This window comes from Vigna umbellata, chromosome 5, assembly GCF_029865625.1.
Source record: "Vigna umbellata cultivar VRB3 chromosome 5, Vumbellata_1.0, whole genome shotgun sequence".
Taxonomy (NCBI): domain Eukaryota; kingdom Viridiplantae; phylum Streptophyta; class Magnoliopsida; order Fabales; family Fabaceae; genus Vigna; species Vigna umbellata.
Genome location: NC_142169.1, coordinates 49,882,096 through 49,954,184, shown reverse-complemented (window position 1 = coordinate 49,954,184; position 72,089 = coordinate 49,882,096). Strand labels below are relative to the sequence as shown.

At 35.7% G+C, this 72,089-nt stretch overlaps 3 protein-coding genes and 1 long non-coding RNA gene across 5 annotated transcripts; 1 reads left to right on the top strand and 3 right to left on the bottom strand.

Moving 5' to 3' along the window:
- Positions 1–25,638: 25,638 nt before the first annotated feature.
- LOC148198524 (receptor-like kinase TMK2) lies at positions 25,639–27,510 on the bottom strand. Its single transcript, XM_088092172.1, has 3 exons — positions 26,528–27,510; positions 26,328–26,393; positions 25,639–25,986 (listed from the first exon to the last, which is right to left on the bottom strand). The coding sequence occupies exon 1, from the start codon at positions 27,498–27,500 to the stop codon at positions 26,910–26,912; it is 591 nt and encodes a 196-aa protein (XP_087948298.1). The 5' UTR covers positions 27,501–27,510; the 3' UTR covers positions 25,639–25,986; positions 26,328–26,393; positions 26,528–26,909.
- Positions 27,511–28,496: 986 nt separating this feature from the next.
- Positions 28,497–29,604, bottom strand: LOC148198523 (uncharacterized). Of its 2 annotated transcripts, none has more exons than XR_015779850.1 (2): positions 28,916–29,604; positions 28,497–28,809 (listed from the first exon to the last, which is right to left on the bottom strand). It is a non-coding gene; the product is annotated as an uncharacterized LOC148198523 (long non-coding RNA). The 2 variants fall into 2 exon arrangements; XR_015779849.1 differs by having other exon boundaries at positions 28,497–28,797.
- A 445-nt stretch (positions 29,605–30,049) lies between these two features.
- On the top strand, positions 30,050–49,351 carry EMB2788 (ribosome 60S biogenesis amino-terminal protein). Its single transcript, XM_047295590.2, has 13 exons — positions 30,050–31,251; positions 31,700–32,435; positions 34,415–34,910; positions 35,214–35,365; positions 35,450–38,749; positions 38,858–39,070; positions 40,827–41,030; positions 41,129–41,332; positions 46,011–46,169; positions 47,336–47,686; positions 48,195–48,627; positions 48,751–48,847; positions 48,990–49,351. The coding sequence occupies exons 1-13, from the start codon at positions 30,155–30,157 to the stop codon at positions 49,165–49,167; spliced, it is 7,620 nt and encodes a 2,539-aa protein (XP_047151546.2). The 5' UTR covers positions 30,050–30,154; the 3' UTR covers positions 49,168–49,351.
- A 5,307-nt stretch (positions 49,352–54,658) lies between these two features.
- Positions 54,659–57,479, bottom strand: LOC124823400 (reactive Intermediate Deaminase A, chloroplastic-like). Its single transcript, XM_047295589.2, has 6 exons — positions 57,187–57,479; positions 56,758–56,873; positions 56,593–56,637; positions 55,484–55,557; positions 55,348–55,397; positions 54,659–55,006 (listed from the first exon to the last, which is right to left on the bottom strand). Exons 1-6 carry the CDS (start codon positions 57,368–57,370, stop codon positions 54,912–54,914), a joined length of 564 nt encoding a protein of 187 aa, XP_047151545.1. The 5' UTR covers positions 57,371–57,479; the 3' UTR covers positions 54,659–54,911.
- Positions 57,480–72,089: the final 14,610 nt, after the last annotated feature.

Genomic DNA, 72,089 nt, shown 5'->3' with positions numbered 1-72,089 from the left:
GATTGATCAATGGCTAAAACAAAAGACAAGCACTTTCAATGAAATATATTGATGAATATGTTGTTGGGGGTCAATTTCATCTTATCCACTCTCATATATTTTAGGAATTCAACATTCAAGTCATCATTGTTAATGCCACTCTCTAAATTACCTTTCAAGAACACTTCTCCCTAATTACGAGTTCATACGATTCCTAGCATTCCTAATAATTAGTTTTTTTAGCACAGGAGCTTAAGGCAACCAATATACTATTGGGAGAAATTCTCCGGATCTAGACTTTCCCGTACGTTCCCGTATCGACAAAACCAATAATCATGCATTGAATGAGTTAAACAACGCAAGCATTGAGCAAAGAGGAAAAACCCTAACTAATGATGAAAGAAAGCATAAGTCTTAGATTAAGATGCAAGCAAAAATTCCATATATGAGAGCTTCAAAAGATTACATTGATTCCCCAACAAACATACAAGGTTTAGTTCACCATATTCATGGTGAACCTAGATGAACAATAATGAAAGAATGAAAGAGATAGAAAAACCCGAGAAAGAGAGGAGAGCTGTCACCATCTCCCAATCTACCCCAAGGGGTGGAAGAGAGAGTGTTTGCTTCGTTTCTGCCAAAGATACCAAACCCTAAGACATCTAGGTCTTTAAATAGGACATAAAAATAATAGAAAACGGGTCCAAGCCCAAACAGATCATAAAATCGCAGAAAACTGGCCCAAAACTCGTATGGTTGACTTTTTCCGTATTCTAGTTGACTGGTTGACTTTTTGGTTGACTGGTTGACTTTTCTGGTTTCTGGTTGACTTTTCTGGTTTCTTGTTGACTTTTCTGATTCCATCTCTCTCCTTCTTCACTTCTTTCACTAAATTCACCTTAAAACCTGCACAAAAACACTGAAATCAAGCATAAACCTGTCCAGCTCTCTTATTTCTGAAAATATGGATAAAAGCATGATTTCAAGCTAGTTTCTAAGTGTAAAGGTTGCTTTTTGTGTCAATTTTAAGCATGAAAATAACAGTTTTTCAACTGTTATCATTGACCAACCTGTATCTCCAATGCTTTTATGGTTGGAGATTAACACTTGCATGAATTGTTGGAGTGTCTCTTATAACTTTGTAGTTCTTTCAAATAAGGAGGGTTGTGGTTGCCATTGCTACTGTAATGGTGTATTGAATTGTCCAGCTTGCCCTTGACCCATACTTGGGTGAGGTTTCCACCCTTGGTTGTAATTACCTTGGAAACCCTGTTTACCCATAAAATTGACTTCTTCTTGGGTATTAGCTTGCAGGGCGCATTCCACTAATATGATCTCCACCATAAAACTCACAAAATTGATGTTGAGCTTGAGAAACATTCTGCAATTCTTGAGGCAGTTGAGAGTTTTCTTCATCAGAGTCTCCAATTGTTGAGTCATTATTTTGTTCTGAGCCAATAGAGCATCTTGAGATTGTAATTGTAGAACTCCTTTCGGTTGAAATTGAGCCCTTTCATTATGTGTCTCATTATCATTGGCAGCCATATTTTCAATCAACTCATAAGCTTCCTCTGGAGTCTTGAACTTAATATTACCTCCAGCTAAGGCATCTAACATCAATTTAGTTTGTGAGCTTAGACCTCCAAAGAATAGAATGACTATTGTTGGTTCATCAAAACCATGGGTGGGCGTCTTCCTCAACAAGCCTTTAAATCTATCCCACGCTTGACCTAATGTTTCATCCATTCCTTTTGTTCACCTTTGATTGTGGGAAATATTTGTTCAAAAACTTTGAAACCACAACTTCACACTTAGTAAAACTATTCTCTGGAAAATAGTTCAACCACATCTTAGCATTGCCTCCCAAAGAGAAAGGAAACAAGCTCAGTCTAATACCCATCCCTAAATTACTTCTGGCTAAGCACGCTTAACCATGAAGTTCTTATGGGTTAGGCTACCGAAAAGCAAATGCATTTTGGTGATATGAGTAGCCAAATAAATCCCTTTAAGTTATCCTTCCACTATATAGTCCCATACCTATACAGTCTCTAGATCCCTCTCATTTCGGTGTATGTTCGATTCATCCATGTGTCCCTTCCACTGGAAGCCTGCCATGAGCCGCTCCTTGTTTGTGCCCCTTGCACTTTGTGCATTTTTGCACCGGCGATCACTCCCCGCCCTCGTCAGTGCCCGGGTGTCACAGGCTTCATCTCCATATTTGCAGCATTAACCCTTGGCCTTGCAATGCTATTAAAATGATGAGGGCCAATGACTGTTGCATAATCTGCTAGGGTACATCTACCATTCTGCTCTTCAGCCATATTTTATGTTTGCTGGTCAGATCTTTGAGGTGAAGGCTGTTAAAGAGTCTTAGGAGAAGGGAAACTTTCTCTTCTACTATTGTCCAGACCTACAAGAAGAGGTTCAGAAACTTTCGTGCTTCTAGTCCTAATTGTACCTTGCATACACTAGAGAACGAAACACTAGAGCACCCAATTAGCACCAACAGATAAAAAACAAAAATTAAAAACAAAAAGATAAAATTAAAGATAAAGTATAATCGCTTAAGAATCATAAAAAAGTATAGTTTAAACCACGAGTCCCCAGCAACGGTGCCAAAAACTTGTTAAGACCTCGGCAAGTGTACCGAATCGTATCAAGTAATAATAAATGGTATCGTTTCCTAAGAGACTCATGACACTAAACAGTCATGTAATTACTTAACTAATTAAGACTTTGAGCAACAATTTAGGGTTTTTTAAATGTAAAAAAAGGAATTCTATCCCTATGTCTAGGCAATAATTCCCATGGGAGAAATTCCCTAGTTCTAGGTTTCTTCGTATGTGTCAATATCAAAGAAAACCAATAATCATGTAGTGAATGAGTTAAACATAACAAGCATAGAGCAAAGGTGAATAACCCTAACAATTAATGAAAGAAGCATAAATAAATTGGAATCAATTCAAATACATGAGAGTTTAGAGGTTACATCTTCCCCAACAATATATGAATTTAGTTCTCCATTGTCAGGGAGAAACTAGGTGTACAATGGACTGAAAGAAATAGAAAAACCCTAAAAACCGAAGAGAGCTTCCGATCCATTTCCGCCTCTAGAGAGCTGAAAAAGTCTGAATTTGCGTCCCTTCTGTCAAAAGATACCCGCTATAGGACGTGCAAGTCCTTATATACAGCTGAATGGGATCATGGGCCAACGTCGCCAGCGCTCAGTGCCCCCACTTAGGGTGCCCAGGCGAGCTTGCGAGAGAAGGGTGCCCAAGCGTGATGCGGCACCGGAGGTCTGGTGCTCAGCGATACAAACAGGCGCTCAGCGCCAACAAACTCTTTTTTTTTGCTGTTTATTTTGTCCCTCCTTAGTTCCAACTCCTCGATACTTTTGCTCTTCTTCTAAATCATACCAATAACCTACAAAATTAAGGGAATTTAGTGATAAAATCATTAGGCATAACCTCTATTCATTTATTCATAAAACTAAACTAAAAACATGAGTTCAAGCAAGCTTCTAAGTCAAAAAGGGTTGATTTAGTATCAAAATTGCATCACAAATAACAATATATTCAACCGTTATCACCAACCTATTGATCGCCTAGGTAGGTCGAGTTATTAATAAAGTGATAAATGCAGATAATGTCTCTAAACCTGATTTTATTTCTTCCTTTGGACGCCTAGTTAAAATCTCCCTAATGAAAACCCCTTAGGAAAAATTTTGGTGGTAAGAAAGAGTATATTGATCATTCATTGTAATTATTTAACTGAAGTAAACCTTTAAATATGAAGTGTTCAAAGTGTTAAGGACGCTTTTTCCGTTCAGGCATTCCAAGTGATATGCTCCATTATTTATATTTTTTATGATCATAAAAGGCTCTTCCCAATTTAGCACGAGCTTACCATGTGCTGGCTTTTTATGAGCTTCATTAGTCTTCCTCCATACTAAGCCCCCTTTGTTGAAGCTTCTCGGCCTAACCTTGATGTTGTATCTTTGTGTTATCAACATGTTACACACTTTTTCCTACACGACAACAACTTCCTTTCGTTCTTCTAGGTTGTGCAACTCCACCCTTAGTTATGCATCATTAAGGCACATGTTGTGTACTTATCATTTAAGATAATGCTCATCGACCTCTATAGGCAGTATGACACTAATGCCTCACGTCAATTTGAATGACATTTCTCCACTTGTATCATGGATACACTGTTGTTGAAGCTATCAAATTAATACTACTTTACAAGGAAACTTCTGTATTGTCAAGTTAGTAGTCAAGAAAGTAGATAGGGTTAAAATAACCCTAAGTCGTCTCCTAACGAATACATAATTGCTTTTCAATATTTGACCTTTATGAATTCTATGCAATGCTCAAGAATAAAAGTGAGAAACTATGCTAATGAAGTTAGTGTTTTAAGAATGTTTGAAGAACAAATAGGAAACTTAAAAACAATTATAATGAAATAGGTTAATTGCACTGCTTTTCCGAGATAGATTCATCATCGTTTATCCACAGGTTTTTGTTCAATTGATCATTGTTCGGGTTTTAAATTAATTAAAGTACATTCTTAATTAATTTGAGGGTGACCATACCATTAACCAAAGTAGATTATCAATTAAATGTAAGACCTTTCCAGATTATTCACAATGAATTCAAACAAAGTACATTTTCAATCATATCTTATTATGTATAATCATGTATATTCTTAAATCTCCTAACCAAATTAAAAGTTAATTAATCAAAGTAAATTATCAATTAATTATAGTTGAAATTCTTACCACTAATCAAAGTACATTTTCAATTAGTAGCACAAATATGTTTAATTATATGAAAGTTCCTAAATTCAATCAAAGTACATTTTCAGTCAAACCTAGAAACCCTTGAACTCATATGATCAATATGCAGGTATATTCAAACAAATCATAACTTTTAATATGATTGGGAGATGAAAGACATAGAAAAGGGATAACTCAAATCGAAAATCAAAAGAAACAAATACATTAATTCAACTTAACCTTAGAATCCATAATGAAATTATAGTTAAATAGCCCTAGAAGCTTAACCCTCCATTAACGGAGTGGAATACATGGTAAAATAAAAGTGAAATGAGTGGTGGATGATTGCTTCCAGTGGAGGAGTCTAAGTGAATGAATGAGTTATTATTTTTGCGTCCCTTAGGTCTCTTTATATATGGTTGATTGGACATGGACTCTGAATATTCTATTGATAAGATCTTTTATCTTATATCTTATATCTTTCAAATATTCAACAAATTTAATCAGTTTTAAGAATATTTGATAGATATTTCCTGTTGATATTTTTCAAATTAAATTAATTATCTTTAAATATCAACTGAATTGTCTCTAAAATTCCAATTACGTCCTTTTAATTTTCCAAAATTGCATAAAAGCCCCTGAAATTTCATGTAATTGCACTTTAAATGAATAAAATTCTAACTTCAGTTGCACAAATAAGCATTAGAATATCTAACATAATTTACCCAACTAAAAATCCCATTTTAAGCATCTTTAATTCTCAAACCTGATAAATCCAATTATCATAAATACAGTTTAAATCAACACTAAAGCACAAGAATCTCATCAAAATTTTGAATTTTAAAGCACAAATGTGGGCAGAAATATGCAATCATTGATAACGGTTGAAATACCGTTATTTTTATACTTAATTTTTGATAATAAATCAACCCTTTTTGACTTAGAAACTTGTTTTAACTCATGTTTTTGCTTTAGTTTTGTGAATAAGAGAGTTGAAGGTGAATTTAATGGTTTTGTGCTAGATTCCCTTGATTTTGTAGGCTAGTGGAATGATTTGAAAGAATAGTTAAAGTACCGAATGGTTGGAATGCAGAAAAGTCAACCAGAATGCAGAAAAGTCAATCAGTCAACCAGAGTGCAGAAAAGTCAACCAGAGTGCAGAAAAAGTAGTGTTGAGTGCCAATTTTGCGTTGAGCGCTAGTTTGAGTGTCGTAGCTACCGCTGAGCGCCATTTGGGCGCTGAGCGTTTTCGACTTGGGCCTGAGCCTGTTTTTTGTATTTTTAATGAACTATTTAAGGTTTTAGTCGATCGAGGGTTCATATCTTTGGACAGAAAGAGGCAAAATTACACTCTTTTCACCCCTTGGAGGTGGAAGCTCCGATCTTCAAATTTTAGGGTTCTATCTTTCATTCTTTTCATTATTTTCATCTAGTTTCACCATGTCTATGGTGAACTAAACCTCCATTGTTGTTGGAGAAACGATGTAATCCTTTGAAACTCTCATGTATTGAATTGATTCTTGATTATATATGCTTTACTTCATTAATTGTTAGGGTTTTTCCTCTATACTTTATGGTTGCCTTGTTTAACTCATTCATAGCATGATAATTGATTTTGTCTATATGGACACATACGGAGAAATCTAGAACTGGGAAAATTCTCCCGGAAGAAATATTACTTAGACATAGGAATAGCAGAATCGATTGCCTTTAAGCTTCTGTGCACATATAATGCATGATTAATTGCTAGGGAGACAAGACATTGTGAACTAGTGATTATGATTAGGCTTTCTTCACCGAGACATCGAGTTTAAGGTAAATTAGAAAGTCACATTAACATTAATGAAGAAACATGAATTCATGAATACATGAGAGTGGATAGGATAAGTCGGAACCCAAACAACATCATTATTCCATATTTTACATCAATCACTTTTGCATCTTTCAATCCAATTGATCACAACTTGCATTCATGTTTATTTTCCGCGATTCAACCACAATGATTTTGTTTACAAGTCTAATTTAATCAAGAAATCACATAACTGTCTAGGCCGTGAGTCCTTTGGGAAACGATACTTGGTCTTACCATTTATTATTACTTGATACAATTCGGTACACTTGCCGAAGTGCTAACACTCATCACACCCCACACTTATCCTTTTGCACTCCTAGGAAAAATTGATTAATTCCAAGATTTTGTTTCGGGTCATTTCATTCCATATTTGCATTTGGATCAAAAGAACGAATATCACCATATACAGATCAATAATCTATAAATCAAGTTGTCATGGACATGCAAATGAAATCACTATATTCTTCGCACATGAGTTGGCCTTTTGAATTCCCAAGAAATCAATTATGAAAGATATCACTCAAGTCAAAATGTATATATTTCTCCCTAACTCTCTCAAGTGTTTTTGTCTTGTGTTTACGTTCAAAATACCCATGTAAGTATATATTTAACAAGACTGTAATATTCACATACTTTAGAAAACATGCAATTAATGATCATGAGGACTTTTAAATGTTGCAATGAGGCAAAGCCAAAGGTATAATTTTTTTTATTTTTGGAATTTATGAGTTTTTGAAATAGAAATAGAAAGAGTAATGACACTTGATTTCAAAAACAATTTTATTATTTTTTCTTGTTTAAGAAAGATTTTTCTTTTCCTTTTATTTTCAAAACTCTAACTTTTCATCTTCCTTTTTGCCATTTTTACTTTTCATCCTCCTTTTTGCCACTTTTATTATTTTGTGGGTGAGGTACTCACCCACACACTTATTCATCACTTACTTCAAACATAATTAATTACTATTTCTTTCTTCGTAAGGTAAAGAACATATGATTTTTCTTCTTTTATCATTCGACAATGACTAAAAACAAGGAAAATAGACTTAATGCTCAAAGTGGTTTTCAATGGATTAATGTTAGGGCAAGTTAATTTCGTGAAGTAGCTAAAACAAGAAATGTCTCAATCATATCAAATCATGCATATGTACCTCAGTTGCAAAACACAAAATTAAGCTAAATATTATAGTATCAACAAAATATGGGCAAATCACTCAAGAAAAATAGGTATGACACATGACGATCCATCCTTAACATTCAGCCCAAAACTCACATGGTTCAATTTTTTTTACAAAAGATTTATTCAAGAAATTCTCAAATAAACTCAATCAGCAAATCATAGAAGAATTCAAACTTTCAAATCCATTGCAATTATTTATTGAAAACGGTATTATTAAAAAAAATAGGGAACAAATAAAATTGTTTCCCCACACCCACACACTTAAACTATGCATTATCCTCAATGTATGCCTTATATAGAATTCAAAGAAAAGTATGAGGGTACTTACCTCCTTCTTGGTGGAAAGAATGTTAGTAGGACTTCATCGAAAAAGTCATATTGAATCGGAATGTTATCTTTTCCCATTTCAATCCTATTAAGATGGTTAGCTAGTAAGTTATGTGCCCCACTTCTGTACTGAATAGGAGTCAACTTGTACTTCTCGTTCTTGACCATTGTGATTCCAGATTTCTTCGGAACCACATGCATAGGGCACACCCAAGTGTTGTCAGAAATGGGGTATATAATACCTGCTTGTAGCAACTTGGTGTTCTTTTTCTGGACAACCTGCATTAGTCTTCTTTGAGGTTGTCTTATTGGCTGCATGCACTGTTAATGATTATGCATGCACATCTATCTTGGTTTGTGCTGTCAGATGAAGGGTCTTCCCAAGATAAAAGTTGTTGGATTGATTCCTTCATTATCCTTCATATCCAAGATATAGAAATCTACAGGAAAAATTAACTTGTCTACTTGGACAAGCACATCCTTAAGCACACCTACATGATTAACTATGCTACAGTTGGTCAGTTGAATGACCACACTAGTAGCCTCAAGAGGTCTCAGAGATAGAGAAGTAAATATTGATAAAGACGTTATATTTATGGAAGCCCCTAAATCTAGCATGACATTGTCAAACTTTGAATTTTCAATAAAACAAGGAACAAAAATTGTCGTGGATCCTTGCATTTTTGCAGTATTTTAATATTCTTCTTAATCAAGCTTGCACATTTCTGTCCAAATTTACTACCTAATTATCCCTAATATGCCTTTTATTTGTGTAAAGTTCTTTTAAAAACTTTTCGTATTTTGGGATTTGTTTAATAACATCTAACAAAGGGATGTTGATATCCACCTTTTTGAAAGTATTCAAGATCTCTTGGTCTAATTCTTCCATTTTCCATTTTCTCGGTTTCAACCGATTTGGATATGGAGGAGGTGGAGAATAAGATGAAGATTTTTTGGAAGAAGAATTAGAGGATACTAACCTTGATTCATCAATGGTAGTCTCAGGTGTTGGTTCACTCGGTCCTCCATTGTTATTGTTGAGATTGTTGACAGAGGAACACTGGTTTACCTGAACCTACAATCTCACAGTTTCTGGTTTTTTATGATGACAACACATAATTAATAACACATGTGTTTATGTGTTACATGTTCATTACTTTCATGATTATGAATATATGAGAACATGTTTGTGTTGTGTTGATCATTGCAATTCACTATGTTATATTTGAGATTTGTTTGTGATTGCATGAAAATTGTTTTGGAAAAGAAAAACCACATGCACTTTAGTTGAACTTAAATTGTGTAGCAAAACAACAGTTTTAAGTCGACTTCATTATGAAGTAAGTTGATTAAAACTCGTGGCTTTGCACAAACTTTTTCAAAGTGTGTTGTGAGAATTTTTGAAGAGAAAGTTTTTCAAAACTATGTTTTTAATTGTTACAAAGTCGACTATGTGCGGAAGTCATTCGACTAAATCTTTTACAGTTTTGAAATTTTGTTAATGCTTATATTAAATGTTACAACGGCTATATTTTTAAATATGTTGACCAAGAATTTATTGTGATTCGACTGCATTAATTGTACATTCAGTTAACTGCATTGATTGTTGCTAACTGCTTTAACTGAATTGTGATATTCGACTGCATTAATAACTAAGTCGACTAAAAGGCGTTTGAGATGTGTTTATCTATATATTGACGCGAATTTGAATTCTGTGAGAACTTTTGTGAATTCTAACATTTTCATAATCATTACATATTAGTGTTATCTTACAGAACATGGAAAAGCTCCAAGAATCAAAGAAGAAGACCGTGGTGATCATCTCTTGTGATTTCTTGAAGACCAAGATTGTTGTGCCTTGAAAGAGCTGATCAAATCTGCATAGAGACGTGTTTACTGAAACATCAGAGTTGACAATCTACTGAAGATTGGGTTATTTCCCTGTTGTGATTACAGGAAGAAGAGCGTGCGACATTCTTGACTTTGAGGGGTTTCTCAAAGTGTGTAGACAGCAGAAGAGGGGATTCTTGCTGCTGGTCTTTTTGTTGTATGCCTATATTTTGATTAGAGGGTTAGAGAGGTGTTTTATATTTTTGACCTGGAGGTCTCTATAAAAGCCTTGTTGTAAAAACCTTTATCATTATAGTGCATTTGCTTCCTGTGGTGGAAGGACACTGGATGTAGGATTGGTCGAACCAGTATAAAAACTCAGCGTTTGATCTTTCTATCCCTGCTCTGTTACATTCATTCGACTTTATATTTTACTCATTCGATTATATTCCGCTGCACTACAAAGTCTTTTTCCCTGCGTTTCAAGAAAGCTTTTAAAGGCATCTACTTTGCGAAAAAGATTTAAAGAAAACATTGTTTTTGTATTTCACCAATTCACCCTCCCCCTTCTTGGTGTTGAAAATTAAGCCATTCTATTTTAACAGTTATTAACATGTGTGTCTTCTTTCTCTTCATCCTCTTGGGCTCCCTTAGGACCTTGTAATTGGTCACCCATTCTTAAAGTAATAGCACTTACATTTTGCGCATTGTTCACAGTTTTTCTAGGCAATTTATTTGATTCCTTAGCTTATAACTTATCAATCCTCTAAGACAATTCTGCAATTGATTTCTTAATTTCTGAATTTTGCTCAACTATTGTCTTCATGAAATCTTATAGTGACATTTCAGGTTGAGATTAATGCATTTGCTGAAGTGGAACATAAGGTTGCTTGTTCTACTAATACCTATTGGAGGATGAATCATGATTATTCTTATATGGTTTATTTCCTCCAAACATGTTTGCAACAAAAGCCTGAGATGAACTCTCCACAATAGTTTTTACCAAGCTAGGACATTCATCAGTATAATATTCTGTTGAGATGTAAAATTCCTCATTTCTTGGCAATTTGTGGAGTTGAAGTTTTAAACAAGCTTGCAATCTCATCGAGTTTGCTCTCTGGCTTATTTAATCTTTCATTTATCTTTTTGCCATCTACTGCACTAATTTCCATCTCATGAATTCCTTCAACAAGGTCACTGAATTTGCTCTTGTTTCAAATTGTTGGTTGTCTACTTCCTTTTGTTCTATTAGATCAATAGCATCTCCTGGTGACTTGTCTAAGAAAGATCCTTCGCTTGCAGCATTTGCCCATGACCTATCTGTTGGACTTAAGCCTTCTTAAAAGCTTAGAATGAAATATTTTATTTGAAGTTCAGGGCGGGAAGCACAAAGTTTCTTGAATCTTACCCAATACTCACTAAGAGTTTCTCTATCTCTCTGTCTTATATCTTGGATCTCTCTATGAATGACAAATAATCTAGATGCAGGAAAATACTTTTCAAGAAATAGTCTTTCTATAGTTTCCCAATTTGTAATCCGTGCAGAGAGATAATACCACCAATCTTGAGTTGCTCCTTGAAGAGTAAAAGAAAAAGCTCTCATTTTCAGGTTGTCTATTGTGATCCCTGGGAGATTTAAAATTTTTACACAACATGTGGAACTGTCTTAAGTGTTTGTGTGGATTCTCCCTTGATAACCCATTGAATTTTGGTAAGGAGTTTAACAGGTTAGGTCTCAACTCTCACTCCTCATTAGGGTATTCAATGTTACTACGAATAACTGTATTGTGGGAGGTGGTTAACTGTGTGATAGTTCTTTGTGCCATTATGTTTGGGTTAGGATCAGGTGAAAAATCAGAGGATATATTTGTGACTAAAGATAATAAAGGTGGTATGTCTTCAGATGTAGGAAGTTTCCCTCAATAGAATACCCAAATTTCAAACTTTTCCGCAGCTTACGGAAATTCCTTTCAACTTTTGGATTAATTTGATAAAATTATCCTAGGTTAGCTCAGGTCATGCACTATGCGGTCTGCCTGAACTTATTTATTTGTTCTTGACTTCTTTTTCTTTCTTTTTTCTTTTGTTCTTGCTTTAGAGAAAGATTTCAAATAAGAAATAAGTAAGACTTTGTTTAGGTCCACTCCCAAGTAGAGTTATCAACTTGACCCATGGCCCATGGGTCAATCGTAACTCATTCTTGAAAAAGGCCCATTTTAAGAAGCCCCTCAAGTCGGGGCTAAAAAAAAACCCAAACCCCCAAAGCCCCCTGTCAAGTGGGTTAGGGTCACGTTAAAGTGGGTTTAATCCCACTGCAAAACTTTAATTAACTTTTAGAAACAATATCATTTATATATACATATAAAATTATTATTTTATTAGATAGTTTAATATGTAGTAATTTATTATATTTAAATCAATATTTTTATATCATACATATTATTGTTTTATTAAATAAAATGTATAATAACATTTTATACTTTTTGAGTTTTCATATATTAAATAAAATATACAATTTTTACATTTTTATACTATACTTATATATAACAATATGAAATAACATTTCATATATATTTCTCATATATTGTCATACGATCACGTCAAATATTTATTGATTTTATAAATTTTTATAAAGAAAAAAAACACTCAAGTTGCCACTTCTAACGTATTCTCTAACAAAATGTAGTCTTTATTACAAAATAATGTATCTATATTAGCTGCAATAATATCTAAATTAGAATAAAGTTTTAAATAATGTCAAACTAGTACCTTATTTGAATATATGTATTTTTAATTTACCTTTATCTAAGACTAAGCAAAGACCATCTTAAAGATAAATGTGTTTTTAAGATAATACATAAAGAAATATAATATGCATATCTTATTTCACCCTCGGTTCAACGCAAAATCGATGTCACAGGGTCTACAAAACTGCAAATTTAAGACTTTTCAATTGACAAGCTTTCTGGATAAGACTTTTGGCCTTAGTTCTTTGTAGAATCGGTGTCATAGGGTCCTGACATTTCTATTGTAGGTTGACTTTTAGATTGACAAGTTTTCTAGAAAAGACATATGGCCTTGATTGTTTTGAAAACTGATGTCGTAGACTCTTTATACTTCAATTCTACTGTGAACTAGGCCATAAAAGTTTGAAACAAATTTTAAAATCTTCATTGAAAATAATTTTTTTTTATTTTTTCTGAAGGCTTTAGGCAACAATTTTTAGTAGAACTGAGGCCATAAACCCCTTATTACTTCAATTAATAGAATAACTAAGGTAATATGTGTTCTTAGGGTTATATTTTGCGAAATATCATAACCTCCTCTTGCACATTTCTTCTTTACTTTCTCTTTGCACTTCTTCTTCTTCTCTGCTCAAACCCATATACGATGAAGCTTTTTATTACTAGCACAAGTAATTTTTCTTTCATTTTACACAAATGCTCGTTGATTAACTACTTTAGGTATGATTTTCTTTCGTTTTGACTGAGCGACACTTCATATCTCAGGATGACTTTGCAGCCCGAGTGGCATGGCCCGCTGACCCAACACAGGAGGGTGGTAGAGCTGAAGCAGCTAAAGCTTCAGCCATGGATGAGGATGCTGAAGATGAGGATGAGGAAGCTGAGGAGGAAGAGGACTCTGATGATGATGAGTGATGAGTTGTACTTGGAATCTATTGATGGATGTCACCTTTGCTATGGAACATGATTTTTGTTATTTTACTATTTTTATTGCTTTGATTGTTAAACTTTATTCTGTTTCTGTTTTCATTATTTTCCTTTTGATCATTTGTTTTGTTATTGTACTCTACTTAAATGAACTACATTGCTTTTTGTTCAACTGTGTTGTGTTTTGTGATAAGTATTGCTTTGTGATGCTCTAGTGTATTGATTGATGTTGAGATGATGCATGATGTGCTAATATACAGGTGATGACTCACAGTGTATGAAACAGATGCTTGAGGTAAAATTTGATTGAGATACTGAGTAGGGTGTTTTTATGAATTCTGGGACTTGAGTAGTGAGTACATGAAAAGCAAAAGCAAAAGAAAAAGAAAATAAAAGCTCAATGCAAGGGAAAGCTGGGAAAAAGAAAAGAGAATTTGTGCTTGAATGATGAAATCATAAATGTCTCTCTTAACTCAAGGATTTTGCTGAACAGAAAAACCAATTTCCTTCTTAGCCAAGCCACGTCACAGGCCATGAAAAGCCCTTGTGATGACAACTTGCTTGTGAGTATGTTTGATTGTGGCTAAATGAAAAGCAATGTTAATTTCTGTGACAGTGTGATAGCAGAGTGAAAAAGACACCAACACCTCACTATACATCTTTTAATTGAGTGATACATTTTTGAGTGCTTGAGTGAAACACTTTCCTTGGTGATGAGTAGTTCTTTGAATTTCAGATGACATCTTTGCTTGGTTGATTGATCATTCTTAAGGATAACATCTGTTGAAGTATGTGAGCATCACATTGATTTTGATTGAATTAAGGCATCTGCACATCTTGACTGACATCTGTATGCTGAGTTGATAAAAGTGATCTCTTGTCCTGGAAGAAAAAGTTTTTGAAAAATGTTGAGCATTGTAGTGATTGTTTTGAAAAGTTGAGTTACATTCTATTTTGCTTGAGGACAAGCAAAGTTCTAAGTTTGGGGTTTTGATAACGGTTGAAAATACTGTTATCTGTGATGTAATTTTGATACTAAATGCACCCTTTTCTGCTTAGAACTTGCTTGGAATCATGTTTTTCTGTTAAGTTGTCTGAATAAGAGAGTTGAGGTTGAATTTCATGGTTTTATGACTAATTTTCCTTGTTTTGGTAGGAAATGAGATAATATGGAAAGCAGAGATGAAGTGCAAGGAGATGAAACTTAGAAAGGCCCGAAAAAGCACCAAAAGGAAGGAATGCTCGAAGCTTGGATGGCCTTTTAGAGGCTTCAGCGCAGAAGAGTGTCGTTCACCGCCCGGGCGCCCCTTTTGGGCACTTGAGCATCAAAAGCACGAAGCTTGGGCGCCTCTTTGGAGGCTTAAGAGTAGGGGAACCACTGCTCACCGCCTGGGCGCCCTAAGTGGGGCGCTTGAGCGCCAGTGACACGGGCCTGGGCTTTGTTTCTATTATGTTTTCGCTCTATTTAAAGGACCCAGACGTCCTAGGTTTTGTATCTTTGGCTTGAGGAGCACAGCAGCACACTCTTTCACCCTCTGGAGGCGGATTTGGATGTAGGAACTTCCATCTTCTACTTTTAGGGTTTTTCTATCTAATTATTCTCTATTGTTCATCTAGTTTCACTATGTCTATGGTGAACTAAACTCTATTTGTTGTTGGGGGATGATGTAACATTGTGAACTCTCATGTATTTGAATTGATTCTTAATAATATATGCTTTTTCATTAATATTTAGAGTAATTCATCTGTGATTATTACATGCTTTGTTTAACTCATTCATAGAATGATGTATGAATTACATGAGTGTCGGAAGGTTCCTTACAATTCAGGTTCTTGTTGAATTACTCCCAAGAGTAATATTTCTCATTCTCAAGGATGAGGGTATGAGTCTTGGTCGTCTTAAAGCTCTTGATCTTCACATTTAATTACTAGGAATGTTAGGAATTGCATGAACTGGTGATTACGGACAACCTTATTTCGTCGAGGGATCGTGTTTAAGTGATTTAGTGAGTGACGTTAACATTAATGCATGAAGAATAATTCTTATATACATGAGAGTGAACTTGATGAAATCTAACCCCAACAACATACTCATCTCATATTAAACAACATCTATTCATCAATGTGCTATTGTGCTATTGATCAAACTGCATTCATATTTAATTTTATGTCTTTGCATCTGAAACCAACGATCTCGTTTTCTTTAAGTCTTAATTAATCGAGTTATCACGCGACTGTTTTGTGCCGAGAGTCCTTTGGGATACGATACTTGGTCTTACCATTATATATTACCTGTGCGATTTGATACACTTGTCGATTCATCAACATCAACCGAGGTACAAAAACCCCTCCTTTTTTTTTATCTCATATGATTATACCTCGGTTCGAAAATCGCTGCCAAATGTCGAAAATAACTATTGTCGTAAATCTTTGTTGCACTAGTGATAGTAACTAGAGTGACTCATATAATACCTCAACTTAATCGCATATACTTTTGTTTAACAAGAGTATAAAAAATATATTGGAGTGACTCAAATGATATATTTGCTTCAATGTGTATGCTTTCGCTAAGTAAGGGTATTACACAACTCATTAGAGTGACTTAGATGATACCTTTGTTTGAGCACGTATGTTTTTATCTTTGAGCAAGGATGTCAAACAAAACATTCATTAGAGTCACTCAAATGATACATTTTCTTGTGTACTTATGCTTTCTTTTAGTAAGAGTATTAAACAAAGCAATTAATGGAGTGACTCATAATATCTTCGCTTAGCTTAATTGTTTTCATTGAGTGAGTTTCAAACAAAGAAATAACTGGGGTGACTCAAAGTATACCCCAACTTGACCACTTAAAAAAAGATCTCTTACACCAGCACACAAACACTTATAAAAATATAATAATTCCACTTTTAAGACTTGAAGAATAAATGTAGATTACTATAACGCCCCAAATTTTAAGGTGTCACGGTTTATTCCAAAACCGGTAATTTTCAAAACGTTCTTATAGCGCTGAAACATATTTTCAAAAAACCTCAACATTTAAACTTGCATTGCATAATAGTTCCAAAATACTTTTTCAATTGCATTATTTAAATAAAACCAAAATAACGAAGGAAATAAAATAACTCCAATTACATTGCCTTAAAAAGTCAATTGCAATAGCTTTAAATAAAACCCCAAGTATGTCCCTGTCATCTCACAAATCTATGATACTTTATCTCCATCTGTAGCATCATCTACTCCCGTAAAACATCACACATTATACGATCATCGCATTCACATGCACACACACAAACATGTATGGGGTAAGCTACCAAAAACAATCATAATAATAAGATATAAACACATTATTAAATCAACAATAATCAAACACCCCATACATAGTAGTAATAACAATAAGATTCATAATCCTCTAACATAACAATACAATCAAACGAATTACCTGATCCTCGATCCTCGATCTTCGAACCTCGATCCTCGATCTATAACCCTTGATGTCATCACTAACAGCTCACACTTAGACTCTTGGTGTAGCGACTCCTTAGCACCTATGCCAACTACATACTATATTCTTATAGTAAAACCGCTATCACATAGCCTCACTTGGAGCATCTCAAATACCATGATAACCATCATAGATACACCACCATCATGACTACCCTAGTCATGAACAACACCATGAGCATAATCATACCATAAATACCATAGTGGAAAGAATTAGTCACACTTTTGTACCCTACCTAATAGCCGCTCCATCATCCCCATCTGTAGATTCCCCATACAGAGATACATTAGAGTAGTCCCGCAATCCAGCTAAGGAACATGTAATCCTGCCACACAAGGACAAGGAAGACACCTTCAACCCCACACAAGGAAGACTCAATACCTGAATAATTATTCTAATGCAAACAAGGCAAAAGGAAGCAGTTATCCGCAGATAACACCAGGATTTACTAGGTACAACAAGTAGACTTATCATCCACTTTCATGCTCATCAATCACATGCTCCAGTATATCCCAACACTCATTCATACTCCAATTCACAATTACAAGTCAAAACTGACCCTAAATAGGCCCATTATTCTCATTCCTTGAGTACCAACGCATTCCACTGCTTCCTAGGATTGAACCATGTCCATTCTCCATCAAATTCGCCAATTTTCACCAAAATACACTATGATAATCGATTATCTTAGTGAAAATTGTTAGCATAAAGCTAAAGAGCAGAAATTTTGGTGATGTCTCAAAGTCAAGTCTCAAGTGCTCTTATTGTAGGAAGATATTCATGAAGACTTGTTTTTATATTAAAGCTTTTATAATTTAGTAGATTTATGCATATGATGTGGTTTATATTTGATTCTATGTATTGTTTGCCTTAGGTTGCGTTAAAATTTATTTTGAATCAGAAAACCTCATTTTATACTCAAGATAATTGATTATCAATTTATAATAATCGATTATCAGTAATCAATTACGACTTGCCATAATTGATTATAATGAGAAATTATGAGAATTTTTAAGCAAGTTTTTTTACCGTTGTGCATTCATTAAATGCATAATTAATTACCATAATTGGATAATTAATTATCACACGTTAATTAGTTGACAACGGATTTTTGGAGATATCCTTGACTGAGATCTCTATAAATTAGATTAAGACTCTCATTCTAAAATATGAAATACAAAATACGAAATAAGTGTATTTTGAAAAATCTTATCCGTAGTGTGCGGTGATAAGTGTTCTAGGGTTTGTTGAACCCTTATGTTGTGGCTTTGAGAACTTGGTGTGTTGGCATAGAGCGAGAACTTTCAATGGAAGTGTGATTGACTGTTGTTGTTGTTGCTGATTTAAAAGCCTATCATCTTTCGTGAAGCATTCACAGGAGGTGTTCATCCTTTGTGAAGATTCAGAGGAGGTGTTAATCCCTTGTGGGTTACAGGGGAAGTGACTTTCATCTCTTGGGGTAACAAGAGAGGTGGTTTCTAAACTTTTACAATTTTTTTTTGTGATTGTAATTTGTAATTTGTAATTGTTTTGTGAGTAGTGAACTGTTTATCTTGTTTTGAGATAAGCGACTGGATGTAGGATTGGTAAGATCTGAACCAGGATAAAATCATTTGTGCAAATTTCTCTCAACCTTACCCTCTTTATTTGTCTTTATTATTTGCTAATCGATTATCTCTTTTGATAATCGATTATCTCAGTGAAAATTACCCAAAAACATCACACAAGAAGGTATAATCGATTATCATAAGTGATATTTGATTATTCTCGCAGCCAGACTCAATATCGACGTGCAATAATCGATTATCACTAGTGATAATCGATTATCTATGAAACAAAACACATCCTGGACATAATTCAAGTTTGCAAGCTAATAAGTACATATTTATGTGCACATTTATGTTTTAAAATTCAAATTTTGATGAGATTTTTGTGCTCAAATGATTGATTTAAAATAAGATTTATGATGATTGGCTTTATCGGGTTTGGAAATTAAAGAGGCTTAAAATGTGATTTTAGTTACATAAATTATTTTGGATAGTCTAATGTTAGTTGATGCAGTTGGAATTAAAGTTTGAATTGCAATTCTGAGAAGAAAGAAAAGGCTAAAGTGCAATTAGAGGAAATTTTTGGACTTCTGTGCAATCTTTAATAAAATAAAAAGGTTGAAATGTAATTTTGGGCAAGTTTATTTTAAAAGATAATTTGGAGAAAATATATCTTAAGATATTTTGGGTTGAAATGTTAAATAATTATCTTACTTAACTATATCAATAACAATCAAAAGATAATATTTGCTGAATCTTTTTGAATCTAGAAAAGATATTATCCAATATTCTCAAAAACTGATTAAATTTGTTGAATATTTGAAAGATATTAGATATAAGATAAAAGATCTTATCAACAGAAGATTCAGAGTCCAAGTCCAATCAAGCCTGTATAAAGAGACCTAAGGGAGGCACAACTCATTCATTCTCAGACTCCTCCATTGGAAGTCATCATCCACCACTTCTCTCACTTTTATTTCATCATGTATTCTACTTCATTCATGGAGGACTAAGCTCTTAGCGCTATTCCATTGCAATTTCATTATGGATTTTGAGGTTATGTTGAATTAATGTAATTGTTTCTTTTGATTATTGATTTGAGTTATTCTTCTTCTATGTCTTTCATCTCTCAATCATATTAAAAGTAATGATTTTTGCATCATAAGGTGTTTAAATCTACATGCATATTAATCATATGAGTTCAAGGGTTTCTAGGTTTGATTGAGAATCTACTTTGATTAAATTTAGGAACTTTCATATGATTAAACGGGTTTTTGCTATCAATTGAGAATGTACTTTGATTTGTGGTAATAATTTCAACTATAATTAATTGAGAATTTACTTTGATTAATTAGCTTTTAATTTGGTTAGGAGATTTAAGAACAAACATGATTAAACACAATAGAATTTGATTGAGAATGTACTTTGGTTGAATTCATTATGAATAATCTAGAAAGGTCTTGCATTTGATTGCGAATCTACTTTGGTTAATTGCATGATCGCCCTCAAATTAATTAAGAATGTAAATTTGTAGCTCTTCCTCTTCTCTCCTAGAAAACTTCTCTTCTCTCCCTTAACTTTGTAATTTTCGTTTTTGATTTTAGGGTTGTAATATGCAACCCCCCTTTTACTCTTCTCCTTTTTATCTTCTTCTATTCTATTTTTATCTTTTTAATTAAAATAATATCTCTCATTTATTTTATAAAACCACCAAGATTTCCTCTCTTCTTTTATCTTATGTATTACTTAAAGTATCAACAACCACCAAATATTTCAAAGATTCATGTAATCTTCCTATTTTGTTTTAGATTTTTTATTTTTATTCTTTTCCTTTCTACACCCCCATAATTTAATTTCTGCACCATTTAATGAGGATAAAATCACTCATTTGCACTTGGGTCCAAAATATAATTAAAACTAAAAGTTGACCTTAACTCTCTTTAGAATTTGGCCCACACCTATTCAATTCTGAATCACCGTCATATCATCAATCCAACACATCATATTGATAACAACACACCACACAAATAATTCAAATAACAATATATCAATCATATGTTCCACTTAATCAATAATAACATTAAATAATAAACATAGTAATTATAATTTTAGAAAACAATTAATCATCAAACACCAATTATCAAATAATAATGTCCACGTCTCATAACCACATTATTTCCTGTTTCGGTAGGAATTTGTAGGACCGAGAAACGTACCTTTCCTGACGTGACTTTGCTACTTTCCAATGCCTGAATCACCTGCTTCGCTCGGTTGTCTCCGCTTGGTTATTTCCTGCTCCAATCAGTTGTACTCTTGATCAGAGGGGGAGGTACCTGCAAAAGGTGCTTTGACGCTCAAGTTAAGAGCGGTTTAATGAACTGTTTATCACAGTTGAGTATTTGAGTTCTGATCGAACATAAGTAGAACGTACCTCACTTTTGGCCTTGACCTTATATTTATAAGTTTCTCATGGATCCTTAACCAACACAGATCTAATAAAGTTAAAACAAACTTACCTTTAGATTCGGTTGGTTACTGATAAACAACTTATCAATATCTTTAATCAGTTATCAATATCTTTAATAAGATATTTGTGATTATTTTATCGTCTGCAGGACTATTGGCCCAATAATAACTTAAACGTTGGCCCCATTATGGGCCAACATTTGTTGTAGCGGATGGACCGAACGACCCTAAGTGGATGAACCGAGCGGCTATGAGTGGATGAACCGAACGACCCATATTGCATACCATACATATGCCCCCCAAGTCTGAGTTAACTGTTCGGCTTTAACTAAGGTTAAGTATAGGACTTATATGCGCTTGGGAGAGGTCTTTCCCGTTATATTGGGCAGGCTGTTTCGATTGTACTTTAAGTCGTCGCTTTTTAGAACTTTTTCTTGTGAGGCTGAATAGCCAGATACCACACGGTTGACATTGGTTTAGGCGTTTACTGAGGAACTTCTTGATGGCCGAGCGCGCTCGAACTTAAGCATAGGAGTTCGCGGGGGAACTTCATGATGGTTGAGCGCACTCGGATTAAGACCAGGATTTTGTCAAACAACATTCCTTCGATTTTGTTGATGAAATTTTATCACCTTAGTTTGGACGAGATTGAGAGTTCACGGAGAACGTTCCTCACTGCTCGGATTAGGACCAAGGGTTCTCGGAGAGCGTTCCCTGGGTTTTGTGGACGAGAGTGAGAGTTACTCACCACTTGATTTAGGACGAGGTTGAGTGTTCACGGAGAACGTTCCTCACCGCTCGATTTAGGACGAGAGTGAGAGTTCATGGAGAACGTTCCTCACCACTCGGTTTAGGACGAGAGTGAGAGTTCACGGAGAACATTCCTCACCGCTCGGTTTAGGACGAGAGTGAGAGTTCACGCAGAATGTTCCTCACCACTCGGTTTAGGACGAGAGTGAGAGTTCACGGAGAACGTTCCTCACCGCTCGGTTTAGGACCAGGGGTTCTCGGAGAGCGTTCCCTGGGTTTTGTGGACGAGAGTGAGAGTTACTCACCGCTCGGTTTAGGACGAGAGTGAGAGTTCATGAAGAACATTCCTCACCGCTCGGTTTAGGACCAGGGGTTCTTGGAGAGCGTTCCCTAGGTTTTGTAATATCGCAATGCAACCGTTCGATGACTCGATACGATAATCTCCAGGTTGACCAAGTGGTTGTATACAGGATCATGTCATTTGTACCTGTAAGTAATAATTTTCTGCACAAAATTTCTCCGGTCATATGGATAAGAGCGATCGGCCTGATGGCTGGATGACAATTGGTACATTTGGAGATAACAAGGAAGCAATAGAGAAGTGCATGAAGCCTGTGATGTCGAACGATCGAATGGATTGAACACTGGATGCCAAATTTTCTTAGTACCTAAGGTCATGGAAGGCCGAGCAGTTGAGGTCGAAGGGCAGAATACTTGTGAGGCCGAATGGCCGAATACTTGTGAGGCTGAATGGCCAAACAGTTGAATGGTTGAACACTTGATGCCAAATTTGGCTAAGTGGTAACTGCGTCATTAGACCCTGACTAAATCTTGAACATTATTATAGTATTGAATTAAGATATTTAAATTAAATCATTCGGCAAGGCAGAATAATTATCAAAATATATGTATTTTTGAACAAAGTCGAATGCACGCAGGTGTTGAAGTTATTTTTATGTTGTTGGCAAGTCTTTTCATAAGTGATGCGTCAATCATAGAGGATGCTTTTATATGTTGATATGGATAATCATCAAGATTTCAAATGGCTTAGAAGTATAAATTAAATCATATAATATAAAATGAATTTAAGATGGTTATATCAAAATATTTATCTATAAAGCTGTAGAAGCTTGTTGACGTTGATGGTGGAAGTTTCTTCAATCGGGATCAATACGTAGGGGCCTGGTCGACATGATGATGCTGAGACTACGTCCTTGTCTGGTTCCTTGCAGTTTCAGCGGGATGTCGCTTGGCCCCACGGTGGGCGCCAAAATGTTTCGGTAGGAATTTGTAGGACCGAGAAACTTACCTTTCCTGACGTGACTTTCCTACTTTCCAATGCCTGAATCGCCTGCTCTGCTCGGTTGTCTTTGCTCGGTTATTTCCTGCTCCTATCGGTTGTACTCTTGACCGGAGGGGGAGGTACCTGCAAAAGGCGCTTTGAAGCTCAAGTTAAGAGCGACTTAATGAACTGTTTATCACAGTTGAGTATTTGAGTTCTGATCGAACGTAAGTAGAACGTACCTGGCTTTTGGCCTTGACCTTATATTTATAAGTGTCTCATGGATCCTAAACCAACACAAATCCAATAAAATAAAAACCAAACTTACCTTTAGATTCGATTGGTTACTGATAAGCAGCTTATCAATATCTTTAGTTAGTTATCAATATCTTTAATCAGATATCTTTGATTATTTTATCGTTTGTTGGACTATTGACCCAATAATAACTTAAACGTTGACCCAATTATGAACCAACATTTGTTGTAGCAGATGGACCGAACGACCTTGAGTGGATGAACCGAACGACTTTGAGTGGATGAACCGAACGACTTTGAGTGGATGAACCGAACGACCCATATTGCATACCATACATTTCCTAATTACCACAATTTCCTAGGGTCTTACAATTACACTTAAACAAGTGAGAAAATCATAATCCAACATAAAATGTCATACTTCAAACTCATCCCTACATTTATAAACTTTCAGCTACATGTATAATGGGAGAACTTTCCACTCTCATATGATATAAGAGATTTAGGTTCTACATGCAACTACATGATTTTAAAAACACATGCATCAAAAGTTATTTTAGTCTTATTGAAATACTTTCACCATGCAATAAAAGAGCATTTAACTTAACATGCAACACCAAATTCCCTTACTAAAACTTGCACACATAAAAAAGAAATATAGTTAGAACTTTTGCACCACAATCATATAAGGTAACTTTCATATCTTGAAATTTTTTGTTCTAAACAAAGCTTTTAAATTAAGCTATAAGAACACTTAACACCTACAAACTCTAAGTAAATTATTAAGTTGAGATGATTTGAGTTTTTCAACTATTGAGCATGATTAATATAAAAAAAAAATAAGATCACGAGAGAGATGAAGATAAAGAGAAGAGAGAACAAAAACTTAAAAAAAGAAAAGTAGAATGCTAGAATTTTTGGGTGATATATATATTATGTAAATGTATTAGGATCATTATTTGGTTAATTAAGATTGTAAAGTGATTTATTAGTATTAAGTTTATAACTAAGAGTATAATTTTCATAAAAGGTTATTGTGTAAATTCTCTAAAGTAATATTCTAATTTGACAAGAGACTGAATTATAATTATTAAAATATAATGTAACTGATAAAATTTATAAAATGAGTTATGATATTTATTTGTAAAGTAGATAATATGGCATAGGACTTTTGTTTTCTCATACATCCAACTGAAAATAACAAAAGCAATACACAAGACTTTCTAAATATAACATATCACATACCTATATTTAATCTTATCATATCATCCATAATTCTAAGGCAAATTCATATGTTATTTTTTCATAATAAATTATATTATGAGTTTATTACATATTAATATATGATTGCGTTATAAATTATAGATAAATATAAACATATTGGTAAGAACAATTATTATTTTTTAAAAATTTCTTTCATAAAATATATGCATGAATAACAATGAGAAAAACTAAATCTTTTACTTGTTTCTTATTCTTAAAAAAAATTAAATTAATTATACACATTTTTTTGAAATTTTTATAAATTTTACTTTATATCAATAACGTGTAGGAATATTTGTACTTTCTTAAATGTAAAAGTATGTTTTAGGAAAACACTCGTAACACACGGATTAATTTCTTAAAATAATAAAATTAAAAATTTGTAACATATAAATTCTATTTTAAATAAACGTTTTTTTTAAATTGTTAATTAAATTTTATAAAAATATCAACATTTAATATATAATCAGGGATTAAACAAGGTTAAATCTGTCACAAAAACTTGCTTTCGTTTAAGAAAATCTGAAAACATGTATGTTAAAAAACAATATTAAAAAACAAAATTATTTATACAAATAAGAAGATAAGAAATAAAAACAATTTGAAATATCAAAGATCTTATAATTCAAAGTATATCTGTACTGCATTACATATTTTCAGATTTGTTATTTTGTTTTTATTTTTTATTTATGGTAGAAACACTATGTATTCAGCCCAAAAATATGTGACTGTACTTTTTATACTATCACGTATAATTTTTTCAATCTTTATATTAAAATAATTTTAAATAATTTATTAATTATATTTGTTATCTTAACTATCAATCATTTTTGAGTTTAATCTCCTTTTAAGTTTTGCTTCATTTCATCCGTCTCTCTAATAAAAAAATTAGATTTAGTTCATCATAACTAACTGTATTAATTTTTATTAGGTAATTGAATATGTGTCATGTCACTTTTCCTTTTTCTGAAACACGTGTCAATCTTTCCTACCTGCATCTAAAACGTCGTGAGACTTCTCTTCTTCCCTTATTCATCTTCATCATCCTCTGCAACACCGTCAACAATGTCGTCAATGACGCCACCACCAGCACCACGTTCCTCCCCCACCCTTTCCTATACACCTCCTCTCTCATGTTGCTTAGACAGTAATAGTCGTTCCTTTCTTTGTAGGTGCAACCTCCATATTTGATTTACTTAGCGAAAACCCTAAACTAATGTCCAAATTTAAAAACTCAAATAATAATCAACCGATTATGTCCTTCTTGAAGCCGCTCTTGAATCTGCGAGGCACCTGACTAAAACCTGAAAAGGACATATACATCACATTGAAGTTAGAAAAATAATCAAATAATACATCTCACAAATAACATTAAACAAAGAAATCATAGTCATTCCCCTACTAGTGGGCTTGGCTATATTACAGACCGGTTTAATTCCTATTTTGGTCCCACTTTTCGTAGGGTCTGTTCAAATTGGTCCTACTTTTTTTCAAAAGTTCACTAAGATCCCACTTTTCGCAAAAACGGTGCAAGTTAGTCCTTTTTGGTTACGGCGTTAAAAAACTAACGGCACAGCTGTCCAGCTGGAAGAAAACTGATGAGCTGTACATTTTTGTTGACGTGGCACTTGTAAAAGAAACCAACCTTGTCGCAGCCTGGGACCAGCTCTTGTAAAAGCTTCATGCGAGCATTGATCTTCTCTCTCCTAGCCTACAACAACAGAAAGAAACTCAGTTATGTTATATCACAACAAAATAATTGAAAATTAAAAGTCGGTAAAATTATAAAATACACTAAAGTGATCAAAATTAAACAAATTAATTAGTGATTAGTCAAGTCTTTACCCTTTCTGCCAAGCTATGGCTATCTGTGGCTTGACCTCGACGAACTCGAACGTGGACATAGGGAAGCTTCTCACTGTCAACGGAGGTCTCATCAGCGACGCTCTTACTCTTCTTCAAGGATCCTCTAACCTGAATTCCACAAAATCATGTACTATTTTATGTTTTGACCGTTCAATTATACTGTAAACAGGAACCCTAATTCTCTCGCTCCTTTCTCTTCGCGGTCGTCTTCTCGTTCTTGTTCTCAACAACAGGATCCGAAACACACCCTTGCGTGGAGCACGGGTTCGAATCAGTCTCTTGCGGCTCGTTCTTCACCCTATCCAAATTCGAACCAGACCCGGCCCGAAGCAGACATGCCTCCCCCGGCGACGTTGAGTTTTCACCAGCAAACACGGATTGTGGAAATGGCGAGAGAGGAGGGTAAACTACCAGTCAAGTTGTTGTAGGAGAGGCGAAGACTATGTAGAGAGGGAAATTTGTGGAAGATGTCGGGTAAGGCACCGGAGAGGGAAACAGAGGCGAGGTCGAGGTCGATTAGGTTGGTGGAGGAGGTGAGATCGGTGAGGAAAGTCCAGGGTGAGAGGAAAGGGTTGGAGGCTAGGCTGAGGGTTTGGAGGGAGTTCAGGGAGGCGAAGGCGGCGAAGGGAACGGCTGAAAAGTTGTTGCGGTTGAGGTAGGCCGTTTGGAGGAAGGAGAGTTGGGCGAGCGAGGGGAGGGGGCCCGAGAGTGCATTGTCTTGGAGAGAGAGGGAACGGAGTTGAGAGAGGGAATTGAGATCGGAGGGGAGCGTTCCAGTGAGGGACTTTGAAGCGAGGCTTATGCTGGTGACGCGGTTGGACGAATCGCATTGGATACCCTTCCATTGGCAGAATGGGGTTGTCTGAGACCAACCTGGAGGTGGTGGCTTCAGCGATTTAAGGAAATTGGACATCACCGCGTCATCGGCGGCGGCCACCAAGGTGGTAGTCATCACGACGGAAAGAAAGAAATAAGAGAGCTGAAGTAGGGTGATTGCCATGTAGAGTGCCACGTCAACAAAAAAATGTACAGCTCATCAGTTTTCTTCCAGCTGGGCAGCTGTGCCGTTAGTTTTTTAACGCCGTAACCAAAAAGGACTAACTTGCACCGTTTTTGCGAAAAGTGGGATCTTAGTGAACTTTTGAAAAAAAGTAGGACCAATTTGAACAAACCCTACGAAAAGTGGGACCAAAATAGGAATTAAACCTTGCAGACCTTAGGTAGAGTGTTAAAATCTTTAACAACTTTATCCCTTGCCTAGACAGACATTGTTCCGTCAAGTCTTTTATACTGGATTAAAGAATTCTTAAAACATGCTTCAAGTAAATCTAGCATCTTATCAAATACTGACAGAAGCATAAACACAAACATATACTACACATATAATTAATTAATTTATACATATAATGGGACGAAAATCAACATGATAAATGAGTTGTCGTGTTTGATAATTCAATTTCAGGTGTTTCAATCTGGAATGAATGCACTGGTTCTATATATAGTTCTAGGGGACATTGGAAAGCCAACTACAAAATTGGAGAAAGCTGCAGTTCGATACGGAACTTACATATGGGACAATCCGGTGTATGAAACTGTGAAATTTGTTCAGGAGTCTAAGACTGGAAAAATCAGTGATAGAATATATCATTTTGTGGTTTCAACGGTATGAATATTTCTCCCTCTCAGTCATTTATTGTACGTTTTATGCAGGGTTTACCAAAAGCTAGTCCCATTGGGGAGGTTTCTATAAACTTTGCTGATTATGTGGAGACCACAAAGCCCTCCTCTGTTTCTCTTCCCATCAGGATTTCTCATTGTGATGTTGTTTTGCATGTTAGTATTCGGTCTCTTATTTTCTGATTTTTTTCCCCGAGAAAGAGTTGTAGTCCAGAGGTAAAGTTACTTGAAAATTAAGGGAAAAACTAATGAAAAACTTGAGTAAACCATATAAGTCAAAGCAATGTTGATCTAGGTAAATTTCATTTGGTCTTAACAAACAGATATCAATTCAGAGGCTGCAAGAAAACGGTGATCGAAGGTACAAGGGGGGAATTGCCATGTTATTATATATTTTTGCCTTTCAGGTTAAAGACTTTGCCTCAGCTCAGTTTTTGATGATGCAGTTTCTTCTTGTTCGATAACATTCGCAGAGAGGAAGATGAATGTGATGATTCCAAACTGAAATCCGACAATAGGAGCTCAAGGAACCAATTGAACTACGGCGATATGGACGAAACCACATCAAGAATCTGGAAAATCAACTATAGGAACAATTAGAATATTTCACAAATTCTCTGGCTACCATCAAGGCACTTGAAACCCATATCAGAAACAAAATTAAATATAGATAAGTTCAAACAAAATTACCAGATGATTAATGTGTTATATATAAATAAGGTAAATTTGTGTTTCTAAAAAAATACAGTTCAAGCCGTGTATATCTCGAACACGTGGTCGCAGATCTCGAGCGTCTTCTTGAGGGTCTTCTCAACCTAACGCCCTCCTCCACCACGTCCGCATGCTCCCGCCTCCCTCCTCTGTTGCGACAACCCAATGAAATGAACATCACATCTTCAATTAAAAAACACACCGTGCGATTACAACAAGCTGCAACTCAATTAGGAAATTTATGATAAACTATAAACGCTGATTCGCCGGAACCCTTCGTCCGTTCACCAACAGGTCAGGGCAGTATTCTGTTCTACTGAATTTAATCTGGTCCGCGACGAGGAAACCTAATTTGCGGGCTTTGTTTTCTTTAGGAGACAAAGGGGAAATTCGCAGAGTAGAATAGGCTTAGTGAAGTTTAAATAGGGTTTTCAAGGAAGAAGACAGTAATCGAAATTGGTTTTACTATAATTGTGTTTTGGAGCTGCTGTGATGAATTCGTGTTAAATTGGACTATAATTCCTATAATTCTTGTCCGACAGAGTTACCATTCGGCTAGCCCCTCGCAGGATGGGAGGGATAAAGGTAAGTATTTACAAGGTGTGTGTACATAGGTCATCAAACATTACACCCTCAGTCACCTAAAAGAATTAACTTGGTAACAGAGATTAAATCTGACAGTCTGGATGAAAATGAAACAAAATTAAAAAAAAAAAGATTAGACATATAAAAATAGACAGTTGACTTATAAAAATATAATTGAGAGATTAAAAATATATTTAATTCTATTTATAAATATTAACTTAATAGTTATTAAAAAAATATTTTTATTTAAATATATTTTAAAAAATAATAAATAATTTTATATATCTATAGAAACAATAACATAAGTGCACATGTTATCATAAATTTATAAATAAAATATATCCATGGGTATAAATCTGGTTTGAATTGAATCTAATATATTTTTATAATTAAATGCAAATTCACCGATAAAAAATTGATTTTTTAATTTTCGAATTTTGTTAATAATTTTTCTCGTTTTATTAACATTTAAATCACAAGGTGAAACGACGTCGTTTGTGCCAGGGTTTAACCTACGTGCCTGTATGTTTCGGCGCAAAACAGTCACAGAGTAAACAACGCTAGACGTTAGAGTGGCGGGTGCGAAGTGGCGCTCTAACCTCCATCACTCGGCCGTCCTCCGCTGCCGCGTCTATGGCGGAACCTGCTGCGGTTCTGACATTCCAGGACAACGTCAGCCACGAAGCGAAACTGAAGGAACTGCTTCACCGAATCACCTCGCTCGAGATAAAGCTATGCTCCGACGGCGCAAAAGAGTTTACGAAGCTTCTGAAGTCTGTGAACGGCGGCGACATACTCCGAGAGTACGTGCGTGGGTCCCCGAAGTGCTCGGAGCTTCTCGAGGCGTGGAAGCTTCGCGAAGGAAAGCAAGGGATGAACTATGTGTTCGACCTAATCTCCGCGATTTTCAACCACAGTGGAGGTAAGTACAACCCTAGCGACGCGGAGAGTGTGAGCGTGAGCAAAGACTTGGATAAATTTGCGCGGTTATTGATTGCGGAACGGTTGAGTGATATCCACAAGGAGGTGAGCAGCAAGGAGTGGCGCCGGCAGAAGGCGGCGCTATTGCTCCTGGCGTCGATTGTGCGGCGTGGCGCCAGCTTGGCGTCAGAGGTCTCGAAGAGCTTCGATTTTAAGCTGGCGGAGTTCGGGAGGATCGCGTCGGAGCATCGGAGGAAGAGACCAGAGGCGAGGGTAGGGTTGCTGCGGAAGTCGTTTGTTGGATTCGCGGTGTCGTTTTTGGAGGTCGGGAAGCCGGGGCTGTTGCGGTGGATTTTGCAGCAGAGAGAGATGTATTCTGGCGTTCTGAGAGGGTTGGGAAGCGATGATGATGAGACTGTAGTGTTTGTGTTGACGGTGTTGAGAGATAGGGTTCTCGTTGTGGAGTCGTTGGTCCCTCCGGGGCTTCGGAGTGTGTTGTTTGGGAGTGCCACGTTGGAGCAGTTGGTTGAGATTTGTGGAAGGGAGAGTGGTGGTGATGCTGCTGAGGTTGCGTTTGGGGTGCTAGTTAGGGTTTGTACTGATCCGTGTAATGGTTTGATGCCGGATTCGAAAATGCGGTTGAGGGGCAATACTAAGAGGTTATTGGACCTCATGAAGAAGTTGCGGGTGACGGAGGTTCAACATCATAGGGACTTGCTTTTGGCTATTGTTGAGGCCAAGGGTTCTTTTGGGTTGTTGTATTTGAAGGAGTTTCCTTACAACATTGAAAATTTCAAGTCTTCTTCATGGTTAGAATTGTTTACCAGAATTTTGTTGCTGTTATTTATTATGTTTATGTGCATGATTATGAGTAATGTTACCATGATAGCAATATAATAATTGAGTCAAATAGTCTCCCAATATATTAGATTAAAACTGAAAACGAATTAGCCAACCGTTTGATATCTGTGGGACTATCACGGTCTCAATCAATCTCTACATAATACGTTATTGAGTGTTGTTCATCATTTTCCATAAATTAAGTGTTTCACGTAGAGATTGATTGGACCAAGTATGTGTGGTGGTTTGAGATTTCTAATAATTTATCCTATCGGTTAGCATGAGAATTTGGCCAATGATATTTAGAAGAGAGTTAGAAAATGGCGTTGCTAGCTATTCTTTGATATGTACATGTTAATTTTTCATTTTTTTGATGTATATACCCTGTTTACTGATGGTGACTGATATATTTCTCAGGATTCCGGCAATATCTGTGGCAGCTCAATTGGTTTCGTTGGTTGGTAATGGCATTTCTAAGGAATTTGCAAATTTACAATCAAATGGTCCAGGGCTGTTGTTAGATAATATGGATTTACACAGTATTGTGAAGTGCCTGTTTCCTCGTCCATTCAGCAGGCCTGTGTTTAATAAGGGATTGCCTCACACTGAACCTTATGTTAAACATGGTACTCTAAGGCTTCTTCTGGAGTTACTGAAATTGCTGGACTCTCTTTTTGGTGGTTTGAATCATAATTCTAGTTCCAGCAATCCAGTCTTGCAGCATGTGATGTTTATCAAGGATGAAATTCAGAATTATGTTCAGGCTTTTCTTCCTGATCTGCAGGTTTTATTAAACCTACTTTCCTCTTTAGATGCCAGTTCTGAAGCCTGTAACTCAACTTTGAAGAGGGATGCATGCCATGATGAAGATAACAGCAGTAGGAGAAAGAAGTTAAAACTGGACACTTCAGAGAGTGGTGATATAGATATAGTTGTTGCTGGGCTAAGTTCTACTCCTGATATTGATTTGACTGACAACAGTGAAGCAGTTGATATTGGAGTAAGAGCAGATACATTGGATGATGAAGTGTATCTCATGAATATCATAGGGGAAATTTGGGGTGTGGACCTCCATTCCTTAGATATTAGCACATGGACAGACGTGGACTCATACCTACTGTCTAAACTTCTTGATGCTCTCAGATATTACCGTGTATGTTCATTTTTTTATAATCTTATTTTATTCAAGCCATTGGGTGTCACTAATACTGTTAAGTAAACAGAAAAATAGCTCATGATCACTAATACATAGTTCCTTTAGACAATTTTCTGTTCAGCATTTTGCTATTCTGTTGGTATTTGGAGTACTGTGTTGTTTAATTTACTAAATTAAGGATACTTTAACTTATATTTTTGAGTTTTGATGATGGCCTGACCCTCTTGTTTCTTTGATTTTCAAGACTTTTAGCGAGTTTTTCTCTGTGCACTGGGAACTCAATTGCCTCAATGAGATGTATATCATTGCTTGATATATCTCATTCAATACCTTAGAGACAAACTAGTTTTTGCTCTTTTCCCTACCAATTTAATCGTTAGAGCTGTAATGGCACTTGGCACATGCCTCAATCTTTTCAGTTTTTCTAGGAACAATGATATCTTATAACAGTGTATCGTTGAGTGTGTGCCATTTTAGCTCTTGACATCATAGAAGAGACAAATATGATTGATTGTAAACTAGTGGATTTTCCTATGGGTCCAAATTAAAAATTAATGGCAGGGAAAAGCTTTTTCTAATCCAAAAAGATAAAGAAGTCTGGTTGGAAAAGTTATTAATTTCACCATTACTAAGCCAGGTTTGTCCTTTGCAGTTGGTGTTATGAGTCAATTCATGAAAATCGTATCACTTGAATGTTGTCATTCATATTCTAAGATTTCTCTAAAAGGCTCCAGAAAAAGAACTGCCTTATGAAGATTTCTCAAATTTTTGGATATTGTGGCGTTGATTGGGTTGATTTTTCTATGGATAGACTCTCTACTACATGATATTGTGTTTTGCTTGGAGGAAATATTATCTCTCTGAAAAGCAAAAAGCAAAATGTTGTTGTCTGATCATCTACTGAAGCTGAGTTTAGAGCAATGGTATTCTGACCTGTGAGTCTATTTGGGTAAAACAATTTCTACGAGAACTAGATTCTTTTGACATTCAACTGATGAAGTATTATGATAAGCAGTGTGCTCTCCACATTGTTTCCAATCCAGTGTTCATGGAGAACTAAACACATTGAAATAGATTGATATTTTATTCAGGTAAAGTTGTTGTCCAAGGAAATCTGCACCAAGTTTTTCACATGAAATGATGTATTAATAAATTCCTTGAGAGGTCTTTGGATTGAATTTATTTGTTCCAAGTTTGGCATGTACTATGCTCCAACTTGAGGGGGAGTGTCAGGATAAATAGCCTTAAATAGGATTTATTGAAAGGTGCTATGTGCTTTGTGTTGGATCTAGTTCCTAGATGTTTTTGATGCATCTAAAGTTATTATAAATATGAAATCCCAAGAGAGGGAAACACACACACACTCTCTCAAATTCATTCTAATTCCTTTGTATCATCCTTAAGAGTTGTTTTAAATAAATTTCAACTAATAGAAGATTGTGTTTCTAGGTTTTTTATTAGCATTGATTAATTTGATTCATACAAAGTCAAGTGTAAATATAAATTTAGTGCTTAAACTAGGTATGACTTGGACTTTAGTTGTTTACCTTTTTGGTTTTTCCTTTTTCACTTAACTCTAACTGTTGACAAAGTTATATTTTGAGATTGAGTATGCTCTACAACTATAATTCTTGTCATTTTAGAAGTATCTCAATTTCATTGCCTTTTTTTGCCTTCTTTTGGGAAAATTCTATTAAGAACCAAATGCTTTACTCCAGAGTAGTCAGATATGAACGTGTAGCAGAACAGTTGAATTTAAATTGAATTTAAAATAAAACATCATACTGTGTTGTGTGAAATGTACTTGTTGCATCTACGTATGCCTCACTAATTAATGGGTCAGCCTACTGTTTCACTATCCTAATAAAGGAAATGAAATCTGGTGTAATTGTTACTTTCTTTTTGTGTAAATTTATATTTTTCTAGGTTATTCAATTATACATGATGTCATCTTATATTCCTTTTTTCCTCTGCAGCGCTCTCTTCCTTTCACTTTGGATAGTTCTTTTGAAACTTTCAAGAGTCTTCTTAAAAGCCCCATGGAATTAACAAGGCATCTGCAGGTCTCAGTGTTGTCCTTGCTTGCAGAATACATTGAATGGTGTCCTGACAATGAAATTCCTATAAGAACACCACCCATGTTGTACAAATACCTACAACCATTCATTAAGTTGTTAATGTTTTCACCATACAACGAAACAAGGGATTTGGCGTACAGACTGGCCTTGGCAGCTATGTTCAGTACTGGCGGTTTTGATGGGAACCTTCATGAGATAGAAGCATGGTTTTTATTTTTACCAGGTTATAATGGAAGGAAACCCCCTGTCAAAATCTTGGAGGCTGATGCATTGCAGAATTTTACTTTGTTTGTTATATCATTCTTGTGTGATGCTGTTTCTACATTTGGGAATAATTTAGTTAAATATTGGAATATTCTTAAAAGTCATGCCCATATTTTGGAAGACAGTACAGGTGATTAGTTCTATATTCTCATATTTTACTTCTTTGTATATAGTTAACTCTAAAATCGTGTATATCATATGCTGCTTCTTTTCCTTTTTTGTTGTACTGCCTGAGTTTTTAATCTGGTTCTATAAATTCATAGGATCATTATCTTTCTGTAGAGCTATGAAATATGCATATTATCATTTTCTATGGTCACAGTATCTACTAGTTCTTTTTTTGTCATTTCTTTAGAAATGTTAGCATCTGATGTTGCCAAAATTATGGAGAAAGTTTTGGCTCTTCATTGCTGATTTCGTGGTTTCATTTCAGATTTATCACCTCATTTTAGCCCTTTTGTCGTATGTGTGCTGGAGAAGTGTCTAAAGGTGATCCGACCTAAATCAGGATCCTGCTCTGTGCCTAAAAAATCAGTGGTATTATTATACACTTGCAGTACAGTCAGGTATCTCTTGCAAACGCAGGTACATGATTCATCATTGGACATTTTTGCTTACTTTTAGTTTGCAGTTTGTGCACATCTAATGTTAGATCTGTGTTTCTGGTAGGTCAACCCTGAATTGTTATCTGCTTTAGTTCATGCAGACTTGACAGAGAGACTTGGTGGCAGTTATGAATGTGGTGAAGTCTTTCCCCAGTGGAAGCCACTGAAGTATTTATTGGACTTTGTGGAGAGCATATTACACCATCGGAATTATTGCATCTTCTCTAACAATGAAGAATCTGTCCTTCCTGATAGTTCTCTGGGAAGTGCGCTTGGTAGTGTAAATAGATTGTTGAATTGTAGGTCTAGTCATGCAGTTGCTGAAACAACAATATCTTTCATATCCTCCATTATATTGGAAGATGGGGGTAAAATGTTGACAAATATGCCATTGCATGTGGTCATTCCACGTGACTTGGTTGGAGTTCCTTTTTCCCTCTTATTGTCTGTACTTTTTCTGGATTATAGTGTTCTTCACCATGCTACAAAGTTGTGGCCTGCTATGTTTTATGCTGGTTTGGATATGGCCATGTCAAATCTTGGTATTGGTAGTCAAAATGCTGCTCCTGTTGGGAATTCTGATCATAGATTGTATCCAGAGTCTCTGACTTGTAGCCAACTTTTAGATGCTTCTGAAGCTGATGCTGTTACATTTAGTATCTTTCTGAAACAGGCACCTTTTCATGTGATATTTCCTGCAATGATGTGTATGAGTGGTCCTTACATATCAAAGCTATCTAAAATACAAGAGCTGTTACTGCATAAATTATCCGCGTCCATAAATGATTGCTTGCTCCTTCCCAATCTGCAACTCGTGCTGTTCTGGACTCATCGGATTCAGTTATGTTACAAAGTTAACCCAATGGCCGAAATTGAACAACTTCTGAATGTGTGTGTTAAGCTTGTAGGTAGCTTGTTAGTGCAATTGTTGGTCCCAGAAAGTTGTTCTGACTGCTCTATGAACAATTTTTTTTGTTCAAGACATAACATTAAAGAAGTGATTAAAACCATTTTTTTCCATCCCTGTGTTGTGATGTCATTATCTCTTTCGTTGGGATGTTTTCAGAACATTGCAAACAGAAATGTGGAGGACGGTTTCGATATGCTTAATGTAGTATCTGATGAGGGGTTTCACAAATTTGGTAATCCAATTCTAAAGATATTATCAATGACTCTTGATCACATGTGGTCTTTATTTGGTTCCCACCTTTGGGCATCTACAGCTGAAGATGTTGGTAGTTTATTTGTGAAGGAATTTAAAGGCTTTCAACAAAAACTATTTCTGGATGTCAGAGATAGATTTGAATTGTGCATTCGTACTGAAGATGTGATGACTCTCCTTCCAACATTGTGTACTTTACATACTTTGCATCGATTTTTATCACCTTTTGAGCTCCTTGAATTAGTGGATTGGATGTTCAGTAGAGTTGAAGTGAATGATTTACCAATTAAGAAATCGCTGTTATCTGTTGGATGTTCCTTAGCTGCTGATGCTTTCAGTGCTTTGTCCATTTATTTTCAGCAGTCATCTGAAAACAGGGCACCTTATGATTTGTTTTGGGGGATGGATGTAAAGAATATGAAAACTGATATTTTTGAGCAGATTTACATCAAGGTTGTGGATTATTCTCTATGTTTTGAAGTAGATAGTGCTGATAGATGCTTGCATGAAGCTATCAATGCCTTGTATACGCAGAAACATATGCAGCAAGAAACTTTTCATCCTCTGCTGTTGATCATGTGGAAAATTATAATGGTTACTCCATTGAAAATCCTTTCCCATTGCATTTACAAGATAAATGCTAAGAAAGCTATATTTTTGCGTATTCTTACGGAATTGAGTTCCCTGCATTCATTGGTCTTTGGGCATTCATTTTTGGGTATAGTGAATAGAATTTTATATAATGATATCGGTGGGATGGAACATATCTCTGATCTTACTCTTTCAGAAGATCAGTATATACTACTTCTACCGGCCTCTTTGTCATACTTGAGCTTAATTTCCAATAGATTTTGGGGACAGAATCACAAAGATTGCAAACCTATACCTTACTTTTATTCAAAAATTCTCTTGAAAGGTTTCAGTCAATGGAGGAGCTTTTTGTCTAAAGATATATTTGAGGAAGAATATGGGGAATTCTTTCCATCATCTGTTCAAGAACTTCTCTGTCTTATTGATCACAGTCTTCTTGGGAAATCAATTCATATGTTGCAGTATCACTTTGCTCTTAATGGGTATTCAATAAAACTGAAAAAGAGATTAAATTTATTTAAATCCATTTGCCCAAAACTTGCTTCACACGATCACCTGATTGACTGTGAAAGTCAATTTATTGATAATTATTCTCCACGTCAGTCTTTGAATATCATCAATCGTGTTGTTGCAAAGTTATCACTTTGTAAAATATTATTGTTCCATGAAGAAGCAGGTGGGGGTTTGAAAGATGTTTCAGTGAAAATGCAAAGCAAAATAGGAAAATCTAGGATGCATTTTATAAATACTTTGGTGGACATTTGGCAGTTTATTGTGAAGAAATTTTCTTCAGCCTCTGATCAATCTAGAACTGCAAAAGGCACAAATATTTCATTGCTATATAATCTCATGGAAGAGTTTTTGTTGAATAGTATTCTGGAATTGGTTGGGAAAATGGAAAATGATCTTATTCAGTTGCCATCCATTTCCTTCCTTGAGCAATTAATCAGATCTGCTCTTCTCTATAGGTTTGGTGATTTTACAACAATGAAAGCTCTCCGGGTCATATTATCACAGCTTAACGAGGGGAGGCTATCATTTGATTTATATCTTCAGTTGTTGCTTGCACATTCTCAGTTTGCCCCTACTCTCCATTCTATGCACAAACCAGCAGGTTCCTTTTTGAAGCCTGTATCCAGCATTCTTAAGTGTCTTGAGATTCCTTCTCTTGACTATTGTGAAAGTGACCTGAAACAGACAGGGCTAACAACTGTGCTTTCAAGTGGACCATTAGAAATTGTTAGAATGCTACGGATACTCCTACGGATAAAGGATCGCCAAACTGATTCAGATTATAAAAATGATATTGACATAAATTTAAAAGAACTGCATGGACTTCTTCGTCACTCTTATGGTGCAACAATCAGCTGGATTGATATAGGGATATCCAATCTTATGCAACAAATTGAGTCTATGAGTTGCCCGTTATCTCAGAATGTCAAGTTAGATTCAGAAACAATTGAAGAGTGGTACAAAAGCCATCACGGAGACAACTTTCCAATTGACCCTGACATATGTGTGTCAACTGTTCTCTATTTTCCCTCTGATAGAAGTATCTCCGATGAGCAACCATCTGCAAACAAGATTGAACCAGATACTATCAGGAAAAAGGTTTAAGCATGTTTTTGCCTGCCTGAATCTATGTTTCCTGTTTGTAGTTTTGTACTTGTCCTAGTTTATATCTCGTTATGTTTATTAACTTCATTAAATCCCATATAGGTACATTATTCTCATGTTGAAGATAGAGAACGTTATGATCCTGCATTTATATTGCGATTTTCAATTTATAGTCTCTCAAAGGCTTATATAGAGCCAGTGGAGTTTGCTGGGTCAGGGTTGCTTGCAGTAGCATTTGTTAGCATGTCTTCCCTGGACAACGGGATAAGAAGATTAGCTTATGGCACTCTTGATAAATTTAAGAATGCATTGGAGGTTGGTAACAGGTTTATCAGTTTGTGCTTATTTTATCATCTCATAAAATTTAATTTTGGTAATGTGAGATTTTTTTTCTACATCCTCTTCAAAATTGAAGTGATAGCTTACTTTTTTTTGTATATTATTAATACTTCACTTCCATATGTAGAGCTACTTTTTTTTTTTTTTATGGAATCATCTAATCTGGATTTGTGAAAATATGTATGATAACTGTTCATTTCCCTTCAGTTTGTCATGATCCATTTCAAATATTTTGGCCAGAACAACTATGCGAAATATTTGATCCGTTTTTTTACAAGTTGTTTTGCCTACTTCCATGTTTTGTATGTTGACTGTTCAGTTCCCATGGAGCAATTTCTCACGATTCATTTCAAATGTTTTTGGCAAGAAGGATGCTTGATATGTCAGTGTATTTTTGGTGAATTCTTCAGTGTATTACTGTATTTGATCAGTTGAGTAGATAAAAGTATCACTATTTTTATAGGTATTTTGTTCTTTTACATGTGCTTTGGGAATGGGTAATGTTTATAGTGTCTCTTTGTTGTTTTGCCCATGCTACAGTGATAGGTTTCTTGGCAGCAAGAAACCCAAGATACCCTTTGTTAGCACACAGCACACACACAACTCACAGAAACAGTAAACTGTATTGATTTCTGAAGAACAGAAGACAATGTTCGATAGCCACCAAGGAAGCAATTTTTTACACAGGATGTATTATTCCTGTCAAACACTTACAACCAAAAACGTGTTCCCCTTGAGACAGTCTCCCCCCGTTTTATAGCTAACACCTTAACCCAAACATACCTACCCCGACAACCTAACTAACTTTCCCTCCTCCTAACCACCATGTCTTGTTTATAATTCTCTTCCTCCTCATATACCCTTAGGGTCCTATCATATAGTGGGAAAACTTTATTACTGATATGGAAAGTGGTGGAGAGCCTATAATATCAATTAGAAATATGACCAAAATATGGTATATCAGTGGGGAACAACCTTCATTCTACAAAAGATTGAATTAAGTCTAGAACTCAAATTCTAAGATAATATCAAAGCTTATTCTAGTAGTTTTGTTATGTCTATCATGTCACTTGTTATCTAGCCATTATTGGACTACCAATAGATTTCAAATCTTGTAATCCTAATGCTTGAGAATATCTAATCCTGGTACGAAGGAGTATTTGAAAACCTACATTGTCTAAAATTATGACTAAATTATTATATGTAAGTGGAATACAATCCTATTACTAGAAACAGGTTTCATGAGGTTGAGTTGTGCCCACACAAAAAATGATAAGATGACATCCGAGCTTATCCTAGATTCATTAAAGAGTCACTTATATCCACACCCATCACTGTAGGATCTCCAATGGAAAAAAAATTTGACAATTTACTGTTTCTTTTAATTTTGTCCAAGAAGCATGTTGGGAAAGATCATCTAGAGAATCTTGAGACTATAAGTAAGCTTGTGGAAGCCTCTAAGCCATTGCCTAGAATCCCTGGCCTTTGGCAAACCAGGGCCAAAATCAATTTTGTTGTATTATTGGGCTTGGGCATTTTCCAGGGGCTGATCTGTAGCTTCAGTGTTCTCTTAGTGATGCTTTATTGAAGAATACAAAATTATTAAACAGGCTTCTACGGAATTCAAGTTTTATATTGTATTCGTGATTGCTTTTATGTTTTTTCTTTTGTATATATGCATATATTCCTTGTTGAAGGATTATTGTTGATTAACAATAAAAATGTCTTGCAGAAATGCCAAAAGAGGAAGGATGTAATGGGACTTCGACTTCTATTAAATTCTGTTCAAAATAGTATAGACGAGCCATGGCAAAGAATCCCGTCAGTTATTTCTTTATTTGCTGCAGAGGCATCTTGTGTATTGTTAGATCCAGCAAATGATCATTATGCTGCTATAAGTACATTTTTGATACACTCTTCCAAGTTGAATATGAGGGTATGACATAAGTTGTTGAGTTTCTTTCTTTACAGAAAATTTTTGCTTTGTTTTGAAAAGTAATTTAGTTTTATGTTCCATTTGCTTCAATTTTGCAGGTTATCCCTATGTTTGATAACTTCTTATGGAGTACCTCTGTCAATTTTAAAGCAGAGAGGTCTTGGATCCTCCGGCTTTTATGTGTGGGGCTGAACTCTGATGATGATGCCATGATATATATCAGGAACTCTATCCTTGAGACCCTGATGAGCTTTTATGTCTCTCCTCTTTCTGATTTTGAGTCAAAGAACCTGATTATTGAGGTAAACACATTCTTAAAATTTGTTTTATTCTTTCCTATCTGTCTATAGTTGTACTTCAAGTGGTAGTGTTAGAGTATGTTTATATCTCTTTTTGTGGTATGCATTACTGAAAATTACTCAAAGTTGTGTTTCTACTCAACTTGGTTGTTATATTGTGAATCGAATCACAAATTAGGTGCCATTTTTTAATTGTTGAATTGTATTGGTTTAAATCCTTAGTTTTACAATTCATTAGTCAAAGCTCAAAACTTATATTTTTGTTGTGACATTCTGTTAGGTTACTTTATGTGAGTAACCTAAATCTATGCTATCTTCTCACTCAAACACTAGAACAACAGAAATGAAAGTATGTATGTATTATTGATTCTGTAAAGTATAGAAAATTACAAGTGTAATCTCTCCCAAGGAAGCCTATCTTCCTCCACTGGCAAATATGCCGAGTCTATACTCAAAATGAAATAACCTAATGAACAGAAACAAAAGAAGACTATTTATAGTACCATTCAGCCTTTGATCCCATCCTCCTTTCTGGATACCTTTCGGTCTATACTTCCCCATTGCCTTATTGTTTGGTCTCTATTTCCCTCCTCCCTTCTTGATACCGTTCGGTCTATACTTCCCCCTTGCCTTACCGTTCGGCTTCTCCTCTCACACTGTTTGACCTCACTTTCCCTTGCCTTACCGTTCGGTATTAGGTTAATTCCCTCCTCTTTTATTCCTGACATTACTCTACCCCTCAAAATCAACATTGTCCTCAAGGTTGAAGTCAGGGAACTATTATTTGACGTAATGCTCTCCTTCCCAGGTGGTGCCCTCCAATTCAAGTTTGGAGGCTTGGGTGGTGGCAAATCCTCCTCCACTGTCTTCCATTCTTCCTGGATTCTATTTACTTCCAACATTCTGCTCCTCAAACCCCCACCGATGTCTTCCATTCTTCCTGCGCAATCTTCATACTCAGTTGTCTCCAATCTGCTTTAATTTCTCGAAGGGGTGCCAACCAGGTAACTCCTAAAATCACATCCACACCTCCCAACTCACAAAAATAACGTTTATCTCTTATTCCTAATCCCTCCAACCCCACAGGAACTCCTATAAAGCACCCCCTATTCAACTTTTTCTGCCCATCACCTAAACATACATTATAAGCGTGCGTATCCTCACTTTTCAGCCCCAATTCCTCCACCAATCTGGTGGAAATAAGGCTATGGCTCGCCCCACTGTCAATCAACACCAATACCTTTCTCCCTTGCACCCAACCTCGCAGTGTCATTGTTTTAAACTGCGTTACACCACCTGCAGAGAATACAGATAACTCCATGGTCTTTTGTTCGATTTCGGGACCCTCCTCTACCTCCTCTTCTTTGTCTTCCTGTCCTCCGCCCGCGTACAGATCCCTCCGACGATCCCTGATACGTCTCCGTCGGCGTCCCCGAGCTTGAGTTACATCTTTCCCATGTCGTACCTCCTTCCCCCGCGTCTCCACCACCAGTTATAATGCTAGCTCCAAGATTGACAGAGACAGAAAGTGAGGAGTGATCTGGTTTTCCAGATGCTTGCGGCACCAAAATTTCAAACTCCTGGATGTCCTCGTTGACGCCCCCCTCATGTCGCTCCGCTGCCAGCTCCACACAAGTGGTGCCCCGATTTAGTCTGCCTAACCTTCGCGTCAGAGCGTCGGTGAACATCTTCCAAGTCGGATACCTGGTTTTCTTCCGCCAGAAGCGGAACCAATAGCTCGCCAAACCTCTCTCCATGCATCTATAGACGAGCTTCATCTTCTCCTTCTTCGTCACGCTCTGGAGATCGAAGAATTCCTCTGCTGTGCGATCCAGCTCGTGGGATCCACACCTTCAAATGTAGGTAGTTCAACGCGCTTCCTCCAACTGCGACGAACTTCTCCTCTGTCTTCTTCCGATTCCTCCTCCGAGTTTTCCGGCTGTCGTCGTTCGCGTCCAACATTGACGGAATCATGTCTTCCTTCAGATCTCTTATGCTGGTTCCTGGTGCGTCGTCCTGAAGCTCGTTGGAACGCGAGAGTCATCGCTTGCACCTCCGCCTTCATTTCCGCCATTGTCGACTCCATCGCCACCATTCTTCCTTCTAGTGCGTTTAATTTTCCCTCCATCTCACTCCTATCTCTCACAGATCCAACAGGTCGGACCAATTGTTAGGTTACTTTATGCGAGTAACCTAAATCTATGCTCTCTTCTCACTCAAACACTAGAACAACAAAAATGAACGTATGTATGTATGTATTATTGATTTTGTAAAGTATAGAAAATTACAAGTGTAATCTCCTTCAAGGAAGCCTATCTTCCTCCACTGGCAAATATGCCCAGTCTATACTCAAAATGAAATAACCTAATGAATAGAAACAAAAGAAGACTATTTGTAGTGTCGCCTTCTCACGCCCTATCCTTTCTGATAACCCAATCTGCTTCTACTAATTATCGTTCGGTACAAGCGTATATATACCGTTCGGTCTATACTTCTCCATTGCTTTACCGTTCGGCCTCTACTTCCCTCCTCCCTTCTTGATACCGTTCGGTCTATATTTCCCCCTTGCCTTACCGTTCGGCTTCTCCTCTCACACCGTTCGGCCTCACTTCCTCCTACCTTACTGTTCGATATTAGGTTAATTCTGTCCTCTTTTATTCCTAACACATTCGGAGGCTGTTTGTACAGAAGTTTTTATATCATTCTAATTAAGTTGGACACATGCAACTTCCATAAAACGTGTTGAAGTTTGAAGACAATGTATATGTTTATCTAGCAGCTGGGCATTCTAAAAGATGGATGACTTTCTACTATCAAACAAAACTAATGATATTTGGCAAGAAGAAGTTTTGGGGTTTATTAAAGGTGAACCTTAAAGTACTTGTGATCATGGTTATCGAACTCGCTAGTTAACTCAGTAACTCAGTCGAGTTTATAAGTTCACACAGTGCTTTTGAGTTAACTCGTAAGCGAACTCGTTTTTGTTGTAGGATCGGCGGTGAACTCGTTAAACTCTCCTGAAAACGTGAGTCTGGTTTCGATTTTGCGAGTTTGAGAATAAATTTCGAAAACTTCGTTTTTAGGTTTTGTGAGCTTTCGTTCAAGCGCTGATTTAGTTCTCACTATTCATCTTCGTTCTCGCCCGTTAATCTCATCGTTCGATCTCACCCTCTGTCGTGCTCTCCTTTATCAGGTTCGCCCTTCGACGCGCCATCGATCTCAACCTCCGTCGCGTCATCAATCTCGCCCTTTGTTGCGCCATTGATCTCACCGTCCGTTGTGCCTTCGTTCTCATCATTCGATCTCGCCTTCTTTCTCGCCGTTTTCGCTGTTGTCCCGTCAATCTCGTCTTCGAACTGATGGGTTGTGTATGTGTAAACCCTTTGCCATCGAAACTGTTGATGTCTAAATTGATTTTATGTTTTAACAGCAAAGTATTTCACAACACTATTAATGGGTTTCATTTTACAGCACTGCACCATTTATTTAATTTTTCAAAAATAAAGTTCGCTGCACTGTTGAAAAACCCTTGCTGCCACAACATTTTAAGCTCTCACATTTTATTTTTTTATATTTGTAGTGAAATTTTTTATCTCATTGTGTCCATAAACGCATCAAATTCAGTAGAAGTTAATCCAAGTATCTTTCTCAGTTAAAAGTAGAAGTAAAAATGTTTCGAGAAGTGGAGACATATCTAGATTTAAGCACCATCTATGAACTAAATTTTTTTTTTTGTAAAGTAAACTCTTACGAGTTTACGAGTTGACTTTACTAGACTTTCACGAGTTTACGTAAACTCTCGAGTTTGACAACCTCTTGTGATATTTTAGCATAGAGCGTTGCTTCCTCCACCACCACACTATGCTCCATACACCTCCTCAAATTCTTTTGTTTCCAAAACTATCCTTAGGTTAAAGATTAAAACTCTTACTTTTATCACAAATTTTTAATTTATTTTTCAAATCCTAATTTTACCTTCTTCATATTCCCTGAACGCAGTAGCTGTACGCCCACCCCCACACCCATATCAACTCAATCTTCTTCTACCTACTTGTATCCACGTCAGATATGGATTTTTAATTATCTTTTGTTGATGAAGTACGTAAAACTATCACGTATTCGATTATACCTAATAATTATTATTGAATTTTAGTTAATTAATCTTTTAAATTTGAATGATGAAAATCCATATTTGACGTGGATACAAGTAGGTAGAAGAAGATTGAGTTGACATGGGGATGGGGATGCAGCTACTGAATATGAATGAGGTAAAGTTAGGGTTTGAAAAATAAATTAAAAATTCATGGTAAAAGTAAAAAAATTTAACCTTTAACCTAAGGATAGAATTGGAAATAAAAGAATTTGAGGAGGTGGAGGGAGCAACACACTTTAGCACAATGCTGTGGTTACTGTCTAGCTTGTCCAATGTTCTCCCTTTTAGTTTAGTAGGTATTAAAATGAGGGGTCATACCAGAATCACATTATCTGTTAGGTGCTTCTCCTTTAAGAAATGGGCATTCAAGGGCTAAATTGTGCTTGTGCTTATTAAGTTGTTTACCCAAACTCATACTTCATGGTTTGGAGTATGATGAAATACGCTATTTTTCTTGTGAGATTCTTACTGTGACTACTCCCTTGTCCTCTACCAATATAAAGTGAGCCTATTTTATTTACTCTGCAGGTGATAAAGAAATCAGTTAAATCACATAAGATTACCAGTCATCTAGTGAAACACTGTTCCTTATTTTCATGGTTTTCGTCTCTCATCTCAGTTAGTAGACAAAGGCTTAATGGAGATGACAATAAACTTTTCTTGAAACATGTGTTGGTGGCATTGAAGGTAAGCGTTTTATTCTCACACAGTTTGTAATCCCCCTCCCCCCATCATTACCTGCAATTTATTTTGTTTCTCTAATGCTTTCTGTTAACATTTTCCTTTCAAATGTGTTGGGGTTTTCTAAAATTATGACTTGTGAGCCGACATATTTTTTTAGCAAGCCATCGAACATATTGATGAAGAGGATAAAAGAGTAGCAGTTTGACCCTCTAACTTGCAAGATTGCATGGCTGTATTAGTCAAGCACCCTCTAGAAAGCTAGGTTGTATTCAATATTGCTGGAAAGTGAGATTGTGATTTGATGTTCAATCGTGGAATCATAAATCCCAACTGGGTAAAGTAAACCCCACATTTCGTCTTTGTAAACAAATTCCTTACCATTTGCAATTCCTCCAACCTCTGAATGGTGTGCGACTGGACTTCTCCTTTCCAACCGAGAGCCCTGCCTCTCATGACTATTGTTGGGGAGGGTTGTAATGAGATTTGCTAACTTACCTACTTGTCTTTCATAAGAATTGTGTTAAACAAGTTATAACAACGTATTTCTTCAAATATACTCAAGGTGTAATTTTCTTACTCCTTCTAACACAGTAAATGTTAGTTAGCAAATGGTATGGAGTGTGCTAACATGCCCCTACTCATTTTTTGGAATGAGTGAATTAGCAAACTATTACCACAGATTTCTCAAAATATCCAAGGTGTAATGTTAACATACAAGTTAAATAATAGTAATAACAATTTATAAATAATATATTGATAAGAAATTTATATAACAAGTAAAAAGGAGTATAAAATATTATTAAACAGATACATATATTGTTATTTTTCTTGGATAAGCAATGAATTTATTGTTATATAATACAAACTATATGTACATAAAAAAGTAAAAAAATTATTTATTTAATAGTTTAAAAATAAGTACATAAATCAAATTGTTGTAATCTTTGGAACCGCTATAGCATATTTTGGTTGCAGCCCATCTGCTCCACTATGAATATTATTCTCTAACTATGAGCTTGGATTATCCTCAACATAACAAAGGTTATCACCGAAATTGTTCAAAGCTGTATAATGTATTCCTTTGACTGGAAATGATATACTTTACCAATTTGCTTTTATTTAACTCAGATTTCTTTTACTTCACATTTAGTCCAACTATTATTTTCTAGGTTGTCAATGATGTTATTTCATTCGGAAGAATCTCCAAGTGGTTGAAAAATCACGGTCTTGATCAGCTCATGGAACTTTCATCCAATCTATTTAACTTCTTGCTCCATGATGCAACGTTGGCTAATGAAACTTTATTACTAGTTAATCCTTTTCTACAAATGGTTGCTTCAACGTTGAAATTGTCTCAGAAAAGGAAAATATATCGGCCACATTTTACCCTATCAATTGAGGGCTTGTATCAGATGTACCAGACTGGCAGTGTGTATAATAAAGGCAAAAAAAGTATTAAACCGGAGCTTGCTCTTGAAGCCATACTTATGAATTCACCTCATGTTTCCATTTTCTATATGGTACTTTCTTTGACCCATCTCATTAATTTGTTTTTTATTATAAATACTTGATCATCTATGATTCAGTTGTATATTTTAAAATTGTTTGTTCAAAGGCATACAATGAATTCAGTATTGGATTGGTTATGTTTTATATTTTAATTTGACTTTAGCTACACCTATGCAAATGATTTTCATACAGTGTATTGTTTATATATTATGAATTGAAGATGAAAATAATAAATGAAATTCACTTCATGATTCGAAAGTGTTTAAAGTTGTAGAAATGTTATATGATAAGGTTTTTTTATTACACATGCATCGTATATTATAAATTATTCTAGTCTGTCATGCTCCTGTGGAAGAGTTGATTTTCAAAAAACTTTTGGCATTTGTAATCGTTGTGCGTTTTAGATTTTTCTTCTTTATTATAAGACTAAACCTCTAGTTCTTATTAAGTGTATACTTCCTCTATACTGGCTTTTTTTTGGATTCGGTATGAATAACCATCACATTTTTATGTAAACAGAATCAGGAAAGACTTCAAAGCTTTCTTATCTGGGCAACTACAACTGCTTTAAAGTCAGAGTCTGTACGAAGGCTGCAGCTCAAGGAGTATGACTTCTTCAGAAATTATTTAACGGAAGAGTTTCGAGAGAACTCTGTACTTTCAGTACTTCTGCGCTGGTTAACAGCTTCAGTAATCATTGGGAAGCTCCGTAAAAGATCTTATTGCAGAGATTCGGGATTAGCTGAAACACACAACTTTGAATCCCTGAACTCTTTACTGGTGTATGTTGTAAATACCTCCGGGCAAAGAAATGATATTGATATTGGTGCGGAGGAGTTACTAGCTTCAACAATTTTCTATCTCCAACTGCGTCTTGGTGTCAATCATGAAGTGTTACCATCAGTTGTATGTGCTCTCTGTCTTCTGATTTTTGGTGCCTCTGATTTTGCAGGTATGGTACTTCATACATTTAATATAGTTTACTAAAAGCAATTACGGTGATAGGTCAAAATAGACATTTTAGTTAGATGTTTGTATCTGGCCAGATATTGATGCTTTTTATTTCATTCTATAGTTGGCAAAACTGATTTATTGCAAGACTACGACACTTTAATATCATCACACAGTTCAAGGATACGGTGTCCTCCTGAAGTTAATCCAACTTGGAGATGGTAATTTTCTGGGCCTTCTAATTCCTCATACTCAAATGAACTAGGATGTTTATTTTACTACTATTGAAACGAAGTTTAAATGGATTCATAGTATTTATTTATGCTTCATAACTAACCATAGTGGAACCTGATTGTTGTGTAGGTCTTTTTATCTGCCATGGAAGGATCATTCTCTGGAACTCACTGATTCACAGAAGATGGAGGAATATCACGCTTGCCTAACTTTGTTAGTGATTATCTCTAATGTTCTTGGAGGAAAGAAATTAGAGTCGGCTAGTTTATCCCCTGCAGATTTAGAGAGATCTGGCGTATTCCAATAGGAAAGAAGTTTACTAAGAAACTAGTTTGAGTTATTATCTCATTTTTGTAGATTAGGAAATGTACAGAAAGTGTTTAGGAAATGATATATCTGAAAATACAAATTTTGTCAATGGAAAGAAGCTATATGTATTTGATGGTAACATACAAGCTAAATTAAAATTTTGGTCTGATATTTGTTTCAAATTTAGTTTCAAGCTATATGTATTTGACTTGGTGGTGTTTATGAAAAAATAATTTTAAATTGTGAGAAGGTTAGCTTCACACTTTTTATATACTGATTTCAAACAATTTTTTGTTATTGATTGTAGATTATAAGGTTCCATACACTAATTCGTCCCACTGTTGGGCCGTTCGTAATTTCATCTTACTGATTTTAAACTTGTCAATAATAACTTTTATAACTCGTCAATGTTCCATTTATTAAATTAATCATAATACCGTAAGCTGCAAAATGGAAAGAAATAATGACACTGGCTGCTGTTATAAATGCTGATAACTAATTTTAATCTTTTAAAATTTATTTTCGTTTGAAATCATGGGTTTTGTTTGGTGGTTCGGAAATGGTGGTTTTCTTTATAGCATTGAAGTGGGCGATTTGGTGGCTAATATTGTTTGTGTTTAGATTGAAATATAATTGGGTGAATGTGCGTTAAAGTGAGTATAGCCATCTTTTGGAGTTTCATGAAAAGGTTAAAGTTTTTATTTTGTTGGAGTTGTATGGATCAGTCGGTGGAAAAGCATATTAGGTATGAAATGTGTTACAAAACCATCAATTTTAACTAATCACAATTTAACAACCGAGAACCACTCAATGACTAATGTGTTGATTATAAAGAAATTACTTTCTGCTTCTAAGAATCGGAAAAGAAAATCTTTTAATTTATCTTATTATAGTTTGCTTTTTATATTTTAAAGGAATTATTGTGGTAATTTATCCCTTAAAGTTAGTTTATTATTTTTTTTCTAAGATAGTCATCGTATTTTTTTCATAATTTATCCAGTTTGTTTATTATTTTTTATTGATGCAATTTTAACTTTGTAGTTAATTGATTAGCAGTTTACAGTAAAATCAAAAGTTGTATCACGAGTGATTAGCAATTGACCTGTTCAACACTAGAGCATTTTAACACACATACAAGGCTTTTCATGTCAGTAAGGTTGTTGGGAATTAGGATCTTTGTCAAATAGGTGGTTGTGATAGAGAATGTGAAGAGAGTAGGTCGTTCCTTTTATCTGATAAGTGAATTTTTGAGGACGACAATTTTTCTTGTTGAGAAGAATGTAAAACCCCAGAAAATAGTATTTTAGAAAATGGTATTTTAGAAGTGGTAGTGGTTTAAAAATAGTGAGACTTGATTATTTTAATATTAAATGATTTATTTATAAATAGTTTTATTATAAACGAATTTCATTATTTTAAAACGTATCATGTCTCTAGAAACCACTTTTCTAGAGTTCTCTACCTTCTCTCTAAGTGTTCTTGCTCCTAAGTTATCTGTTTGACGATCAGGAGGTGTTTAATTGATCACGGCGTCAAGATATACAAATCTAGTTGATCAATTTCAAGAATAGAGTAAGTTTCGACTCCTTTTTTCTCTTACGTTCCTAATATATTTTTAGAAGAATATTGTACTATTGCATGTGTAATCATGCTTCTCCTAGTCATTCTTGATTCATCGAGAGTTCTATAGACTCTGTCCATTTCTAATTTGGTGTCTCATAGGTTTGTCTAGAGATTCCTTGCATTTCAAGCAAGCGACGAAACGTTTCTTTGAGTTGGACAGTTTATTGCAAGGTAAGGGAAGCTAGATTTGTCTTAAATTATGTTTGCTTATATTAAAGTAGAATCTATAAGAATAATATGATGTATTGGATGAAATTGTAATGGTAGTATAGAATTTGATAGGTATAAATAATGATAGTTGGTATTATGAAGTGTTTGTGATTGTAATAATGCGAAATTGATGTTCTATGTTGGTATGAATATGTGTGTTGAAGTTGTGTTGTTGTTTGAAACTGAATTCAAAATGATTGTGATGAGAAATGGTGAAATTCTTTGGTTTTATGCCTAAAATGGGGGTTTGAAGGTGAGTTTAAGAATTTGGAGTTGATGTGAGAAAACTATTGTCTAGGTGCTATCATGAGGTGATTTGGGACTTGTTAGAAAGACTAGATGGTTGAAAACTGTTTTGTCGCAAAAGGAGAGTTTCTAGTTAAAGTTTTCAAGTGTTTTTGGTGTAAAAAAGGGGTTTTGAGTAGTGATATTTTGGAGTAGTGAGTGTAAAATGTTTTAGAAGGTTGGAGGTCTATTGTTATACTTATTAGGACTTGTTTAGGTGCTAAAACCAGTAAAATCTGTCAAGTGTTAATGGCTTCATAAGTTGAGTTTTAGTCCATTTTAAAGGTTTTAAGGGTTGGAAATGGAAAGTAGGATAGCTAGGATGAAAGTGAGGTTTTGGAGAGTGCTAGCAAGTGTATTTAGACTTGTTTATGCAGGTTGTAAACTGGTTTGAAGGTTTAAAAATGTAGAATTGAAATTGAGTAGCTTGTAGGAGTGAATTTTGGTTTTAAAGTGTCAAATTGAGTTACAATAGTGTTTTCAGAGTTTTCTCAGGGTCTGAAGGATCCTAGAGGCCTTTAGAAGTTGGGGGTAAAGTGTTCAAAGTAAGAAAATTGAGTTTGGTACCTATTGATTGCGTTGAGAGCCCAAATAGGGTGTTCAGCGCCAGCCCTTAGGCGCCACTAGGCTGCACTCCAACAGTTTTTGAGAGTTTTCGGGGTTTTAGTTATCAACTTTTGACGTTCTTTAGGTCGTTTTGGAGGTTTAGGACCATTCCGGAGTTGTTGATGATGGTTTCAGAGTTGTTTTCCTTACCTGAAAATGAGTATCAAGATGCCATGAAGAAATTGTGTTATTGTGTGATTTATGATGACTTGTATGGGTGTGTCTATTTCATTAATGTATGATCAATAGTCTCTCATGTATGTGTCTATGACATTCTAATGGTCACCCATTCTCAAGTAGAGAGGGGTGAGGCATGTCATAGTCTAGGGGCTTTACATTGGCCTAAGACGAGTGATAACGAGCTAACCTTTTGTGGTAGCTTGGGGTGGGCCAGTTGTTTCACCACAACAAGTGCACGAATTGTCATAGTCTCAAGATGCCATGAAGAAATTGTTTTATTGTGTGATTTATGATGACTTGTATGGGTGTGTCTATTTCTTTAATGTATGATCAATAGTCTCATATATTGGTGTAGTATGTGAATGGAAGGTGATTTCAATGGTTTCAAAGGTATGGAAGAGAGTTCCAAGGAGGAACTTCTCAGTGGTGGTTTCAAGTGTTATAAGTGAATATGGGAAGCTTAGTCTTGGAGTTCATCTTAACATTCTAATGGTCACCCATTCTCAAGTAGAGAGAGGTGAGGCATGTCATAAGAATAGCAGGAGGTCATAGTCTAGGGGCTTTACATTGGCCTAAGGCGAGTGATAACGAGCTAACCTTTTGTGGTAGCTAAGGGTGGGCCAGTTGTTTCACCACAACAAGTGCACGAATTGTCATAGCTCGATATTCATACTAATTTGGATAGTCAAGTCAAAGGGTTGTCATGCATAAAGTATTTGGTTGATGTGGTGTGAGATATGTATCATTAAGTAAAATGTTTAATATGTTTTGATGTATTATGAAAATGTTTGTATCACTAGCTTACACTTACTGTTGTCTTTGTTTGTTTGTGTTTTCTCTTTTGCGATAATAACCTTAACGCTGTGTTCGTTTCTATGGATGATACTGTTCAAGAGAAATAGCGACGATGGACTTGCGAATAACTTTGTGTTCGTTTCTTGTGATTTGAGACGATGGAATTGGAGGGATTTGCGAGAAACATGGGTTTTCAAATTTTCACTCAAGTGCTCAGATTTGCGATGATTTTAATTAAAATGTCATGTTTGTCCTCCATCATTTCTGAAATACCATGTATAAAATGATGGGTGAAGACGAAGACAGTAGTGATTGAAGAACAAAAATAAAATTAATTTTGGCATGGTGTATTCTATTACAGAATATCAGTATTCGGTTCCCTTCAACAAAGAAAAATTCAACGCTGGTGTATTCGGTTCCAAGATTGGGTATTCGGTTCCCCTTGGTGATGCATCAAATGCGTATCCGGTTCCGCACCAGGTGTAGCTCCCTCCCCTTCCTCGCACCTGCTTAATGAAACACCACCACAATGTTGGGGCGACTCCTCGCGGCGAGGCTCCCTCTTTGCAGCCTTGGGCTTGGCTGGTTGCGACCCTGAATAGAGGCGTGCAATGCGCGAGAGGGGCGATTCTTGGTGGGTGCGGGAGGAGCAGCATCGGCGGTGGCTGTAGCGGCGGTGTTGGTGGTTGCTTCGTCCTTGTGCGAATTGGGTTCCGACAAGGGTTCTTTGTTGTCTTGCAAGGGAGATCCTTGGGACATGGTGTGAGAGAGAGATCAAAAGGGTTTTAGGTTAGGTATGGTGGGATTATGTGTAGAGGATCATGGTTGGGCTAGCATTGAAGACAGAAAATCAAAGTGAAGAATGACGGGTTGTAGAGAGAGAACCGAAGAAGGGCACTTTCTTTTTTAGAGAGAGAAACAATGAATGTTTGAAAAAAAAATTGGAATAGTGTTTTTTTTTTAAATGGACCAAAGAGAGGGACACAAACCCTCAAATTGAAAGAGAGAGATATATTACAAATAATAATAATAATAATAATAATACCTAGGGGCATTTTGGTAATCTTTAATTTCTACCAATTAAACAAATTTTTTAAATCCGTCAGATCAATCAAATCCTACACTAATTCTCACAAACTTTACTTCCAAATCCACTTTCAATTACCCACAAATCTACTCAAAAAAACAACAAAAATATTACCCTCAAATCCATTCAATTACTCTCCCCCAAATCATCTCCCACAAATCACCTCAACCGAACACACCCTAAATGGTGTGAGCTTAGGGAGGACGTCTTTCCAATCGTTTAGTGTGAGGTTAAGAATGAAACAACAACACATAAAGTTTTGTTCTTCAAGTGTAGGATCTTCTTCATTGGTAGTCGGTAGTTTCTAATGAGTTAAAATGTATGTTTTATTTTGATAGTTTTGTTCTACTAAAATGGGATGATACAATAGAAATATGAATGTGATTTCTTCCATTGACAACAAATATAAAACAATCACATACTTAGACAAAAATAAAAAATATTTTAACACTCAATAGAATTAAATTTTTTAATAAAAATTCAATTAAAAATACTCAAATTTATGTAATACTTAAAACTTAAAACTTAAAACTTAATTAACCACTAATTTATTTAAATCACTTTAGGTCTAGTTGCATCATGTGTTGCATCCAACTTTATTCAATTACTTCATACACATAACTCTTTAAGTTTGGTCTCTCTCTCTCTCTCTCTTTTGTATTCATACTAGTTGTGGAAGGAAACTATTAATGGGCAAGAGAAGTTACAATGAACATGTAGAAATGGTTTTATTGGAGAGTAAACATTCAAACACGGTCCATGATAAAGTAACATGACATTACAAAACTAAGAATGTGAGAATTACAGAGGCATTTCCAGTGGGTTTTCTGGACTGATTACAAGAACATGAGCATCATCATCCAACATGGTATAAACCAAGTAAAAAATCATGCATGGCTATGTCCCCCTCATGTATTATTTACCTAATTTTGTTGAAGAATCATATAAAGTGATGCTCAAAGTGCTGCAATGCACTCAATTTCAATCTTGGCATCCATTGGCAAGGCAGCAACTTGATAGGTTGATCGAGCTGGAGCAGGTGAAGGGAAGTCTGAACAAATTTTAACCAGTTAAATCATTATTTACACCAGATCTAGCAGGGATTAGAAATTAAAATTGCAGAAAAAATAGTAAATCTTTTCTACATAGTACTAAACATATTCAATTTTCCTAAAAATAGATTAAAGTTTTACAGCACAATGTGATTTATCATCAGAAGTGAATTTGATTGGTGGAGTATAGTTTAGCACTTGATTTGCACAGGGGTTTAATAGACTTCAATATTAAACAAATGAGTAATTACTGTTAACAAAAGAGATAACAATTGATGTGCAAAAGTTTAGAATGGTGGTCATGGTAAGGCAACATCAGAATCACTGGCATAGAACTCACATTTAGCATAGATCTCATTAACTTTCTTGAAGTCCTTCAAGTCAGCTAACCTGGAGGAAATAAATGGTATTAGTATAGCTGTCTTGGCAGCAGCATTCAATAAAATTCAATGTAAGGAAAAGCAAATAATTCATACAATATTGTTGTCTTAACTACTGATGAGTAGCCAGCACCCCCAGATTTTAGTATCTCCCCCATATTTTTGAGAACCTGCAATGTGTAATTATTTTGCAAATGTCAGTGACAAAATCTGTCTCAGGAGTGTACTTTCACAGCAATGCTATATAGGAACAACATTGCTGGTCTGTGTTACTATTAAAGTGAGAAAGATTTAAATGCAAATATCAGAGAATGATTTTATGACATTTATAGAATGTAAGTAGCCAAAAATTGCGTAGCAGTTTCCCACTTATGCAGAAAGACACATTGTGAAGATTAAGTAATGTACTTAGCATTAACAATGGTAAAATATTAGCATTCTTATGATAATTATTGATTTTGGGAGTCTGGTAGGTTCTTGATTTGGTTAGTAACAATGATCTACTTTTGTGGGCTGATTCTCTATTTCTTGGAGGATTTAGGACTTGTACAAGTTATACTATGCTAATACCTGACCTAAATTATACGTATACAAAGAAGTATTAGTGTTGTTCACTTTCTTTCAATTCTGTTGATGATTTCTTATAGTCCTTTCTTACCCGACCATTGTCCTAATTAAATTCTTCACATATAAAAGGAAAAAAGTATTAGACACCTTTCTTTATCTGTGAAATATACTAATGTGATCGTTCCAACAATCAATTTATTGGAAATTTCGAAACAGCTCTTACAAAAGCTAAGTTCTCTTAAAAAAAAATCCGTGTTTTTAAACGATTACGGTATCATGTTAGTTTCACTAGTATATCTCAACCAATTCAAAGTTCTTTCAAAACTAAAAAAAGTTAACTAAGCTTCATACACATTCAACCAAAGGACCATTTTAAATCATTCAGTATTTCCAAATATGTGGAGAGGGAAGATTTCCACTTAAAATATTGTGAAACATTTAATACCATGAAAATTAACCAACACTTAGGAGTGAAGTTATCCATCCAATCAAACCATATCACAACCCCAACTTCTTATAAATGATCAATTAAACCCCATAAGCTCAAATTCAAGAGAAAAGTGACAAATTACAAATACTGAGAAAATTTCCCTATATCAAAAAATGAAAGGCTGTATTTCATAGTTATCTTAATGTACCTGCTCCGTCTGATCTTCAACATTATCAGAGATGAACTTTCCAGTCTAAATTAGAGAGCAAAACATGTTTCATCAGTCCAACATTTAGCATGCAATTACACAGCTGAACACACATGTAGAGAAAAAATAAATTGAAGAGTGAACTTCAGATGGATGATGTCAAACCTCGGGAACAAGGCCAAGAACACCCGACACAAACAGAAGATTGTTGGCTTTGATTGCTTGAGAATATGGCCCCAATGCCGCTGGGGCCTTTTCAGTCTGAACAGCTTCCTTTATTCCTGCAATCGATGAGAAAGTTTTTCTCAAGATTTCACTTTTATTACATGTAAATTTTAAATTTCTTTTACACATTGCACCATAGTCACCAAGTTCTTGTCAAAAGTCAAAACTATAACTGAAAGGGGTCAACATGTTAGAAGTCAACAACAATTTCAGGAACAATTTGCATACTCTAAGACTTTCCACAAACAATAGCAATGCAACTAAGTAGAACATTTAATCACGCATAAAAATTAAAAAAGAAAAAAGAATAATTCTCCACTATAAATAAAATTCGAAAAAGAAAACAACAAGAAAACGATCGGGTTTTACGGGAATCATTAGAGATGCTCCTACACGCGAATGGCAGAGTGCGCTTAGAAGAACAAGAACGCAATAGTGAGACACCGGCCACCGTGACTCCGCCAATTCCGGCGGCCCACGATGCCCGCCGGAAAAAGACGCCGCCGTTCATCGGCGGAATGTGGAAGGTCCTTGCGGCGCAGAACGATGCCATCTCTCTCTCAGAGACACACGCACTGAGTTACTGAAATTATTATAAAATTCAGGGACAAACGTTGTGCTCTGCAATTAACGTTTGCAATGTTTTTTCAGTTTTCCAAAATTACCCTTAACTCGTGTAGATTCTCTCATGGAAGAACCTTCTTATCTCACACACCTTTTCTCTATTCTCACACATAACTACTAATCATTTTTTTCTTCTTGTTTTATTGTGCTATTTCATAAGTTTTATTAATTCAGTAAATCAATAATTTGGTCTTTAAAGGTGTGAGATGTTGACAATTTAACCTTTGAAAAAACGGAAATAATTATTTTAGTCTTTGAATATGTAAGACCCTAGAAAATTAACTCTGCAAAACCTCTGTCAAATCAAATTAATGCATTTAAAAACCCCTCTGCAGTGCATTAAAAACGCACCAAAACACTCTGATCACGTCTGCCATGTGTCGAGAATGGAATGTTCTGAAATCAGTAGTGGAAGACAAGTGTCAGCAAGAGAACGGACGTTGGTTTTTAAACAAAACTGACTTTCTGAAAACAGCGTCACTCTCTGCATGCACTCATCTTCTCCAAAAATCTGATCTTTCGAATTCTCCACCTTCTCTCTAGAAAACCTCCACCTTCTCTCTACTGTAACTCACCACCCTCTTCTCCGATCACGTTTCAGAAACCATAGGAGCATTCCCTGAGTTGTGAGCTTCAATCTGAACCGAATAGATCCAGGTTCTGAAACCGGTAAGTCTCTTAACTCTAGACGTTCGTTTCTGAGTTACATGCGAACCCAGATTCAGCTGCATGCTGATGGACAAATTTATGAACACCAAAATATGATGTCACAAACTTGTTTTTCACTCGGCAAGTATGACCGAATCGTTCAAGTAATAAACTTGGTAAGACCAAGTATCGTTCTTTCCAAAGGACTCACGGCCTAGTTTAGTTGTGTGGTTTCTTGATTAGCTAAGACTTAAAGACAAAATATTTAGATTTTTATATGCAAAAGACGAAAATTAAATATGTATGCATGAAGTTTTGATCAATGGCAAAAAGCAAAAGATAAACACTTTCAATGAAATATATGTATGAATATGTTGTTGGGGTTCAATTTCATCTTATCCACTCTCATATATTTTAGGAATTCAACATTCAAATCATCATTGTTAATGCCACTCTCTAAAGTACCTTTCAAGAAGGCTTCTCCCTAATCACGAGTTCATACAATTCCTAGCATTCCTAATGATCAGTTCATAAGTGCAGGAGCTTAACGACAACCAATATCATATTGGGAGAAATTCCCCGGATCTAGACTTCCCCGTACGCGCCCGTATCGACAAAACCAATAATCATGCATCGAATGAGTTAAACAATGCAAGCATTAAACAAAGAGGAAAAACCCTAACTAATGATGAAAGAAAGCATAGATCTTAAATAAAAGATGTAAAAACAGATTCCATATATGAGAGCTTCAAAAGATTACATTGATTCCCCAACAAACATACAGAGTTTAGTTCACCATATTCATGGTGAACCTAGATGAATTACAATGAAAGAATGAAAGATAAAACCCTAAAAAGGTGAAGAGGAAGCCTCAGCATCCAAGATCCTCCTTCAAAGGGGTGGAAGAGAGAGTGTTTACTTCGTTCCAGCCAAAGATACAAACCCTAGGAAACCCTAAAGCTTATATATTATTCGTAAATTACAAAAAATTAGGTCCAAGCCCATTAAAGTGCCGCTCAGCGGTAAAATACCGCTCAGCGGTAAGTGCGTGTCACGTTTCTTCCCCTCAGCGGCCATTTTGCCCCTCAGCGGTCCTCCCGTGAGCTCCTGAGTGCCGCTCAGCGGTAAACTGCCGCTCAGCGGTGACTTCGGCTTCTCCTTTTGCACTTTTTGATGTCTTTTCTGATTCCATATCTCTCCTTCTTCACTTCTTTCACCAAATTCACCTTAAAACATGCACAAAAACACTGAAATCAAGCATAAACCTGTCCAGCTCTCTTATTTCTGAAAATATGAAGAAAAGCATGATTTCAAACTAGTTTCTAAGTATAAAGGTTGCTTTTAGTATCAATTTTAAGTATGAAAATAAAAGTTTTTCAACTGTTATCACAACCCCAAACTTAGAACTTTGCTTGTCCTCAAGCAAACAAGATGTAACTCCATCTTCAACCAATTCATATGATGGTTCACATCATTCAAAAATCTTCTTTTTTTAGATAAGTAAAAACTTCAATCAAACTTATGACCAAGAGTTCAATCAAGATGTGCACATGCTTTAGTGTTTCACAAAATCAGTTAATACCCAACAAATGCTCTTTTTCATGAATGACCAATCAATTAAGCATGGATGTTCATGTGCTAATGGAATATTTCCTCACTAGGTAAAGTATTTCACTCAACACACAAGTGTATAAAAGGTAATCACTCATTCACTCTGCTATCACAATGTCACCTGAATCAACTTTGCCTTTCATTTTACCACAATCAAAAACATTCACAAGCATGCATCATCACAAGGACTTTTCAATGGCTTATAATGTGGCTGGGCTAACAAGAAAATTGGTTTTTCTGGATCACAAAATCCTTGAGTTAAGAGAATCATAACAACACAATCATCTTATTCATTCCCAACTTTCTTTTGCCTTTGCATTGAGCTTTGCTTCTTTTTCTTTTCTTTTCTTTTTCTTTGCATATTCTTACTTTTTAGCTCTTAGCTCAATGCTTTTCCTTTTTCATGTTTTCCCAACAACCCCAAACTTGAACATTTAACAATATCACACAAGATCTTCTACTTAACTCAAGGTAAAGATTTTCAATCAAGGGTTTCAGTGTATGTTCAAGGCTAAGGGTTCAAAAGGATAGAACACAAAGTGTTCTCTTTTAGTGGGCTAACTTTACGAATTTGGCCAATAAAAAGGTTTCCAACAAACGGCCTTGATCATATGATGCAAAACAAGCAATTGATTCAATCATAGAAAACCTGGGCAAAATCATTCATGCTTTCAAAGTAATAGCATTCAACAATAACAACTTTGGAGCTCAAAACCTCACATATAAGCTCATTCACATTTGACATACACATCTTGCTTAATTTCACAATCACAATCATGATATCCTGCATTTGTTCACAAAGCTTGTGAATCACCTGTATAAGCATTTTAATGTGCACATCATCTCAACATCAATCAATCATAAGCATCATTCAGCATTACTGATCACACAATCATAGCGAAGAGTAAACCATCATAACAAAATAATGTCTGGCTCTGTGCTGGCCCTCTCTCTCTACGAGCCCGGCGTGGTGGAACTGGCTGAGTTGCATCCTCACCTCCACAGTACTGTCTGTAATAGGCCTCATCAATAGCTTTTCTTGGCCTCTCAAATGGTGGAACAGAAGTGTCCACCCCAGCTAGCTTGCAAAGGTGAGTGATCAAAGAAGGATGTCCTAGTGGTGCTTTGTTGTTTGAGGTGTTAGCACATACACTAATTTCATCAGCTATCACCTGCCCAATATTAACATTTAAATTTCTGATAGCACAGTAGATGAATAGTGCCCTGCTGAGAGTAATATCTGACACATGTGAACATGGCTGAATGTTGGCATGAGAAAACGCCATCCAATACTTTGCAAGAGGAGTCAAATCCGTCCTCCTAATGTTAACCACTGAGCCAGATCTATTCCTTTGGAAGTGTCCTCCAGGTATACACAATACTCTCTCCACATCCTCATAATCAGCACCTTCCTCCATGCAAAGAGCAAACTGGCACTGCTCACCAGCCCATACAGTGTCCAGGAAGTTATTAATAGAATCAGGATCATACTTGATAGCATGGCCTCTGACATAGCCCAAATAATTCTCAACTGGATAATCACCAATCTTCTTTGCATTGGTGTAAAATTCCTTTACCACAGCTATCTTGACAGGTGCAGGATAAGTGGCTAGCTTTCCCCAATCATTCCCTAACACTTGCTCTCCAAATTGAGGAGCAAAGTTAGGTATCATTCCAACCTTTCTCTCCATCAGAAGTCTCCTGTCCTGAACCACCCTAAAGTGCTTCACATGTTTCCTAGAGAGGAACCTGCTAGATTGGGGTTGCTCTGGTTCCTTTTCCTTTCTCTTGGTTGCCATGGTTTTCAATCTTTTTCCTAAAGAGGATGCCATTCCTACATTCAAAACACAAATACAAAACCACAGAACATGATGTTAATCATTAGTAAAACACAGAACACAACTCCTTTCGAAGCTAAACCACCGCTGAGGGCCAGAATTCCCCCTCAGCGCCACCAGTGCCACATTCCAACACGCAAAAATTCAGAAAAACCAAATCTGGCAGAGTGCCGCTCAGCGGCAGTTTACCCCTCAGTGGTAACTCTGCAGATTTTTGAAAATCTTGTTTTAAAGCTGTCCTAACTCCACCCAAATGCAATTTTCAGTTTTCCAGTTCATAATCATGCAGTTTAATCGGTTCAAACATCAAATATATCATCAAATCATGCATAGAAATCAAAACCCCTAAATATTCATGCTTTGACAATCACATTCAAATTCAAGAACCCTAGAATGAACAAAATGCATTTTACTTACTTGGGTGGAGATACTAGATGCAATAAGAATGCTTCCAAGCTAGAATGCTCTCTTCCAACCCCAAACTTTGATGACACACTAGTGAACAAGTGAGTGGAAGAGAAATTTTCTTAAGAGGAAAGAGTGAAAATATGTGGAAAATCTTGGAGAAGGTATGTGAGGGTGTTTGTGCAGAGAAAAATCTGAAAGTGTGAGCAAGTGTGCAGCTTAGGGTTTATAAATACCCTAATGGGCTCGGGTCCCGCTAAGGGGAACTAAAGCCCATTCTGCGAGAGTACCGCTCAGCAGTAAATTACCGCTCAGCGGCACTTTCGTGATGTGCTCTTCTCCTTCTTTTCTTAACCTACGTGCCTCCCATACATGCCTCTCACTGGTTCCCTGCAATTCAATGTTTAAAATGCTTATGCAAACCCTAACTAAAATAAACAAACAGAAATATTCAATCAACTGGGTTGCCTCCCAGGTAGCGCTTGTTTAACGTCACGAGCCTGACCCAAAATCCACCAACACCCTTCAGTAGGTGTTAAATTTTCTTACCACCACCCATCAGCAGGTGTTGCAAACATAGTATCCTTCAGTAGATACTTAACCACCTAACATCCTTCAGTAGATGCTATCTCCAACAAAATAATTACAACAATAATGTTCACAAATTAAAAATTACAAAACCAAATCAAAAGTCTTTAATACCACTGGGTTGCCTCCCAGCAAGCGCTCTTTTAACGTCATTAGCTTGACCCAATAAAGTTCAAGTTCCATCTTCTTTATAGTTGATGTTGTCATTCCACCAACTCCTCAGCTGTTTCCTTTGAACTGTTTTGGTCCTTCTAGAATATGGAGACTCTATCTCTATCATCTCCTTCTCTTTATAGCCCTTCACAACCCACAACTTGTTCTTGTTTCTTACAGGTGTGCCAAGTTGGAGTTTTCTTTTCTCCCAGTCACTAGGAATTTTTTCTCCTCTTCCAGTCTCTTCTTCCTTGGGTACCTGAAACAACAAACAACGGTTACCTGCAACCTTGAGATTTTCATCTTTACGGCTAGTCATGGGTGCATCTTGAAATGCAGCTTTATAACTAACTTCTTCCTCCTGTGCTTGCGTCTCATCTTTGAAGACGTCTACCACCACTCTCTCCTCTTTGTCCTGAAGCACTACTATACCTTCATTTACATCAATGATAGCTCTGGCCGTTTTCATAAACGGTCTTCCAAGTATGATAGGTATCTTCTCTGTCTCCATCTTCATCACCACAAAGTCTGCCAAGAACTGAAGTTTGCCAACACAAACTATAATGTCCTCTACAATCCCACATGGCTCCTTTGAAGATCCATCGGCCATTACTATTTTAACCTTTGCAGGTTTCACTTTAACATTGCCGATTTGCTCCAGTAAAGAATAAGGTATCAAGTTAACACTTGAACCTAAATCAAGGAGAGCTTTCTTTACCTTTTTCTTCCCTATGGTACAAGGGATAGAAAAACTGCCTGGATCTGATGCTTTAGGAGGGAATGACTCTTTCTTAACAGTTATACACTCTTTGTAGAGATTTCTTCATCAGATTTTGTGTAAACTGCGATTTGCTGTAGAATCTGTTCCCAAGGTGCTTCATTATCCACCATTCTGAATAATTCTGTGAAGTCCATTTGTTTCCCTTGATGGATTGGAAAAGGAAAAGTACTGTTGCTCTCTATGTCTCTTCTCCCTTCTGTATCTAACTCAACTTTATCATCATCAACACTCTTTACCACCTTGCACTCTTCTCTGGGGTTAACCTCAGTATTAGCCCCAAAATTTCTATTTGGCCTTTCTTCCACCTGTTTGGTGATCTGCCCCATCTGAGTCTCCAAATTTTTTATAGCAGCTTCAGTGCTCTTTTGGGTAGACTCAGTTTTCTGTATGAAATTGTTGAGAGTTTCCTCCATCCTCATGGACCTTTCATTAAGCATAGATAATTGTTGCCATAAGGTGGGTTGCTGCTGCTGCTTATTATATTGATCAGCTTGCCCAGTTTGCCCTTGACCAATACTTGGGTGTGGTTTCCACCCCTGATTGTAGCTTCCTTGACGATACTGATTGGTCATGTAGTTTACATCCTCTACGGCTTCAACTGGAAAGGCACATTGACCATTGATATGGTCGCCTCCACACAATTCGCACAACTGGGTTTGTACCTGTGTAGCAGTTTTCAACTCTTTGGGTAATTGTGTAAGAGTTTTGGTCAGAGTCTTCAACTGTTGAGTTAGAATTTTGTTTTGAGCTAGCAGGGCATCATGTGTCTATAATTGGAGGACTCCTTTTTGCATAGGAGCTCCTCTCTCATTGTGTAGCTCATTATCACTAGTAGCCATGTTTTCTATAATCTCTGTTGCTTCCTCTGGAGTTTTCCATTTAATATTGCCTCCTGCTGAGGCGTCGAGCATCATCTTGGTTTGTGAACCAAGCCCTCCAAGGAAAGTTAAGACTACTTCCTGATCTTCAAAGCCATGCATGGGTGTTTTTCTTAGCAAGCTTTTGTATCTGTCCCATGCATGCCCCAGTGATTCTTCCATACCTTGCTTAAATGAAGAAATCTCTTGCTTGCCTTTTGTCACCTTAGATTGTGGGAAGTACTTGTTTAAAAATTTTGTGACCACTGCTTCCCACTCTGTGAAACTTTCTTCTTGGAAAGAATTCAACCAAAGCTTAGCATTGCCTCCCAATGAGAAAGGAAACAAGCTAAGTTTGATAGCTTCGTCTGGCACCCCATTAATTTTGACTGTGTTGCAAATCTCATTGAAGGTAGTGAGGTGCTCATATGGGCTTTCATGAGATAACCCATTCAATTTGTTGCTTTTCACCAGTTGAATCAGTGCTGGTTTGACCTCTATATTAGCTGCATTGACTCTAGGTCTAGCTATACTGTTAAAGTGCTGAGGTCCAGCTATATTGGTGTAGTCAGCAAGAGTTCTTCTAACATTGTTGTTCTCCATATTTTTTGTGCTATGAACAGAACCTTGTGGTGATGATTGTAAGAGAGTTTCTGGAGAAGGGAAAAGTTCTCTAGATGTTCGGATTCTTCTCCTCCGTCTACTCTCGTCTAGACCTTCAAGCAAAGGTTCTGTTGTTTTCTTGCTTTTTCTAATTGCTTCCTGCATGCACAAGAAAACAAAACCCTAGAAAAGATTTGTTAGCACAGAAAGATATAGGAGAAGATATAGATTCAGAAGATAAAAGATTCAGAGGATAAGAAAATAATATAAAATAAAATAAAATAAAATAAAATCTAATCTAATCAAATCAAATCAAATAAAATAAAATCTAATCTAATCAAATCAAATAAAATCTAATCTAATAAAATAAAATAAAATCAAATCAAATCAAATCAAATAAGATAAAATAAAATAAAATAAAATCAAATCAAATCAAATAAAATAAAACCAAATCAAATAAAAACCGAAAAAATAAAAACAAAAAATAAAAACAGAAATTCAAAATTAAAGTCAAAGATAATCAATAATCACACAAATTAACCAGTTAAACCAGAGTCCCCGGCAACGGCGCCAAAAACTTGATGGACAAATTTATGATCACCAAAATATGATGTCACAAACTTGTTTTACAATCGGCAAGTATGACCGAATCGTTTCAAGTAATAAACTTGGTAAGACCAAGTATCGTTCTTCCAAAGGACTCACGGCCTAGTTTAGTTATGTGATTTGTTGATTAACTAAGACTTAAGAACAAAATAAGTGGAGTTTAATATGCAAAAGACGAAAATAAACATGTATGCATGAGGTTGATCAATGGCTAAAACAAAAGACAAGCACTTTCAATGAAATATATTGATGAATATGTTGTTGGGGGTCAATTTCATCTTATCCACTCTCATATATTTTAGGAATTCAACATTCAAGTCATCATTGTTAATGCCACTCTCTAAATTACCTTTCAAGAAGGCTTCTCCCTAATTATGAGTTCATACAATTCCTAGCATTCCTAATAATTAGTTTTTTTAGCACAGGAGCTTAAGGCAACCAATATACTATTGGGAGTAATTCCCCAGATCTAGACTTCCCCGTACGTTCCCGTATCGACAAAATCAATAATCATGCATTGAATGAGTTAAACAAAGCAAGCATTAGGCAAAGAGGAAAAACCCTAACTAATGATGAAGGAAAGCATAAATCTTAGATTAAGATGCAAGCACAAATTCCATATATGAGAGCTTCAAAAGATTACATTGATTCCCCAACAAACATACAAGGTTTAGTTCACCATATTCATGGTGAACCTATATGAACAATAATGAAAGAATGAAAGATAAAACCCTAGAAAGGTGAAGAGGTAGCCTGAGCATCCAAGATCCTCCTTCAAAGGGGTGGAAGAGAGAGTGTTTGCTTTGTTTCTGCCAAAGATACCAACCCTAAGACATCTAGGTTTTTAAATAGGACATAAAAATAATAGAAAACGGGTCCAGGCCCAAACAGATCATAAAATCGCATAAAACTGGCCCAAAACTCGTCTGGTTGACCTTTTTCGTATTCTGGTTGACTGGTTGACTTTTTGGTTGACTGGTTAACTTTTCTGGTTGACTGGTTGACTTTTCTGGTTTCTGGTTGACTTTTCTGATTCCATCTCTCTCCTTCTTCACTTCTTTCACTAAATTCACCTTAAAACCTGCACAAAAACACTGAAATCAAGCATAAACCTGTCCAGCTCTCTTATTTCTGAAAATATGGATAAAAGCATGATTTCAAGCTAGTTTCTAAGTGTAAAGGTTGCTTTTTGTGTCAATTTTAAGCATGAAAATAACAGTTTTTCAACTGTTATCAACTAGAAGTTAGGACATAAGCAATCATTTTCTCCTCCTTGTTTAAGCCAGCATGTAGGTACTGCTTATCCACTATACCTTCCTGGATATCTTAAGCAATTTATATATATAGTTCTCTTTGTTAGCCATCTGTTTGACTTAGAATCACAGATATGAGAATCCAAACCTTTAGCTTTCAGTCCAGCAATATCTAACCAAACATTATCGTCAATAGTAATGTTAACACCTTTGACCCTTGAGTGAATGACCCCATTTACAACCCTCAGGTTTGTGTAGAAAACCTCAACCAAATATGGATAGCAATGTCCTTTCATCTGCACAAAATCAGTAAGCCCTTGATATGTAATCCATTCTTGAAAAAGGAACCCTTCTTTCTTGAACAATTGCAGGTCTAGATACTTGTGAGGAACTACATTTTTGAAATGTGTCCAGTATAAAAACTTTCCTCACATGTCTGGATCACTTATCGATCTAGATGGGCTTGCGTTTCTTGTAACCCGGGCAACCTTCTCTTTTCCTCTTGATGATGACGATGGAGAAGTCATTTCTGAATAGAATTCTAGGAACGTCTTTCACAATCTCGACTTCTTAACTTCTCAACTTCTCAACTTCTCAGGTTTGTGTAGAAAACCTCAACCAAATATGGATAGCAATGTCCTTTCATCTGCACAAAATCAGTAAGCCCTTGATATGTAATCCATTCTTGAAAAAGGAACCCTTCTTTCTTGAACAATTGCAGGTCTAGATACTTGTGAGGAACTACATTTTTGAAATGTGTCCAGTATAAAAACTTTCCTCACATGTCTGGATCACTTATCGATCCAGATGGGCTTGCGTTTCTTGTAACCCGGGCAACCTTCTCTTTTCCTCTTGATGATGACGATGGAGAAGTCATTTCTGAATAGAATTCTAGGAACGTCTTTCACAATCTCGACTTCTTAACTTCTCAACTTCTCAGCTTAAAAAATACAAAGGAGACGTCGAATTATAGAGGGCATCGACGTACTAATTGTCAGCCAGAAGACAAAGATTTAGAAAAAGACAAAGGATACGTCCAATTCTAGGGATATTCGACGTTTTCTTCTTCATCCTCACGCCCTCCTATTTTTCTTTTTTCCTTTATAAAATCGCTCATAACCTTCCATTACCATTATATTTCAATATAATATTTACATTTTAAGATAACCTCCCATTAGAAATGTAACGTTACTGATATTCAAGGTTTTCTTCTTCATCCTCCTGCCCTTTTTTTGTGCTTTTGTGGGTGAAATCTAAGGAGAATAAAATTTTATTCTTTTAAAATATTAATTTAATTTCATATGGAAAATAATAATAATAATATTTTATGAGAATTGAGTTTTAGTTATAGATCACAATAATTAAAATCGTAATAAATATTATTATATTATTTAAAGTAATTTGAAATGAATGTTTTAGGCTAAAGATAGGTATGATTATACTAAAAGACTTTGATTATAATACCTTAAGTTGGAGAAAAAAATTAAGTTGACCGATAAACTAAAGGTGTTAAGATAGAATATTGTGGACAAAAATGAAGATAGGTCAGTTAGAAAAAAATATTGTCAAAAAAATGTTGTCAAAGTATAGTTATCCAAAAATATTTAGACAAGTTAACAACAAAGATGCATCACACTAGGTCCAATATCGAGAAGAGACAGCGTGTATGGGGAATAGTCAGACAGATCTAGACCAAAAATTAAGCAGAATGGGTGGGTCGAAGATTAAGGCTGATTAAGTTTGACGGTGGAGATTGGTTGACCCAAAATGAATGTTCGGAGATTAATACTAAAGGTCTAGACAAACTAACATAAGTTGAAGGTCGGGATGGACTGACCCGAGCCAAAGGTAGGATAGAGGACTATCACCTGATTAATAATTAGTATAGGAAATAAAATAAATTGTATTTTTCTTATTAAAGATTAACATCTTTGTGGCGAATCTTTCTTTTAGGGTTTCTTAGGTGCCTTAAACATTTATACCTATATATAGGGACACCAAATACATATGTAGACATTTTGTACGTCATAAATTTTCATTTGCAATGTTGAGAGAGGATTCTTTTGGTTCTTAGTTCTTTGATTCTTATCAAAGATTAACATCTTTGTGGCAAATATTTCTTTTAGGGTTTCTTAGGTGCCTTAAACATTTATACCTATATTGTGGTGTTTCCATCTTTGTCTTATGAACCATAAGTAAAATTTAAAAAAGTCGAGATGGACGGGCAAGGTCATGAGAGAGATTTGTCAGAATTCTAGGAACAACAAAAATTTTCTTAAGGACCAACGATATGTTAACAACTTTTTTTGAAAATATACTATGTCACTATTTTATTGGTCTATATATTTGAAACGGACCGATCACGACTACCACATAAGCGTTTATAAAAAACTCGAATTTAAAAAGTCGACGACGATCAAAGATCAAACGAACTCTTAGAACAACTTTTATTGGCCACATTGAGATAAATTATTTTCAATAATTTAATAATTATAATTAGTTATTAGTATAAATGATTATGATATAAAAAAAATACTATGAATAACATTATTAGGAAAACAAATTTGACCCCTCTCATGATATATTTTTTTGCTTTTTAGTATTTTAACAAACGTGTGATCAATATCCAGCCACATTGTCATTAATATGACCATAAATAATCATTAAAAGCTCATTTGCATTTCTTAATTTATAACGCTTTGAATCGATTCTTTATTACTTAGAATCGATTATATTAACTTAGCAAAATTGAGAGTGGAATTAATTATATGAATATAGAAGGGCACATCAAACTTTTTAACTTCAAGCCCACCAAATCTCACCTTCTTCACGGGTGATTCCAAAGTAGACAATTTCTGGGGGGGGCGGGATGTCAATTTTTTCTTATATGAATCAAACTCAATTTATTGTTTTTTTCTGAATGATGTTTGAATGTCGAATTCGGCGGGGCTTTGACGTTCAGACAAGATAGTGGAGTGTGCAGTCAATAAGCATAATGACACGATGTACGTCATCGGTTCATCTATAAATAGTGCATCCATCACATAATCCCTTGCTTCCTATTTCCGTATTGAACATATTAGGATTCATGTTTTTTATCTTCTTGGCATTTTCCTTTCCTTAGATTTCGAAACATCTTTGTTCTTTAAATTGCAATTTGCTCGGTTGAATTTTTCAAAGTACCGCATTCAGGTCTCAGTTCATATGAAGGTGGCCTTTGAAATTCAAGTGAACAAAATGCTTTTTATAGTACATAAATGATTAAGTTATCTTACTGAAAGGGAAGTTCTTGGGAAACAAAAATATGGTTCACAATATGTTTAATGCTGAAACAATTTTAAGATCTAAAATAATTATATAAAGAAGATGTTCAACTTCATCATTCAACAATGTATGATTCTTTTTTAAATTGTCCTGAAGTTGTAATCCTCCATTAGATTTTAGAGCTATCTGATTTCTATGGGCAAAACAACTTGAAGACAATTTAAATTTAGAACTTAATTACACAGTTGACGTCGAATGTTGAGTACCCCTGATGCAAAGGCCTGAAGATTGACGTCTTTTTTTTTAGATCACTGGCATCCTATAGCTTAGAGGATTTCAAAAAGAAATCCCCTTTAATAAAACACAACATCTAAAATGAAGACCAAAGATGATGGAATACATTACAACCAAAACTAGGAAGTAAAAAAAAAAACAAGCACAACAAAGGAGAAGCCATTTGTGAATAAAATTCTAGGAACGTCTTTCACAATCTAGACTTCTTAACTTCTCAACTTCTCAGCTTAAAAATACAAAGGAGACGTTGAATTATAATGGGCATCGACATACTAATTGTCAGCCAGAAGACAAAGACTTTGAAAAAAGACAAAGGATACGTCGAAATCCGCGGATATTCGACGTTTTATTCTTCAGCCAGAATCCAAAGAGATTTTTTACTTTTTCAGTGAATGATGTTTGAACGTCGAATTCGACGGGGCTTCGACGTTCACACAAGATGGTGAAGTGTGCAGTAAGTAAGCATAATTACATGATGTACGTCAACGGTTCATCTATAAATATTGCATCCATCACGTAATCCCTTGCTTCCTGTTTCCATATTGAACATATTAGGATTCATGTTTTTTATCTCCTTAGCGTTTTCCTTTCCTTCGATTTTGAAACATGTATGTTCTTTAAATTGCAATTTGCTTGGTTGAATTTCAAAGTCCCGCATTTGATAACGGTTGAAATACCGTTATTTTTATACTTAATTTTGACATTAAAAACACCTTTTATGACTTAGAAACTAGCTTGAAATCATGTTTTTGCTTAAGTTGTGATAATAAGAGAGTTGAAGGTGGTAGTATTGGTTTTATACTTGGTTTTCCTTGTTTTGATAGGAATTAAGATGAATTGGATGAAGAAGTTGAAGTAGCAATGAATTGGAGTCAGGAAAGGCAGGAAAAGTAGCACATAGAAGAATCGCAGATAGCGCTGAGCGTCATTTTGGGGCGCTGAGCGCCAATTTAGAGGTGCAACCACTGTTTCACGCCTGAGCGCCACCACTGAGCGTCAGTTTGGTGCTGCAACCATCGCTGGGTGCCCTTTTGGGGCGCTGAGCGCTGACGTCATGGTCTTGGACTTGTTTTATGTTATTTTTATGAACTATTTAAGGTTTTGGATGACCTAGGGTTCATATCTTTGGACAGAAAGAAGTGCATAAACACTCCTTTCATCTCTTAGAGGCGGATTTTGGATGCGGAAGCTCCGATCTTCAACTTTTAGGGTTTTATCTTTCATTCTTTTCCAAATTTTCATCTAGTTTCACCATGTCTATGGTGAACTAAACCTCCATTGTTGTTGGAGAAACAATGTAATTCTTTGAAACTCTCATGTATTGAATTAATTTATATTATAGATGCTTTACTTCATTAATTGTTAAGGTTTTTCCTCTACACTCTATGCATGCTTTGTTTAATTCATTCAATTGCATGATTATTGATTTTGTCGATATGGACACATATGGGAAAATCTAGAACTGGGAAATTCTCCCAAAAACAATATTACCTAGACATAGGGATAGGAGGGTTGATTGCCTTTAAGCTTCTGTGCGAATGTAATGCATAATTAATTGCTAGGGATAAAAGACATTGTGATCTAGTGATTAAGAGTAGGCTTTCTTCACCGAGACATCGGGTTTAAGGTAAATTAGAAAGTGACATTAACATTAATGAAGAAGATGAATTCAATAATACATGAGAGTGGATAGGATAAGTCGGAAACCCCAACACATAATCATTTCATACTTTATACACCAATCACC

What these genes read in the sequence shown, in the direction of transcription:
- EMB2788 (XM_047295590.2), top strand. Translation starts at nt 30,155, where the DNA reads ATGGCGGAACCTGCTGCGGTTCTGACATTCCAGGACAACGTCAGCCAC. An exon ending in ATGCTCTCAGATATTACCGT is followed by an intron (nt 32,436 to 34,414) that starts GTATGTTCATTT and finishes TTTCCTCTGCAG; the next exon opens with CGCTCTCTTCCTTTCACTTT. An exon ending in GTTAATCCAACTTGGAGATG is followed by an intron (nt 48,848 to 48,989) that starts GTAATTTTCTGG and finishes ATTGTTGTGTAG; the next exon opens with GTCTTTTTATCTGCCATGGA.
- LOC124823400 (XM_047295589.2), bottom strand. Translation starts at nt 57,370, where the DNA reads ATGGCATCGTTCTGCGCCGCAAGGACCTTCCACATTCCGCCGATGAAC. An exon ending in GTAGTTAAGACAACAATATT is followed by an intron (nt 55,398 to 55,483) that starts GTATGAATTATT and finishes TATTTCCTCCAG; the next exon opens with GTTAGCTGACTTGAAGGACT. An exon ending in TAATGAGATCTATGCTAAAT is followed by an intron (nt 55,007 to 55,347) that starts GTGAGTTCTATG and finishes AAATTTGTTCAG; the next exon opens with ACTTCCCTTCACCTGCTCCA.
- LOC148198524 (XM_088092172.1), bottom strand. Translation starts at nt 27,500, where the DNA reads ATGACTACCACCTTGGTGGCCGCCGCCGATGACGCGGTGATGTCCAAT.